Source organism: Tauraco erythrolophus, chromosome 11 (genome assembly GCF_009769465.1).
Source record: "Tauraco erythrolophus isolate bTauEry1 chromosome 11, bTauEry1.pri, whole genome shotgun sequence".
NCBI classification, from domain to species: domain Eukaryota; kingdom Metazoa; phylum Chordata; class Aves; order Musophagiformes; family Musophagidae; genus Tauraco; species Tauraco erythrolophus.
In genome coordinates, this window is record NC_141475.1 from 25,418,721 (window position 1) to 25,484,925 (window position 66,205).

General features: G+C 41.8%; 2 protein-coding genes across 2 annotated transcripts in view; one reads left to right on the top strand and one right to left on the bottom strand.

Moving 5' to 3' along the window:
• Positions 1 to 2,331: 2,331 nt before the first annotated feature.
• GOLIM4 (golgi integral membrane protein 4) lies at positions 2,332 to 35,123 on the top strand. Its single transcript, XM_009990319.2, has 16 exons — positions 2,332 to 2,518; positions 17,622 to 17,696; positions 18,948 to 18,997; positions 19,737 to 19,790; positions 20,298 to 20,448; positions 21,812 to 21,894; positions 22,467 to 22,550; positions 25,433 to 25,600; positions 26,416 to 26,748; positions 28,224 to 28,462; positions 29,657 to 29,736; positions 30,219 to 30,331; positions 31,518 to 31,685; positions 32,412 to 32,480; positions 34,543 to 34,623; positions 34,971 to 35,123. The coding sequence occupies exons 1-16, from the start codon at positions 2,332 to 2,334 to the stop codon at positions 35,121 to 35,123; spliced, it is 2,088 nt and encodes a 695-aa protein (XP_009988621.2).
• Positions 35,124 to 58,793: 23,670 nt separating this feature from the next.
• Positions 58,794 to 66,205, bottom strand: part of LOC104382383 (uncharacterized) — an 11,243-nt gene continuing 3,831 nt past the window's right edge. The window contains exons 2-7 of the mRNA XM_086618662.1: positions 64,878 to 65,028; positions 63,710 to 63,803; positions 62,564 to 62,685; positions 61,770 to 61,912; positions 60,885 to 61,082; positions 58,794 to 58,905 (exon numbers count right to left, since the gene is read on the bottom strand). Coding sequence (XP_086474788.1) covers positions 58,794 to 58,905; positions 60,885 to 61,082; positions 61,770 to 61,912; positions 62,564 to 62,685; positions 63,710 to 63,803; positions 64,878 to 65,028 — 820 coding nt within the window. The remainder of the gene's footprint in view (positions 58,906 to 60,884; positions 61,083 to 61,769; positions 61,913 to 62,563; positions 62,686 to 63,709; positions 63,804 to 64,877; positions 65,029 to 66,205) is intronic.

Consider the following 66,205-nt stretch of genomic DNA (forward strand, 5'->3'; position numbering starts at 1 on the left):
TCCTAGCAACTAATTTAATGCTTTTTAATATATTACAGTCTCTTTTAGGTCCAAACCTTTCTATTTTGGGACTTCCAATTCAAATTTGCCTAATAGCTTCACATAATAGTCCCTTGCTCCCAATAAATTCCTCATTTTAACTCTAATTGGTTTGCTCATGAAGAATCACAATTTACATAAGCTGAAGAGGAGATGTATCACCAGCTGTTACTGAATACAAGTAATATTTGATTAAGCAAAAGGAGATACTCATTTACTTTTTCCCCAGCATTTGTTAATGATATTGCCAACTCCTACAGCAGATAAAGTATATTTACGACACAATCAATTAAATGTATTTGGAATAGGTATTAAAAAATGACATCAGTTCAGTGTCCTCTTAAATATATCACATTATCATATACTGAGTTATCATATATTTACCATAATGATAACTCAAAGTGGCTACCATTTTCAGACAAAGTTGCTGGTGAGCCAATTTTTCTCCCGTGCAAAGTGATCAAAACTAAAGGTGTAGACTGCTATTATGAAAGGCAACATAAGCAGCAAGTGGAAACACAAGAAATTAAATAATTTGACTAGCAGCAATACTGAAGCATAAATCATCTTCAGCGATTTCAAAGTCTCAGTCTAGAAACACAGAATTGTCTCATTCTACTTAACCGAGCTCAGTTTGAGGAGGCTGGTGATGCAAGAATGTTCGTTTCTGAAGGAGTCTGGGAAGGGAAGCTGGAGTTTGGGTGATACCAAGAAACCTACGGGGACTACTTTGTAAAAGAAATGGATACTGGAAATTTGCGTGAAGCTAAGTCAATTCGAAACACTCATGGTTTTGAATAAAAGTTTTAAAATGTAACTTCAAGAGCTGCAGGAAGTTTCTTAAAGGAAAAGAATATGACTTTTTTTTTAAAGTATCACTATTTTGAAACAATTACAATTTCTTCCTGGGTATCTAACTCATAATTTTGAACGCTTTGGTCCTCAAATGGTGAGCAAGGCACTCTGTTTAATTAACAGACAACAAATATAAATTTGAAACACATTTAGATAGAAGTCACACTAGCTCGTGGTACTGACTGCTATTAATTACTGTTATATGGAGAATATTCAAAAAACAAATTTTAAGCCTCTTTGATGCACTTTGTCTTTTAAGGCCAAAATAACGCCTGTGAAAAACACACAGCAATGAGTTGCATATATTTAGAAAAAAAAAAATAGCTTGCATTATGTCTCTGATTTTTTTTTGCTTATTATTATTTCTAGTTCAGCTTGAGTCTGGGTTGAGGGTTTTTTTTCCTCTAATGAGCTAGACCAGTAGAGAGAACTCTAATTATGCCAATTTTGAAGTCGTGCTGGTTACGGACACACGCCGCAAGACCTGCCTCACCTTTTTAAGCACGCCAGCGGCATTCGGGAGCCCCGCCCGAGCGCAGACCTGCTCCGCGCCTGGACTGACACCCACCGGCGGCCCGAGCGCAACTCTTGGAGAAGGCGAAGAGCATCGAGGGTCGCGATGCGCGGCACCTCCCGGGCGCAGCCGGCACCCCGAAACAAAGCCGGGACAGCGACCTATGAAAAAAAATAAATTAATTTGATGGAGAGGGTCAATAACTTAGGCTCTGGGCTCCAAATACAGGTTTTTCGGGACTTTCCGAGCCAGGCTCCAGCAGAGGGGCGGGCGGAGGGAGCGGGGCGGACGGACGCGGCGGGCGCCCAATGCGCTCCGGAGCTGCCGCCCCGAGGGGAGGGGAGAGACCCGCGGCCGGGCCCAATGAGGCCGCGCCCGGAGCGGGACTTCCTTCGGGATCCCGCGGCGGGCGGTGGCGGCGGCGACACGTAAGTGCGGGGCCGGGGCCGTCGCCTTTGTGCCTCTCGGGGGGCTGCGGCGGGCGGGGCCGGGCTGAGGAGAGCGGGGAGCCGGCAGCCGCCCCCGCCCCGCCGCCGCGCTCCCGCAGGCCGCGGAGCCAGACCGGGAGGACCGGAGCGGAGCGGAGCGGGGGCCGCCCCCGCCCGCCGCCGGGGGACCGCGCAGCCCCGCGGCCGCAGCATGCGGCTGGGGCGCCCGCCCCGCGCCGCGCACAGTCCCGCCGGCTCCGCCCCGGCGCGCAGGGCCCGCACGCAGCGGGGAGCCGCCCCGGGCGCCGCCGCCGCTGCGGTGCCCAGGGGCTGAGGCGCTCGGCCGGCGCCTCCCTCCGTCCCTCCTTCCCTCCGTCCTTCTCCCCTCCTCGTCCCGGCGCGGGCCCGGGGCCTCCGATGTCGCTTTCTCGTCGTCCGCCGCCTCCAGCCGCCCGCTGCTGAGCCGCGGGGGGCCCTCGGGACCCCGCCGGGGACATGGGCAACGGGATGTGCTCCCGAAAACAGAAGCGGATTTTCCAGAGCCTCCTGCTGCTGACTGTGGTGTTCGGCTTCCTCTACGGGGCGATGCTCTACTACGAGCTGCAGGGGCAGCTGCGGAAGGCTGAGGCCACGGCGCTCAAGTACCAGCAGCATCAAGAGTCCCTCTCGGCTCAGTTACAAGGTACCTACCTCCGCAGGAGCCTCTGCTGCCCTTTCCCGAGGCTTGCAGAATACCCCCCTCCTCCTCCTCCTCTGGGAAAGCCTGGGCTCCAGCTGTCCAGCCCCTTACAAAGTTTTGCTCCTCACGCGCTGCTTTCCCTTCTCTCCCTCCAGCCTGTGGGGTGTCGGTACCTAACCAGGGCTTGGATCCTCGTCCCACTGAAGTCAGTGGGATGTTTTGTCATGGATTGCTAGAGAGCTCTATTTCCCCCTCATTCCCACACGTTTTTATAGAGTGACTCTTATTCCCAAAGGGCTGCACATCACTTCGGCATTCCTGGTGTAAATGGAAAAGGCAGGCATAGTGCCTGCCGCTCATCTAACAGTACAGACCACGTCCAGTTCTGGGACGTTTGCGTGCTTCGGTGTTGTCTTAGCAGTATTCATTTTGTGCTGCTGAGAGAACATTCAGCTGCAAAAACGCCAGGCTGCAGCTCCTGGGCAGCATGAACCCTTAATAGGTCCAGGAGGAAGAAGAGAAGTACCCTAATAAAGCATCTTTTTTTAAAGGGTAGTTTGAAAGTAAAGTTTAAGTTATTTGTATAAGGCTATTCTATCGCTTTTGGAATAACTTTGAATTTCTTGGCCTAAAGCTGCCACATAAATACAGATTCTTGTGTATCTCAGTTTAAGGATGCACCAGATGTGAGCGTCCTGTGCTTGAAGATGAAGCCATGCCGATGTCTGACATCTGCATGTCCAGAAGTGAGATGCAAAGCAGCAGATATATACTTGAAGCATCAGTGCTCTAGGAAGTGCAAGACCTTGGCACCTCTCTAACTAAGTGCAAGATTATCAAGTCGATATATACAAAGTCCAGAGCCAACTTTCACAACTCTTCAGAGTTTTATCTCTCAAAACTGTAAAACAGGAATAAGAGTGGTCTGCTCTAGCAGCTGTAGGAGTACTTAACGTCAGGGTGATCGTCAACCATATTTTGCACTGTGGAAGCATACATAAAGGCATGGAGTTTTTATGCAGAGAGGCAGAAATTGGCTTATGCTGTGAGATTCTTGTGGTGATTTGTTACTTGAATGTGTTTAGCTGCGATCTGAGACCGTCGTTATTTAGTATTTCAGTTTCAGGCCATTTCCAGGTAAAGCCATGGAAAAAATTGACAGAAACCTTCATTTTAGTCGTGGAAAAGGTGTAAATGTTTGGCTGGGTATGTGGCAGATGGCTAAAGGGCTACTTTTGCTAGTCTGTATATTTGCCAACAGTGTTTGAAGAGGACACAGGAACATCTTGTTCTCAAGCTAAAATTCAACAAGTTAGCTTTTTGTGTTGCTCTGGCTATACCAAAGAGGAACATGCAACAAACTTTTTCCTAACACAGAGGAGAGATTCTCTTGATCAGATATATTGGGTCTGGACTGTGAGCTTTAACATTTCAGAAGTGGAAAGTGTTTCACAGAAGCAGCAGGCAACTAGTGGTTGATAAATGCGGTGATAATGCTGCGTTTTATAGAAATATTCTCTTACTTGTTACAGTGTATCAATGAGAAATGTAAAATACGGACCAGAATCTGAAATCATTAATACAATTGATTATCAATGCAATAAATTCACATGGTTCTGGGACCTATGCCAGTATATCAAGCCTGTTAAGCAGGAGATCTTATCTGTGCCTAGTATAGTAGCAATAAACATTGTTTTTTTTTAAAAAAAAAAATTACTAGCAATCAAGTAACAGAATACAAGGAAAAATATAGTGTAACAATAAATTTGGTTCTTTAAAATTTTCCTGTATTATGGCAACGGCTAATTTACCTAAAAGAGGGTGAAGCTGAGCACCTAGAGATGCGTGAAACGCAGCAGCAAGCATTAGATGCCAAATCTCCCACTAAAGTAAATGGAAGCCACGTGCCTAAGGACTTTGGAGGATTTGGACCTAGCGAGCTAGAAATAAACTTCAATAAACCCTATGCCCAACTCCCCTGGAGATACACAAGCACCATGCTAGCTGGTGATGTACGACACCAAAACCATTTCTAAACCTTTCCTATTTCACTCTTTGATAGGGAAAAACAGGAAGAAATTTTCTTTAAACAGACACTTTGAAACAACATAAAATGCTGACAGAAAATCCTATCTTTGCAGGTGCAGTATCCGGCTGCACTTTGAACTTTTGATTTGAACTTTTGACTTTTTGATCCAGTGGCCTGGATTTTAAATCAGCAATGTTTCTGTGGCCAAACGAAAAAAACTCTAAGACTGTTCAGGCTTCATCTCTTTGCTATCTTTAACAACACGAGAGATTATTCTTTGAGTTTATTCTTTTATGAAAACAACAAAATGTATTACTGCTACAGCAGTTCAGCTTATCTTTTCCATGCAGTGTAATCAGTTTCTCTCTAGATACTGGTCTAGAGATAATTTTGGGGCCTGAAGTATGACTGGAAGCACTCTGAAATCTTTTAAACAGGAACCAATTAAAGGGCAAAGCCACTGACATAGTATTGCCAGGAGGAAAAGAGAATGCTGTATCAACAGTGGTTGATTTCTTAGTGTTTGCAGCTCTTCTGGGTGATTAGCCAAGACTTTAAAACTCATCACAAGCTGAGGAGAGAACCAAACCTTGACTTCTACTTCCTGAACAAACAATTAATCAGTAGGCTTTCGCTGGTTTTGGTGTTGGTTGGTTGGTTGGTTTGTTTGTTTTTTAAAAAGTCAACTTCTTAAAGTTTTGAGGATCCTGAGGCTGTTGTGTGCCAGGCTGGCTGTGCTCCTGGAAGGCCGACTGGATTGAAAGGCTTGGATGACAGCGAAATATGGCCTGTTTTCTGAATTTTGGTTGGGTTTTGTTGTGACTGTTGGGGGCTATGAAGACAATTGCTTTCCTGATTGTCCACAGAGGAACACAGTTAGGCCTTCTGGGTGAGACTTGAGTTAGTTTTTGAAATGCCTAAGGATCTTAAGCAACTCCTAAGTTTATGTATAAGGTTGCAGTTTTGGACCTGAAGGCGTTTGGTCTGCCCAAAATCTTAAAAGGGATCCTCAGATGCAGCTCAGAGTGTAGCCTCCCTTCACTTCCTTCTGTCTCCTCTACTATTTTCTGTCTTTGCACAGTGTTTTAGGTTTTTTGCCAGTGTAGGCAACAAGAACCTTTTTGGTACTTGCCAGTTCTTCATGCCTGAATGAGCAGCGCTTTCTGGTTTTGCTTGAAAAAACAGTCACCATAGATTTTTATCTTTTTCATTGCCTTGTTTTCCTCAAACACAGCACGTGAACCAGGCTAAATCTTCTGTACACATGGAAAAATAGAGCTGTCATCTACCAAGGCAGAATGTACAGATGCCTGAAAAATAGTGCAGGAAGAGGTCTGAAAATCATTCAGCCCATGCACCTGATCTGAAGAGGGCTGCACGTGACTGTTATTGTGGGGAGTTGTGCTTTTTCTGGTGTTTGCAGCTTCATGTACTCAGCTTAGAAGTATTTGTGCCTCTTGAAATGAGACCAGGGTGTGACTGGGAGGATGGCATGCTTGGGGAACGTGAGAAGAATAACTGGTTTGGAGAGGCTGGGGTCTTAAGCTCACCCGCTTTAGACAGCTCACATTTTAGAAAATGTTCTATTTGAAAGCCAAACTTCTCACAAAAAAAGGTTGTCAAATTTGGTATTTTTATCTCTTTAACAAAGTTCTGATGGGCATGGAGAAAGTAGGGCTGCTTTTGTAACCCACAGAGGGAATACTGGAGGTAAAATGTAGAGATGACACAAAATTTCTTGACTGCTGAGAGAACCTAAAGTCATTGTTATCTGTAAGCTCTTTCATAGAGAAGCTGATCTTCCCAGTAAGCTGATTATTTTAAAATCTCGTTCTCTGAGCATTATATGTTTGAAACATGAAGATAATCTTATTTAGTATTTCTTAAAATGACGAAAACAAAACTTGACGCTCTTTGCCTCCTGCAAAGATGTGTCAAGCTAAGTCTTAAGCTGTTGGCCATGTAGGAACAGACTGCAGTTGCTAGAGCAGATAGGTGCTGACAGCTGTAGATGAACCTGATTGTGTCTTTGACTGCTTCAAGATTGAACGTATCCACAAATGTCTTTTTCGCCCTTACAGCTTCTGTCTTCTCATCCTCTGGGTATTAAGTAACCTCTTGTGTACTATTTTAATCTGTTTAATCTCTTTTAATCCCTAATCCTAATAACAGCCTATGTTTAGTGCCTTTTACTACTTTCGTTTTCCTGCTCTGTCTCTTAGAGTCTTAAAGTATCTGACGGCTTCAGGCAGTCTCTGTGCAGCCTGGGACCATACTGTCATCGTGGGAGCCACCCCAGCAGGGACTCTGAACTGGAGAGTTCAGGTTTGCCCTGCTGTAGGCAAGGTGTGGATCTCCTCCAAGCTATCTGATCCACGGCTAGAAAGCACCAGCTGAAAATCAAATGTAGAATTCCTCTGTCCCTGTTCTGCTGTTTGGCTCCTCCTTGGAGGTGACCTTCTAGAAGTTGATCAGATCTGTAGCAGCTCCGTGTATAGAGACTCACATAATGCATCACAATACTAGATCACAGTTCTGTGTAACTTCAGTGGTTAATATTATGTCTATCAGCATGCTGACTACCTAGAGGCCAAAACTGTCCTTAGTGAAGTACGTATGGATGTGGATGTACTTCACTATCTTGCCCTACGTTTTGTTTTTTTTTCCCTAGTACTCGTTTTAAACTTGTATCTTAAGTCGGCAGAGCTAGGAAGAACTAACAGAACTTTTGATGGTTTGATGGTTTTGATGGTTGACTTTCACATAGATCATACAAGTAGAGCTACACCTGTGCTGTTCCTATATGACTTCATTATTCTCCGTAACAGCAGCCGGAATTCCTGCGATTACTGTTAGTTTCGGATTGCACGTAATGCTGCAGTGCTTCTTTTGGTTGTGCTTCCTTGCTGTCTGAGATCTGAGAGATCTGTGGTAGCACAGTTGTAGTAGAGGTTAATTCCCTGCGTACTGCTGGCACGCAGGTCCAGTTCTGCATGATATGGCAAATATAACATCCCGAATTCTGCTACCATTAGGGTGCCCTGTCTTCTCCTTCTGAACTGGGATGCTTCCATTTGTAACCTCGTCTAAGAATCTGTCCTTTGTACTTCCATTCTCATTTTCCACTGGGTATTTAATATTCTAAATACTTAAAAACGCATTAAGCATTTGAAATTATTTGTGCAAACTTTTAGTGTGGAGGATCTATATGCTATAAATGTATATTCATGTATGCATATATATGTATGTATAAAATGTATATTTAGATAGATATATGTGTGGTTTGCAGCTCAACCTGAAGATTTCAGGTTATCTGGAATTATCAAGATTTCTTTGATAATCTGAGTACAGAAAGGATGCTAGAGCTTTGTTTGGTTCAGCTAACTCAGGGACCTGGTTTGTTGCTTCTAGATCCACAGTGAATAAGAGTTCCAGCAGCTGAATTCTATGGAAAGATAAATTGAGCAAATGCCCGTATTTTTATCTTTTGCATTCCTTTAATCAGTGCTTGAATGCCCTTAAATCACTTTCCTTTTGGACACAGTGCTTCCAGGATAAATTTCTACCAGTGCAGCGTTACATCTGCACCAGTTGGAATCTGGGCCGAAGATCACAGAGCATCATGTAGTCTGCAGGAACGCTGAGCGGCGTGACGTAATAGGGTGGTTTTGGTCACCGGGTTTTCTTGTTCCCCCTGGTTTAATGTTGGGCCTGATAGCTAACAGACTCCTGCAAGATAGAGCCAATATCCTGGAGCTGTTACTGCTTATGATTTAAGTCTTTTAAAGCTTGTGAGTGAGTGATGTATCTAGGTTTAGAAACACTTGAGAGCTGAGGGAGAAGGAGGGGTGCAAGATGGGCGGGTGCCTTGGCGAGTTTGCATTCTGGCTTCTTTGACAGTCATCTTCTGTCACATATTCCTAGCAAGCAAAGGTTTGACAGCAGCTTCTGCATCACCTAAAACATCATCAGCTTTGTTGGAGGGAGACCAGCAGAGAAGCAGAGGATGAAACAGCCACGATCACGATCTGACGATTGCAGCTGCAAACTGAAATCCTGTCGTCGACAGTGTAGTTTAAGTGATATCTGGCTGTGCTCAGCACAACGTGGGAGGAGTTTTAGGATGGTTGAAATTTTGCAATTGTACTGACAAAACTTAATATCTGAGAGTTAGGTACTCCTGGAGTGGTTCAGTAAGATCGCTGCTTTACTGTTAAAACCAAAGCCTAAACAACAGAGTGCAATTACCTCCGAAGGAAAAGTGATTGAATCCTGAAGTCTTAAATATGGTGTCTCAAACACATTGTCTTACTGGGCTGGTTGTTTTTTTGGGCAAGATACAGTCTTGTCAGCCTGTGTGTCTGGGTGGGGTAACCTTATGAGTAAGGTTTCCACCCACCCTGAGATTGGAGTACGCATTATAGCATCTCTTATGTAGTGGTGAGGATATTGCCAGCAGTTTGTGGCTAAGACAGTTCACTTCACTCAGTTTGGAACAGGATCCTTGCACAGAAGAAGGAATTAAATCTGTCCCGTGGAAAGTCAAGTGCTGTTTTGAGGTTTAATGGCAATGAAAGCTAAGTAAGTCAGATTACGGAAAAATTGAATTATACAGAACAACTAATTAAGGCAGAATCTTTTGTCGGGTGATTTTTCTTGGGATGTGTAGGATTCAGGGGCATGAATTTCTAGTCATGTTGAAGCCTGAGGTAAGTACTTAAGGAATTCAGCCTGCTTGGATGCTGTTTCTTGCTTAAAGAATGGTCTTCAGAGCTGGATACTATTCTGATTTCTTTTTCTGGTGATCTAGCATAAACCAAACTCGCCGAAATTTTCAGCTATGCATCGTTAATTAAGAAATAAAACAAACTGCAATTACTCCACCTTTTCCTCTACATTTCCTCCACCCCCGAAGGTATCTGAAATTAGCCCAGCATCTTTTTTCCCTTAGGTGACTCAGATCCCTGAGTTTGGCAGTCACTTCCAGGGCTTAATTACAGAGCTGGTGAGAGAAGCAGGGCCTGCTTGGGCTCCTGGAGGGCACAGGGAGCGGTCTGTTCCCATCCGTGCCACCACACTGACAATGCCATTTTCAGTGCTTCAGTTAATCTGTCGTACTCGGGGGTATATTTTGAGGTTTGACAGTGATCTTCTGTTACCAAAAAAAATTAACCAACCACTAACTGAAACTATTGATTGCTATCTGCTGTTTTTCGAAACGTACAACTGGAGCTGACTCTGGGTCCCCTGTGTTAGAGCTCTGGAGAACTAATTCAAGGAAGCGGTTTAGCAGTTTTGTGAGGTGATAACCGTAGCTATTACATCACTTCTTGCCACATTCCATTATGATAAAAAGGCAAATGTATGTTTCAAGTAGGAGAGACCGTTAAAACAACATGTGTGTGTATGTAGATTATGTTGTTTTTCCTCAATGTCGATTTTGCGCTAGTTTCTGAATATATAAATACATTTATAGAGATCCTAACGCAATGTAGACAGAATCACTAGACTTCTGTGTAAAATTGAAAAAAAAATCTAAAACAGTTTTTGAGAGGAAGAACAGGACCTGAGAGTTGAGCAGACCCAGACATTCAGAGACGATGTGGGAAGGAAACTATTGTCGCTGCAGCTCTTCAGAATGTTTGTGTTTTCTTCAGAATAGTCTGGTGCATCATGACAAAAATTGCAGAATAATGGAGAGAAGAAAATTGTAAAAAGAAATTTTTCTTACAAGTAAATCTGCTCACCTTAAGAATTTAAGTCTAAAATCACTGAACAGGTTTTGTTTGAACTATTTGCATTTATCCTCATTTAAAAAAAAATCTTTAGCATAGATAAGTGTACAGAAAACTGCATATGCAAGGTGAGATGCTAATCTGACCCAGCATGTCTTAACCGTGGGTGGCACCAGAGATTGGAAGAAATCTTTTGTGGAGTGCACAGGAAATCTTTTCTGGGATGGAAAACGTGATCTCTTTCCTAATAAAAGTCGGGTCTGAAGCCTAACTGTTGGGGATTAAATATTTAATCACATTTAATACCCTTTCTCAAAGTTTTATTTTTAGCAGGAACTATGACAGTTTACTCCTTCAACATGATAAATACCTCTCACTATCCCAACCTAGCATTATGTTTTAGTTGCAATTTGGTTTTAAATATGTTGTTTCCTAGAGGTGTTATCGCCTCCTAAGAAAGGCAGGGCATGAGGCAGAGTGGAGTAAAAGGATTCTGTTAAGTGTAGATGTTTACTCCAGCTTAGAAATTAACTTTTTGTGTCATCCTTATAGTTGAATAGAGACCACAGCTGTTTCTTAGAAATATAAGCATGTGTTTCTGGGGCGAACTGCATTAGTGTACCAAATTTTCCAACATTCCCCTATTTCCAGAACTGCAGTCAAAGCAAAGCTTTTAAGATCTGCAACACTTCTCCACGTTGTGCTTCAGATTTCCTCTTGTCTTTTTGAGGATGCAAAACTGAGGGTTTGATAAGCATGTGAATTTTTTTATATGCTTACCTGAACTCTCTGCACATTCCAGAGCTGTTCGAAGTTCTCTCATATTTAGTTCTGATACCTTGTCTAATTTGTTACCCAGCTCTGCAATGTCACTGTGTGAAAACCCCTTGCTAGAAGGCAAATTTCATAGAGAGCATCAGTGGTGACTCTTGTCCTGAGCCAAGACACCAGGGACTGAGCTGGAGTTTGTAGAGCTAAAAGCAGGAATCTCAAAGCTTTAGCTAAGGAGTCAGCTGTGAGCTTTCATGGATTCCCAGCACTCAGCGTCAAGTCAACTACCAGGATACAGGTAATCCCCAAACTAATTTTCTTTTTTTTTTTCAGATATGTTCTAGCTTACCCAGAAAAAATTCCAGTGTTCCAAGATTGAACATGTTCTATAAAAACGCACGTAGTCAGTTCTCTGTTACATTTGCATAGATCTTACCTAGTTTATGGCAGGCACTTGATCAGTCTTCATCCCCAGCTCTGTCTGGAGCTGGTTTAGTAGCAGTGGTGCATCTCCTTCGCGTAGAACCACTCTGCATTGGGAGCTTGGCACGTCGCAGCTAACTGCCTGTGCTCAAGCTAGACAGACCCAAATCTCCATAGTTTACTCAAATCCCATTCTCCAGTTCTAGTTTCTTACTGGAGTACTGACTAAGGTAGAGGAACAGTTTTGTTTTAATTGATAGGTCATTTTTGGTGCAGCATCTTGAAAGCAGTAGGTGTTACTGCTTTCTCCTCGTTCAGTTGAAATCAGTGGTAGGTCTATGACGAACACTACAAAACCCCTGGATATGAAGATCCGGATATTAAAACCAAACCTCTTTCTTAAAATTATTAACGGTCCGAGCAGCATAAATGACTAGAGAATTAAGTCAAAGCAGTGGTTTTTAAGCACAACTGGCAATGCATGGTTTAGTTTGCCAGGAGGAATTCTGCTCTTTCGCAGTGACTGGCTGTGATTTGACAGAGCTGTTACTTGATTATTCTTCACATGGGTAAATTGAAAAGCGTAGGATTTTATTTCAAAGGAAATGCAATTGTGATATTGCACACAGTGCTAGTTGTGGTTTTCAGTGAACAAAAGGAGAGCAGTCCATCCCTGCCTGTATACACAATTGTTCCATAATTAAGCCAGAAAAATGTTTTTCGCACACAATTGGTTTCACATTATCTTGGCTTCTATTTCTGTCCTTTTTGTATAAATTCAAAACAGAAAACTTCAAGGGCATAAAATATGAAATAGCTTCAATATTTTGGTCAATATATTGTAAATATATGATTTCTGTAATGTTGTTTTCTTGCACTATATTTCCTAATCCTTATTGTGGGAATACATCCATGGTTTTAGACGTTCAAAATGTCACTGGAATATCTGTTACTGCTGAACTCTCAGTTGAGAATCTTTGCAATAGGTAGAGTGTATACTGTGACCAGTATGTGTTGTACTGTGATGGGGAATCCTGATAGTTGTCCAGGAGCTACCCACGGTGTGATAATCTGTTCCTGATAGGATTATCAGTAAGGAAATAGTGGATCTCTTTGTTTGAAGCCAGATTCACTGACTTAATCATACATAGAGCTGGAAGCTTGGGGAGCAGGTCTTGCTATATTAATAACTTGTTCTCCCAGCATGAAATGTTAGCATCAGATGAGTCAAGAAATCTCTTCTAAGATAAAAATTTTTATTGCTGTCATTGGACTAGAAAATCTGTTCTACATCCCATATAGAAGGGATTCTTCCTTGGCTTTTGGAAATGCTTTACTCTCAGCTGAAAAGCTATTTGCATGGGTTCACATTTTAAATGGTTCTGTCTGCAGTGACAAGAATTGGAAATTAACTGTATTTTTGTAACCAGTCTGATGTTCTACAGACCTTCGTAGAGTTACTAGAAAAGTGCCAGTGTGGCTTACCACACACTGCTGGTTCAGTTCAACTCTGCCACAGTCTGAGAGAAAATAACTGAATGCTGCCAAGTCCACTGAAATCTGCTGGTTTTAAAGGAAGGTATTGCTGTAAGCTCGGGGAAAGATTGCAGAATTCCATAAGAAATAATAGCAATGAAATCAATAAGATTTCTTGCATCATGTATATTTAAATCCCAGTGTAATCTTAATTTTATGGTAGGTGAAATAGTGGGCTATTTCAGAATCTTGAATCATGCTCTGGCAGACCAAATACCAAAGTAACACAGTTGCAAAATAGCTGATAACTTAAAATAGGAAACAAACTTTCTTTTAAATATACAGTAGCGGCTTATTTTGCTTGATCATAGTTTTACTACTTAGAGGTGCAAAGCAAAGATAAGAGGAATAACGGTGGCTGCTAAATCAGTTTGCTTTCATCAGCTTGCTTGGCTCCCGTGTTGCAATTAACGTTCAGCAACGATCGAAGTGGTGTAATCTTCTGAGAACCTATAGAGCATCGCACCTCCCCGCTTCTCCGCTTTCCTTTCTGTACGAGAAAAATCTTAAATCAAGGACTTGATTTAATTGGGATCGACTCAAGAACTGTTAAATATTTCCTTGTGGAAGGTGAATAGCTGGGATGTTGCCAGTTCTGTTTCTGGGCTTTGCTCTTTGAGGCTGGATCACCTCTCTGTGAATTCGTGGTGTTCTCTGTTCGCTCGTGTAGGTTACGTTATTTAGGTAATTTAAAGAATTAAACTGATATCCGCAGTTATTCCAGCTTTGGAATAGTACATATTAGCCATCAGATGACAATATTTCTCCCCTTTTTTGTACCGTTCTATGAAACATAACATAGACACAAAGTTCAATTATTTGTGGATCAGTAAAACGTTAAGAACTTACCCTATGAAAAAATTACTTGTGAAGTGCCATGTCAGTGCATCACACCAGTAGGAATTTGCCAGATTCCTTATAAAAGTTCCCCACCCCCGGCTGGGAAACCTGTAATAGAAAACATGTTTTTCAAGGTATTTATTTCTTTGAGATTCTTGAGTAGACATCTTATATCCAGGCTGGTGGTGAAGGAGGAGAAATCCCCTGTTGTAGTAACAAGAGCCTTGTAGTTTGGGCTCTTGCCTAGGAAGTTACTGGCTGGTGGGAATAATTCATGTTTGAGAGAGAAACTTATATATATACTTAAAAAATCTGACCTGCAACCTACTCCACAAAAGAGCAAGGGAGGAAATACACAAACTACGCTTTCTTAATTATTATTTTCTTAATCAAAATCTTCATTATGTTGCACATTATGGACTTTTATGGGAGAAAAACATTGCTGAACTAACCAGTAAGTAACTAGAAGGGGAGAGGTGTAGGAGGAAGTTTTTCTTAGACCTTTTTGGCCACCTGAAGGGCTATTTTAAGACGTTGCCAGCTTTGTTCTGGTATTTCAAAGGTTAGCACACAGAAGGTAGCAGAGAGGATACGCCGCCTGGGAGGGGTGTAGAGACATTGCTTGACAGTGCAGAGTGAAGACAGGAAAGCCAAAGCTCAGCAGAGATGCAATTAGCTGTGAAAGGTCCTTAAAACCCGAACTATTGCATTCTCTTTCTCATTCCTTCCTGCCCTTGCCATTATGGGTTTGTTGTGGTGGGTTTCCCCCCCACACCACTTGTTAAAACACTCGGAGGAGCTGAGGAAGGCACACTTGGAGACAAAGAAGTGAAATGGAAAATGTTACCTCCAAATCCGTTTGTGGTTTAGTCTGTTTGCCAAAAAGCCTATTTCCACCCCTGATTGCATGGGAGGGGCAGCCCATTATGGATTTTCATTTCTTTCCCAAGTTGCTATGCTACAACCACTGCTACCTCTGCCATGTCATTCGGCATTCACAAATTTCGGTGCCTGGATAAAACCATTACTGTAGTGCTGCCATTGATTTCCTTCTCTGGAAGCTTACTTGCTGGTGATTTTGTGAATATTCAGTACGTGCTGCTTTTGTTGCAGAGGATGTTGATGCATTAGTTCATCTTGACTGATGCCCTTGACTTTAGAAGATAAATAGCAAAGTAGGGATAGGTGACAAGGATTGATTAGCCATCCAGCTTCTAAGCCAAAACATAAACACTTGCAGATAAGCCAGTAGCTAAAGAGCCTGCAGAACGCACCTTGCTGGAATTAAGGACATGTTTTAAGGTGCAAGAGGAGTTTTCCATGGCTGCCGAGATACAAATTGTTATTCAATGCTTCCTGTTGAAGGCTTATGTTTAATAACAATTTACTTCTCAGAAAACGAGTTTCCTAGTTTTGAAGGAAAAATCACACATTCCATTAATACAAATTAATAATTCTTTAAAAGAGTGCAGGTTATAAATTTGGACAGTGAAAGATACTTGTGTTAAACTGAGCTTGAGCAAATGAAATTGTACATTTGCAGGAGTTCTAATTAATGTATTTCCTCTGCTGCAAACTTGGTAGGCTATTTCAGATAATGACCCTTCAGTCTGCTGAGTGGTGAGGAGAGGACAAAAAGGGACTGATGTGCCCCATCACTTGTGAGAGACGTCCAAAACTGGATGTTTAGGACACAAGCTGAATGAAATGAAAGCTGCTTTACTGGCAGCTGAGTGGGGGGACTCTGTGCCAGAGGATATTGGATGTCCCAAATACATGTGGATACAACAAACAATTAGATGAATTCATAAAAGTAAAATCCATTTTGGAACGGTGTATGCAAAGGACCTGCGGTCATCTCGGACAGTCTTCGGGAGTCATAAATTGCTGGGAGACAGTGCCAAGGAAATACTGTAAACTCATTGTGTGTGTTCTGTATTAGGTATCTGCTCTTGCCAGGTCCTGAGAGATGGTGTGGTCGGTCTGTTGGACCATTGATATGAGCAAGAGTGGTTGTCATACCATTAACAAAATCTAAAAATAAGCTTGTCTCTGCTTTCTGTGGTCAAACCTGGAGCAGTCCATCCCCTGCCATGCTTCCCAGTGTCCCAGGTCACTGCTGATCTTGTCAAAACTGCACAAGCCAGCACTGCCACCAGAAGGAACCGTCACACACCCTGCCCCTGACTGCTCCTGCTGTCCCATCACCCGTAGCAGTGAGAGCGAAGGGAAGGACAGTGTGAGAACGAGCAGCAGGACCACCTCTTCTGGTAGCAGTGTCAGCTCAGAGGGCTCATAGAGTTTGGCAAAATGTCAGAGCATCTTTCCAAAAAACTCCATGCAGTTTTCTGTAGTCGGTGACCTTGCTGGAGGAGGTAGTGAGACACCATATGACACACCGCGTGACTGCGGTCTCTTCTCCCACATTATGAATGACAGGACGAGAGGGAATGGCCTCAAGTTACGCCAGGGGAAATTTAGGTTAGATATCAGGAAGAATTTCTTTACAGAGAGAGTTGTGAAGTATTGGAACAGGCTGCCCAGGGAGGCGGTGGAGTCCCCATCCCTGGAGGTGTTTAAAAACCGTGTGGATTTGGTGTTGAGCAACATGGTTTAGGGACCCTGACAGTGCAGGGCGAATGGTTGGACTCGATGATGTTGAGGGTCTCTTCCAACCAGACGATTCTATACCTGGTCTGCTGAGAACGTTGTGGTTGTACTGAGTGGTGCCCCTAAAACCTCAGCTTGTTGCTTTTTGGTTGGAGTGCTGTACACAGACCACTTCTTCATTCATCTGTAGACTGTTGTGTGGATGTTTAGACTCAATTAAAGAAAACGTATAAATGGATTTAAAAATCAGTGAAGATAAAATTTTACTCTCAAACTGAAATGATTTCCTGGCGAGCAGTCTCTGATACCCTCACCCTACAGAGAAGCATCCAGTTTAGCTTTGTACTTTAGCTGTCCTTGCTGTTCAGATGATTTCTTTTGTTCTTCCTGCATTACCTCCTTGAAAAAAAACTCAGAAAAACTCCTAAATCCTCCTCAGATTATGTGGCTATTCCATGCAGGTGCTTTAGCATACGTATACCTGGCTGTTGGCATGTGCTGACTAAGAAATTGAGGACATGGTACCTCATCAGCTCTTTGTGCAGTCTGCGGGTCAACAGCACTGTGGTGTGAAGGATCTGGGCTTTACAAAAAAGAAGGTGACAGAAAACTGAGCTGGCTGAGTTTTTGGAGGAATTTCAGCATGGATCTTGGGTTCTCCATGTCTAGTGTACTACTGCACCTTTCTAAGCCACCCTGCTCTCGTGCATCTCTTTTCCCTCCTTGTGACTGTTTGCTGCAAGGATTGACTCTGGCAATAAGGTTGTCCTGTCTTATTTCCTGGTCTCTTTACCAACAAGGCAGAAGATAATGAAAGCACGGGAAAACGTGTATCTGCACACCTCAGAAGGAGAAGGATTTGGTAGCTTTTGTGTAGATCCACCACAGGCAGCTGTCTGTCTCCATAAACAAATCACTCAGTTATCACATTCAGTATTTATGCAATGGAAATAACCCTGAATTCAGGATCAATAAAGCAAGCAAAACAGAAAAAAAGTTATTGTCCCTAATAATACAAACAGTCCTTTGTCCTGTCACCTCGTTCCACTTGTATTTTCTTGGTACTTTCTGTGCCAATGCTCTCTGGGTGCGCTGGGGGTGGGTGGTGTTTTTTGTATGTGTTACTTTTAAAATGAATTGTGCACAAAATTTCTCTTTTCAGTTGTATATGAGCACAGGTCAAGATTAGAAAAGTCATTACAAAAGGAAAGGCTTGAACATAAGAAAGCGAAAGAAGGTAAAAATGTGCTTTTCACTTTGACATTTAAGATAACTTGATTATTTTAGAAAGTAACTTCAGACGTATTTTGTTCCACTTTAAACAACTTACTAATGTGTAACACGTTAGCAGGACCGCCTTGGCAGACCTGTGGTGGTCTTTTTAGTACACTTTTAAAATTTTTATTTTATTTTATTTACATCTAATCTTTTTAAAAAAGATTAATCATCTTTTTAGTGCTGGTTACAGATCACTGCAACATGGCATAGCATACACAGATAATACGTGTATATTGATGTACGTAAACCTACCACGTATGTGGAGCATGGGCATGTGTAAATCCTGTTCTGGCATGCTGAACATTTAAAACTTGGATCAAAACCACGGGATCTCTCTCAGCATTCTCTTCACATTCTTCAATGTGAAGTTAAGACTCTGAATCAGTATTTTTACACATGCTTCAAGGTAAACACATGCTTACATACCTTTTTTCTGATTAAAAGTAAGTTCTAGGTCTGTGCAAGGGGGAAATGTTGGTGTACATTGTGTTCCTTAGACATCTGCCCTCTGCGAAACTTCAGCGGAATGCAATCCTCTGAGTCTTCTCCGAGCCTTTTGCTCCAAATTCACTACAATTTGCAGAGTAAAGCCTATATTCTTCCTAAACCTGAGGACTCAGCCGCTGAATTAAAACAACTGCTTTAGCAAAGGTTAAAAGAACGTGCACGAAATTATTCTCACCGTGAAGTTCTCAGTAGCTTTCTGGTGCCATCTAGTGTAGAGCTGTCCCATTGCTGAGCAAAGGTGAGTCGGCATTTTCAAATCCTGAAAAGAGGATCAAGGAGCAAAAGGGAAAAATTTTGTTTTATTTAAACTTAATCTAGACTTTCACACTTCTTAAAGTACATCTTTTTTATCCTAATATAAGAATATAGGATTTACAAATGTCCTTTTCCTTTTGATTGATGCTACTGGGCCTCTACTGAGAGAATTCATGTAGCAGATTTAATTACCCATCTGTAGTCTCGAGCCTGTACCCCCTGTATCTCACACTAAGATATGAAACTTTTTAATGAAAATATTTTGCAAAAATTTGAGCATTTTGTTAAATTCTCCATAGTTTTTTTTTTTAAGATCTTTTGGAAAAATGTAACTGCATAAGTATTCAGCTTTTAAGAGAATTTATGTATGCAACAGTTATGTTATTTAAGTACAGATTCCAGTCTGCCTGGGTTTTTTTTCATCAGTATTTTCCCTTTTATGTTGTAGATTTTCTTGTTTATAAACTAGAAGCACAGGAAACGCTAAATAAAGGAAGGGTAAGTCATCATTCCTAGTACAAGTTTTTAATAGCTGTTGCTATTTGAGTTGCAAGAGAAAGGAAATGCTTTGCAATCATAACTGTTCAAAGAGGTCTCACAAAATACTAATTGAAAGGGCGCTCACTTCCTCAGTTTCTACTCTGCATGCGTAAGTGCACTGCAGTTCCTAATTATTTGAGCTGTAATAGGAGATCCTAATATCTTTCCAGAAAATTAAGTTAGAAAATATCCTCCTGTTTATATTGCAGTAGTTCAAATGTACTGTTACCATTCTTAAGGGGAAGAGGGAATAATAAGGCATTAGAAGTCCTTTTCTAGCTTTGTCCACAGAGAAAAGGACAGTGCCAACGTTCTAACATGTGGTCTTTGAACTGGAAAGCATAAAAACACCAAGAAACTTGGCTTTATGTACCAAATGCCAGAAGGAAAGCTGTATCTGGCAAAGGACCCAGAGCCCTGTAGACAACTCCTTATAAAGCGAGTAAATTAGGATTTTGCGGGTACTTTGTGTTGAAACTGGGGAGCAGTTTGTGAGCTCAGTAACCCAAGTTAAAATCCGTTGTTGCTGCGGTAAGCGCAAGGTGTATATGCTTGCTGTGTTCCACAGCAAGCGGAGAGATTAATCAGTTTCTTGAGGAATTCTGTCTCTTGGCTTGTGCCTCCTAAGGAGCTGGCTGTGCAGAGGTGGGAGGAGTGGCAGCACTGCTGCGGTAACACCACTGTTTTCCTTTTGCAGCAAGACTCGAACAGCCGGTACAGTGCGCTCAGCGTGCAACACCAGATGCTGAAGGTAGGTAACAGACACCCAGTTTCCCAGGACACTGGTGTTGCGCGGTGTCAGGGAGATACGGCCGCGCTGGTCGTGCACTGCAGAACGTCAGTACAGCCATGGTGCCTTCCTCTTGCAACGCTGCCGTTAAAAGATGATTTCCTGCAGTTTGTCCTCGTCAGGCTTTCCAGTGGGTAGTTTAATCTTATCAAATCCAATTACTTGTATGGAACGCTGGCTTATCAGACTTTACATAGTTCGGCATATAAGGAATTTTAGACGCGTCCAGCAGCTCCCGATGGGGCAGCGCAACTGCAGGGTGAGGTGACGCAGCCCTAGAACAGGAGACTGGTCAACACAGAGATCGTTTTGTGTTGGAGAGGAGCTACAATACGCGTGTGTTGAACAATAAGCTTCTTGTTATGAATGCTTCTTATTCATCTGGACGTATTTAACAAATTGCCAAAGATAATATTAGCTGGATATGCAGATGCAGAACTGTTCCAGTGTCCAACTTGGTATTTGCAGAGTCAACATGAAGAACTAAAGAAACAGCATGCTGACCTTGAGGAAGATCACCGAAAACAAGGAGAGGAGTTTAGCAGAACGTTCAGTGATCACAAGGAGCGATACTTACAGCTGCAGCAGGAGAAAGAGCAGGAGATCTCTAAGCTGAAGGGTATATGTCACCTGTGTCTGGTGGCCTGTATCAAAATGTGTGCTTGTCATTGTGTTTTATGTGATGAGGCAGAAGGGCATTGTCTCCGTCCTCACCAGCAGGTCGTTCGTGCATCTTATGCCTCCTGATAAGTTACGGTTTATTGATGATTTTTCTGTGGCCTCTTTCTGAAATCTGTTCATGGGTTTGCTTCGTGTTTCTATCTAGATTAGAGAAACAGTAAGAGACACAGCACTTAAAAGCCCGTTAAGTGTCAGTAGCTGGTTTATCCAGTCTTTCATTTTTAGTTCAAAGACTTGTATAAACCTGGGAAAATTGATTTGCCTCTTTATTCTTTTTTTTTTAGAAATGAAAAACAATCTAAGAATGTTTGCCACTTCTATTGGAGATTTAATTGGGCCTTTTGTGAAGTGACTTTATATACATTTTAGACCTCATTTTCTCTACATGTATCAGCTTCTCTGAAACATGTTGCACCTTTATAGTTGGATGATTGTACGTTCTGTACTACTTACTCTTACTTATTCTTAGTTTACTTCAGAAACTCCAGTTTCCTCTTAGAGAGATTCTTTGCACTTTGCAGACCTGTTCAGTCCTAATTACACAACTGCCTAGAACACAAGGATGAGGCTTTCCCCATCAAGGGCCTTCAGCCGCTTTCTGCCATGTGTCACCAACATGAGTTAGTTTTGGAGCTGCCTGCAGTTTTGCCTGCACAGCATTTTGCAGGCAGAGGCTGTGTTTTTTATTAGTTCTGCCTTGGCACTGCACCCGTGAAGCCATACAGCCAGCTCTTGGGCTGAGCTGGATTGCAGCCTAGCAGCTTGGAGTGTGGGAAGAGCTTGCCTGTGTCTGCTTGCAATATTCCACATCAACATAACGTAAGAAGTGGGAAGAGAAGCCCCTCTCCCTGGTCCCAGAACGTAAAGCTTTTTAAGTATGCTGGCCATCTGGGCACCTCTTCCAAAAGAATAGCTTAGTCCTACCACATAAAATTCTCACCAGATGCGACGTGGGGGAAGAGAGGAGGGTGGCTTCCTCTCTGCCTTTCAAAGATCCAGATTACCATAATGAATTTCGCTGTCTGCGGTGCCCAGCATGAACAGCGATGCACAATTCCAGTTGCAGACTGGGTGCACTAATATAAAATTTAACCAAAATTTACAATTTTAATCTTGAAAATGTAAAGCTTTTTGTAGGGTTGGGGAGAGATGTAACATAAACCATACAATTGCTCTAATCCATTTTTATTATAGCAATTGTGTAGGGTTTTATTTAGTTTTTGTTGCAGTCTTAATTTTGATGCTTAACGTGTTATGAATCTGACTGGCTTTAAATTCCCTATGTCATTTCTTTTAAACAGAATCCCTGTATAACTTACGGGAGGAGAACAGACAGCTGAGAAAAGCTCACCAAGACATTCACACCCAGCTACAAGATGTCAAGGTAGGCTTTGCTTTAAGGAGAACTTTCAAGACCGTTAGGAAAAAGAAAAAATTTCTCAAGTTTTAACAAGCCAGAAATGGGCTATGCTGAAGACTTGTAGTTTCTGTTACATGGCGAAAACGGGAGGAATATGCCTGAACTGGATTTCTTGTCTTCTGCCACCAGCACTTTAGGTACATGCTCATTAAAAAATAAAAAAAAAAAAAAGGAAGAGAAGTGTTTAGTATAGAAATTGGAATTGGAAATTTGATTTGGCAAGTTAAGAATTGTGTTTTGGCAAACTAAGGTTGCTGAAATTAATGTTTTCCAGCTCTGTTTTTTTTCAAACGTTCATCAGCATCTACTCCAACTTTTAACTTTATTTTAGTTACGCAAATCCTGGCCTCCAAATTTTCTTTCCTGGCGTGCTTGCTTTCTCTGTCTGTTTAATATGCATTCCATGTTAAATAAATAAATGCTGTCATTCCAGCCCAGGGTTGAATTATCTTCCTAGTTCAAAATCCTCCAGGCTGCCTAATTTACCGTTAGAATGAACTTTATGTGAAACATGTAATATTCTTCTTTTTGTGTAGCAACAGCATAAGAACTTACTCTCCCAACACAACCAGCTTGTAGTGACACTGGAAGACCACAAGAGCGCACTAGCTGCTGCCCAGGTCAGAGAGGGAAGTTCCTACCACTTTTTCTCCAGTTCAGCTGGCTGTAACGTTGTGCATGTGGCCTTCGGCATGGGCAGTCTGCAGCGAGCACCTGCTGCACACCGCAGGGACATGCATGAGTCAAAGGGTCGCTCGTAAGAAGAGGCTGCAACAAATCGTAGGGCTGTTGGGAAATGAAAAGCTGTGGTTTAGGCCCAAGAATGCATGTGTTGCTGATAACAAGAGCACCTCTGCTTCCGAGAGAGCTGTCGAAAACCTTCCTTTCTCTGTCTTCTCTGGTAGAACTTCTGTTAGTTTAACATCCCACACCCCGACGTTCTCATGTGCCGCTTGTAAAGACCGGGATGCTGGTACACTGTGAAGTCTCTTTTTGTGTACGACTGGAAGGTTTCTAAGGCTATATACACCAGTGCAACAGAGGTGGAGTAGATATGGAGGAATGTAAACTCCAGGTGGAACTCAAAGTAGTTAACAGAAGCAGCAGCATTACCTTTCTTAAATGTCATTTCCAAGTGAACTATCCATGAAGCGCAAACTTTGCTGGATTATTGCCTGTTCAGTCAGCTGTGCCAGTACAAGCTGTGTAGGCCACAGGGAACCTGAAAGCAGGAGTAATGTTGGAGCAGAGGAAGATTATTGGTGAGAGATCAGAGGGAAAGGCAATGAGGTGCTGTGAAGTTATTTTTATTCCTGACTAATTTTCTTCATTTAATTATTTCCACAGTCCACAAAATGATTAGCAGCATTGAATGAAAGCATTGGATCTCCCCCCCCCCCCCCCCCCCCCCAGTTCTGCTTGTTGTGCATGTCAATATATGTAGATATTAAAAAAAATAGGGAAAGACCAGGAAGGTCCCTCATAGACTAAGTATATGAAGAATCTTAATTTCCAGTACTAAAGTATACTGGCAGCTAATTTTAAGCTCTTCTCCCGCTGGCCACGTTAGATACTTGGTATGTGTTTGCTAACATCTGAAATTCCACAAGGGCAGACGCAGGGTCTGATTTAAGTTTCACCAAATCCAAAGGGAAGCTCCATAAAGTTCTCCTGGCTTTGATTCAGTTCTTTAATTAGAAAACCTGTGTCACACAAAGCCTTTCTATCTGCAGTCAAAATGTGGCATTTATCATACAGAGAATCTCTCCTTAAGGAGAAGGGTTTTGCACGTTCTTTCCGGACAGAAGGCATGTAGCACAGTTGCATAGCTTCCCTTGAAAACCCACTACAGAAAGTTCACAAGGGATTATTGCTTAGAAACACAGCTATATAAGTGACCTCCCTGTTTCTAAGTGTATTCTAGACATTAAATGTCAGTAGTCAATGGTGCACTAATGAGTTTGTGACCCGAATCTTTAAGGCATTGTAATCGTCGTACTTTTCCCTAGCTCAAACAGCCAGACAGATTCATTATATATTTTTATAAACCCTGTCTTTCTGCCAGTATTAATACCTTTTAAGCTGTGGCCTTGAATCACAATGTTCAGCTTAGTGACTCATGCAGCAGAATGGACTACCTGAATTCTGATCTGGACGTGCACTGCTTAAACATCCTGGTATATGAGTCTCTCTGCATGGTCAGCGAGTGGGGGGAAAAAAATAAATCAGACACCTGCATATTAGTCTGATGTTAAGTGAATACTATTTTTTTCCTCTAAAATTTCTTGCTGGACTCTCCAGCAGTTAATCAGGAAGCAGAAGTATCCCTCTGGAATGACAAGAGTAATTACTGTGCATTCTGCTTTGCTTTTAGGCTCGTCTGTTTTAACGGATGCTATAGTCTTTTGAAGATGCTTCGAGGTGCGTCTGGCTTCGGAGCTGTTATGCATTGCATCATGTCAATCTGTAGCACTGTGGATATTGTTTTGTATGAGTATTGTGCATTGTACATCAATGCATCCCGCCTGTCTGCTGTACTATTGATTGCTATGATACCACGTAACACACCAAATGACATACACAGTCACCGAGGGGAAACCGTAGCCAGTTTTTAACCTGAATTTCGAAAAGGATTATGAAAGGCCTCTCTGACTTCAAAATGGGTAGTAGACATGCCCACCACCTGCACTGGAGCAACAGAGAAACCCTCTTGTGGGGCACCACCTTTTGGATATGCAGCTGGGCAGTGTTTATAAATCCTGTCCATCTCAAAAATTGTACTTTATGAGATAATCTTTCTTGTACGTCTGCTGGATAGACAGGGACTGGTGTACCAACCAGTCTGGATTCTCATATTAGGCTTTAAAGCCTTTTGAAAGTATCCTGGTCTCGTACAAAGTTAAACAGCAAATCAAGTTACAGTATTTTACTGTTGCATTTCAGGAAGATTTTAGAAATTTACATTTTCTCTTTTCTTTTTTTTCCTTGCTCTTCACCAATGATGTACTATGACTTTCTTTGCCTCAGTTCTGTATGTTGGCCGTTGTCTTGTGTAACACCTGTCTGAATGTTGAGGATTTGGCATTTTCGTGATGTGTATATATTCTTTAAAACTCCTGTTTCTGAAAGAACTGCTCTTCTTTCTACCAGTAAAGGAGAAGTCGTGGTGCTTTAGTCTGCCAAGAAAACTGCATCATCCCCTTTTGACAATTCTCCTGCTTGGCATGAATTAAACAAATCTTCATCTTTGACCCACAGAGGCTTTCTAATATATTTTGTATGCATGTGCACTTTGGCTGAAAAGATTGTGCTGACTCAATGCTATCTAGTGCGTGGAAACAACCAATTTTAAAAGCTCCTGTCCCTTCTCCTGCCTGGTATTTGCTCTGTTGTGAATATCGAGTCTTTCTGCCACATGTCTTGCCAGCAAGTTCGCTCTGGGGTGACTCCATTTCAGTAAGAAATTGATTTGGACACCCTATAATTAATGTGTTGACTTCAGTCCCAGGTGGAGGAATACAAACAGTTGAAGGACACACTCAACAAAATGCCAAGCTTCCGACAGCCTGAGAAGTTAGAACGACCAAAGGAGCACCCAGAGGTGCGAGCACCGTCTCCCCGCAGTGACCTCTCGATGCACCACGAAGCTGTGGCTGGAGAGCACGAGGAGGTACAAAGTGCTGGCTGCCTACAGACGCTGTAGGAAGTGGCTCTTACTCAGCACAATACTCACTACATGCTTAACGTCTATTAGAAACGTATGTTTAATTGCACACGTTTGTCAGATCTTGAGTAGTGAGGAACAGTGTAACCTTACTGAGCAGTAGAAAAATATATTCTCGATGACCTTTTCTCACGTGACTGTAAATGCACTTAAAACTGGTTTATATAAGCTGTTTTGAGAAGTTGCTAAAAATCTCGGGTTTTTTCAATAATAAGTGGTCTCTAAAATTATACATACCTCGTGCGTTACAGAAGAGCTTTAACAAGTTCTGAAGAAATTGTCTTCATGTGTTTTACAAAGTTTCAGTGGCAGGCTTAAAGTCAGTGTCTTTAAAATTGGCACACCATCCGGTGTTCAAAAAGAAAAGAAGCAAAGTTGTGGGTAAAGTCTAGAAGTTGCAATATCAGTTGTGGTTTTTGTTCTTGGCCAGCAGAACCTCCAGGAAATAAAGATACAAATATGTATTCCTTTGGAGATACGGAATTGTGATAGGTTTGTTCCACGTCAGATAAAACAAGGCTTAAGCTGCTTTATGATGCAATTGTACCACACCTGGCGTAGCTGTGCAGAGCCAAGAATCGGGTATCAATACCCTGTTCAGCAGGAGGGGTTGCTTGTTCCAAAGCAGGCATTTGGCTCTCCTGCCTACAGCTTCACTACTGCAGGCTGGAATAAAGGCATCCACGTCTGGTCCTTGGCTGTCTTGGAAATATGAAATCCATAATATCTTGTGCACACACAATCTTGTGTATGTTTTGCAGAATGAGAAGCCAAAAGAGAGAGAAGAAATAAATACCCAGGAAAAAGAAGACAGAGCTGAGCCTTTTCATCTGCAAAGAAGGGCTAATGAAGGCCAGCGTGCCAAAGAACTAAATATTCAGGAGCAACAAGAAGCTGGAGAGGATGATGAGCAACGTGTTGATCAAGTTGAAGAGGAACGCAAAAAAGAACTGGAAGAGGAAGAAATGGAACAGGCAGGTCAGCCTGAGCACTTAGAGGAGGAACAGGATCAAGTACCAGAAGAGCATGAGTGGAAAAAACAGGAACAGAAAGAAGAAGAAACCAACATGCTGGGTGATCATCTTCATTCAGAGGTATGGAGCTCTTTTCTTTTCTACTAATTGATGAGATTTGCTGCTTAAGTGGAGGCATCTCTTACCGTTGCTGGCCCTGAAATGCACTCCTCTATTTCTAGGTAAAATCAGCGTTGTGTTTATAGAAAGTTTGGGATTCAGAGCATTCACTGGTTTTTAGATAAAATTGTCATATTTATAGAAAATTTGGGATTCAAAGCACTTGTATGCACAGGATTCAGGCTCAACTCCATCGCACACATACTGCAGTGCTTGCCAAATGCAGCTTAATGAGCATTAATTCTGCTGATAAAAAGCAGCAGATGGGGAAAAAAGTGCAGTCAGGTTGAATCACATCTCCTGCTTTAAATCCGAGGCCGATGGTGGCTGATGGGAAGAAGATAGCTGATGAGAATGAGACTTATCTTCAGCGCTTTGATGGAGAGCGGTCCTGCCTTACTAATTTGATGCATCTCAGCAAATTACAGTGCATTTCCTTGTCGGATATGCCTTCCTTCTGTAAACACATTTCCATGTAAATGTTCGCAGTCATTTGACAGGAAATTTTAACTGCAAGATGAACATGACTAAAATAGCCAGGGGAGATCAGTGCGCAGCAGTGGCAAGTCTTGCTCTGTGCAGCTCTAAACAACACCAGCAAATCCTGGATTTACATTCTGGATGGGATCTCCAGTGGGAAATATATTATACTGATCTCACCTTAGCCTCCTAGCAGATTAATTTTATAACTCCAGTGTGACGCGAAGCCGTTGTTGAAGAGGTGCAGTGGATTAGAACAGCAGCTCTAGGTGAAGCTGTGAAACTAAAGTTAAAGCTACTGCTGACTGTAAAAAATGTGCAGCATCTCACTTAAGGGTCAGAGCATCCCCTACTGAAATTACCAGTTAAAACAGGAAACATGCTTCCATTGATTTAATTGTTAGCCATCAAAACTTCCTTTTACTGGTAATATGTTGGTGGGAGGTTATTATGGGAGGTTATTACTGATGTGCAAGAAAAGCATGGCTTCCCCCAGCCCATTATCTCCCCTTCCTGTCCCGTGTCCTCCACAATGTCCTCCTGCTCTGTGTTCAAAAAAATAGTTAAACTTTAAGCAGAGACAAGAAAACTTAAAAGAACTTTGCTGTAATTTTGTCTATTGCATGTAGCATCTGCATAATTTTCCCTCTTGTCACAGGTTTCTGCACGCTTGTTTAGATTAGATATAAGGAAGAAATTTTTGACTCTGAGGGCGGTGAGGCACTGGAACAGGCTGCCCAGAGAAGTTGTGGATGCCCCATCCCTGGAAGTGTTCAAGGCCAGATTGGATGAGGCTTTGAGCAACCTGGTGTAGTGGAAAGTGTCCTTGCCCATGGCAGGGGGGTTGGAACTAGATGATCTTTGAGGTCCCTTCCAACCCAAACCATTCTGTGATTCTATGATTCTGTGATCACTGAAGTTATGATTAATCTGTGAGTAACGCATTGCTTTGACAGATAACATCAACCAAAGCTGTAACAAAAAGACATAAGCCAGCTTATGAACAACAATTAGAGCAGCAACATCTTGCAGCCCGGAGAGCAGAGGAAGCCAACCAGCTACGAGAGCATCAGGAATCACTACACCAGCAAAGGCTGCGAGGACAGCTGTTACGGCAGCAACAGCTTCAAGAAAAAGAGCTTCAGCTGCAGAAACAGGCAGAGCAAGGAGAAAAGCTCTATAAAAAACGACTGAGGTTGGAGTCTTTTACGGGAGTTTGTCGTGGTCTGTGCTCTAGGCTTTATGGCTCCCACTGTATCGCCTTTGAAAAGAGGCTGGTTTAGTGCTACACACCTAGATTGCTCAGAAACCACATTCAGGAAGCCTCCTCTCCTTCTTCCCAAGGATAAATCTGCTGTTATAAGGAGGTTTTTCCTCCTTTTTTTTTCCTTTTACTGTGGAAGCCTCTGAAGTCTGGAGTAATGAGTGCACATTGCCAGGCACATCCTTGGGAGAGGTTAGGGGTTTCTGGCATACAATGCTCTGTGTCTTAAAGCTTGCTTTAAATTAGTAATTATGTTCCACTAAGCAGCAATTATGGTCTTGTAGTACTAAGGAGCTCCAATATCAAATATGCATTAAGATACCTAAGCTAAAGTTCCTCTTGAATGTGAGATACTGCTTTTAAGCAATTCCATGAGGACTTTCTAGACAAGAGTGACTAGTAGTATTTGCAATGTAGAGACAAAAGCATGGTTTCAGGAGAAACCAACACCCTGTTAGTGTCACAAAGTTATTGTGGATGCAGTTATATTCATGATATTGTAGCTTCTAAACACCTTTCACCTGCCCTGTCATATTTGCTTATGCTTCTGCTTAGTTCAAAATCATTAGTGGCAATTTTTGGAGTCTTAAGCCCATTGAATTTTTTTTTTCTGAAACACTGAAATATTAATTATTAACTTGACCTATGTTCTAAAAGGATTTGGGTATGAGAGAGCCTTTCACAAATTGGTGGTCAAAATATTCAGTCCTGCAAGAACCACCACTCAAGTAAACCACTCTCAAGATGAAAGCTGAAACTGCTTATTCAACAAAATAATTGATCCATGCAGTCTGTCTTTAAAACCCTTTATCTGAGAGTTTCTTTTCTTCCAGTTCATAGTATTTGTGCTTTGATTATGGAATATGCTAGCTTAGGAGTTTTGAAAATCAAGGCTGATCCCATTAACATAGAGAGAAATACAAGCATGGAAGTCAGTGTAGTAGGACGAAGTCTTTGTGCTATGAAGTATATCTTCTTTCAGGAAGGGTGATGGGGGAAAAAACATGAGGTAGTGGAAAGCTAAACTGGAACCTGTTCTCGCAGGAACTGGGAGAGGCAGAGATGCAGTAAGACAGTTGGTTTGTTTTGAAACTGAAATGATGTATTTGCATTTCATTTTCTTAGCCAACAGGCTCGTTATGATAATGTGGACCACGATATTGTACAAGGGGAAGAAGAGCAAGGTATTCCAGAAGAGGAAGGAGGTAAGACAGAATTTATGTCCCTGCCATGTTCACAGGTCCCCTGCATCCTGCCTTTCGTACAAGATTTTAATATTCATTTCATATCCAGTTTGGATTCAAGTGAAATACAAACTCACAGTTTAAAACCAGAAGCTCAGGTAATGCTGGCTGGACTGACTGAGTGAAATACAGGTATTAACTAAAGATCATATCAACGTTCCTGAAAGGAAAAGTGTCCTTTTGATTGAGCTACTAGGATAGGGCTTTGTGGATCTTGGTTACCTTCCTGGCTCTGCCTACGATTTTGTTTGATCTCTTCAAGTTATAGAATCTTTCAGTGTTGGTTTCCTACTAGCAGTAAAGCAATTCTATTAACATGATATGTTTAGGTAAGGCTGCCTACTGCTAAAAGTGTGTATAGAAGCTAGTAGGTGAGAGACTTTTTCTTAAAAGGTCTAACTAGAAACTGCTGTAATACAATAATAATATCAAAAATTTGTCAGCTTATGAACGTGACAACCAGCACCAGGATGAAGGTGAAGATGATGATCCAAATAATGCAAATGAACGGCAAGAACCTGAACATCAAGTGGAAAATCAGCAGGCTGATGAGTCAGTGAGTATGCATTAGGATGCTATGGATTGCAGTCGTTACTGAAGTGAAAACCCAGAAGTCTCATCTAACATAATTGCGCATTACAGAAATAAGATGAACCAGAGGTCTGCTAGGAAGACGAGTTTGACAGTTTAAAACTACATCTATGTTCTATTTAAAGTTGTCCTTACTGATTTGGGAAGAAATCAAAAAAAGCTTCGTTGTTGGAAGCAAGTTGCTTTTCTACATTCCTTTGGTCTGTGCTTTAGGTGGAATAAAGGATTTGGACTTAGCTGGGACACTTGAACAGGTAAACTTGGGTTCAGAAAAATAACAGGAGTTACTCGTTGGCGGTCAGTTAAAGAGTGGTGACAGTATCATTAGTTAGGAGGGTAAGAGCCAACTCAGTAGCAACTGAAACCAGCTGGAGTCAGTGCAGAAGAAGTGTGAGATCTTGAAAGAGAACATACTTCAGCACTGAACACAGCTGTGATACCGATTGCACAGAGATCTGGATGCAGGAGATTCGGTCCCATGCCTTTGCCCCAAGTTCCATCTTACTTGTGTTGTGGAACATCAAATATATCATCTTCACTCCCCTCACCCTCAGCAAATTAAGTCTCATAGTAAATATTTCTAAAGGATATTTAACTTGTCAGCTGTAGAGATACCAGAAATGCTTTTACTGAATGATAAGCAGAAAGAAAATGCTCGTTTTCTGAATGGCAAAGTATGATGAAAAGTGAGCGTTGTTTTATTGTAAACTTAGACAAGGTCAATATTGCAGGACAGTCTGACACCAAGAGATCATACCAGCTCCTTTGAGCCATGAGCATTGAAGCTCTTCTCTTTTTTCACCTGGTCTGATCAGGCATTGTCAGTTGTCAGATAGTCAGTAAACAAAAGTAGTTCCACAGCCTGTGTGAAATAAGTCGTCAGCTTCCGTCTGGGTTTTTAGCAGACAGTTACCCAAACAGCAGTTCTGTCTGTGTTCAGTGCTGAAGTCCTTTTTCTTTCGGGAACTGACACTTGTGTGTTGGCTCGGGTTTGATCTAGTGACCCCTGATGCCTGCAGAGAGATTCCAGCAGGTCCCAGGGGGTGTGGAGCTGGCTCTAACACAGCTCACGCTAGGGTAGCTTTCAAGAGAAATGGAACTTGACTGTGAGATAAAAATACGTATTTAACATTCACTTCTGAAAATTCCAGAAGGCAGCCATGGAAGACGTGAATCCTGCTGATGACCCCAACAATCAGGGAGAAGATGAATTTGAGGAAGCCGAGCAAGAGAGAGAAGAAAATCTACCAGATGAAAATGAAAAGCACAAGCAAACCAGTGAGAAAGGAGGACATCCGGGAATGGAAGAGCATCTAGTGGTCAGTAAGGGGAAAGGAAGCGCTTGTAGGTCATCTTTAAGGCTGGTGTAGCACTGAACTTTGATTTTTAAAGATCTCGTTTAAGCCCTATCTGACACGTGCAGGTGAAAGTGTGGAATTACTCCTGGTGATACACTGGTATACGTCTCTCATCGCCAGCTCCACTCAGCGAGGTTCTGTAGGCTTCTAGTTCAGAGCCCCTGTATTTACTTTCACACAAGCCCCTGCAAGAACCATCTTTGTGGTCATACAACCTTCGAGTCTTTGCACAAATCCCTTCTCTGCCACTTCTGTGCCATCAACGCTCAATCCACTGTAAGCAGTGGTGTCACTTTCCTTCTACAGCCGTTCCAGTGAATGCTGCCCATTTCAGCCGTGTTTAAACGGTAAACTCCTCTAGGCAGAGATAATCTGTACTTTTATGACATTGGTCTTTAATGGTGTGAATATTTCATTGTCTTCTTGCTTAGTATGGAAAGTCTTGCTTTATTCCATGAAGTGATTTTTATTATTATCATTCCGCTGTCTTTTTTAATTTAGAACAGCCCTAAATCATGTAGCCGGACTATCATCAAGGCTAATGAACACACTAGAACTTCTTATGCTATTATTGTTACTTTAGCTTTAAGTAAAGTTTTAGTTCCAGAACAAGAAGCTTTAACCTTCAGTCTCCTAAAGTTAATGGGCATGCACATAGAGCTAAATTCTTACATGATCTTTCTACAGATGGCAGGAAATCCTGACCAGCAGGAAGATAATGTGGATGAACAATACCAGGAAGAGGGAGAAGAGGAGGTAAGAAAGCAGATGTAAGGCATGTGTGGACTCAGGTGGCGTAGCACATCTCCACTGATATTCAACAGTGGTATCTTTTATAACTGCAAAATGAACCCAAATCACTCTGACTTTATGAAACCTGGGAAGTCTTTGCCATTACCCTGCTGTCCACTTCTGGACACATTTAGTGTTACGCAGGCTTGTATGCTGCAATCCATTAGTCTTCCATGCATCAAGGTATTAATTGTGCAATAATTGAAAAAATTAAGCCATTCAGAACAGAAGGAAAAATTCCCGAAAACCTCAAGCCCTCTGAAGGTCACTGAGAACCTCATTAACTTTGCATCTCTAATCACACACTGCTGTTCTGGGCAAACTGCTTCCTCGGCCAGTTACTTGCTCTTTAGCTCTGACTTTGATTTATCCATGCTCCTCCTAAGCAATCCAAGTTGTGTAAGCCCCTACTATTCATGGAGTCAAACAGTCAGGAAGCTGTTAGCACGTTGCTTTGAACTGGAGGAGAAAAGGAGGCGAAGGGACTTTTTTCTGCCTGTGCTGAATGGCGTGCTCATTATCATGCACTAGCATAAGCTGCCCTGCAGTTCTTCAATACATACCTAATCAATTGCTGTTTTCTTCTTCACACATAATGATTTACCAAAAGCAATGGAAACAGCTTCTCATTACTCCCTTATGGGGAACACTTTGTCTAGATTAGCTGGTATGCACTTAAAATTCACCAGTTCAAAACACAGTTACTTAAATCAAACCAGGTCATTAGGAACTGGGAATAGCTGGCCTTTGGCAATTACTCTTTGCCTTACAGGAAGTAATTTAATACGTTTCATGAAGGACTGCAACCAGCGTGCTTACTGGAAATATTAAAGAGTGAGCAGTGATTGAATGAGCAATCAGGAAGGAGTTACAGTGCTGTAATTGGGAATAGTTCCTTTAGCAGGTTGACTGAAATATTATATGCTGCTGCTGTTCACATCTTTCCCATATATCCCTCAACGTGGTCCAGGTTTGGTGGCCGCCCTTTTGCTGGCAGCAATACCTAACCCCAAAGAACTTAACAAGCAGCTTTGCCTCCTGTTGGAAGCAACTGCTAAATCCACTCTCCGGCTGCTGAGGGTGAGAAAGCTGTTGCTGCTGCTGTTCAGGAGAACGTGCTAGCAGCTGCTAGAGGGAGACAGCCCTGTGGAAAGCAGCAGTCTCGTCCTTGCTCTTTGTGGCAGGAGTAGGTGGCAGCACTGAGTGATGAATGCTTCCCAGCCAGGTGAAACAGCTTTTTTTTTTTCCATGGGAAGAGCTGTACAGCCTTACAGAAGCATCTTACCCAGCTTGCAGGATGCTCTTAGAAGCAGCTGCGCATAACGGCATTCTCCAAAAGAAAATGAAGTTTACTTTGAAAAGCATGCCTCTCTCAAGTTTGCACCTAAAGTGACATGGACCTGAGGGAAAGTGCCGACATAAAAGAAAGAAGTGATGGATCGAGATCTGAACATCTGGAAAACAGATTTAGTGTGTCCGGCTCTCTCTCTGGGGATAGAGGTGGAAGAGATTATTCTTCGCTCCCAATTTCCCCTTGCTCTTCTGTGGTTTTCCAGGAGCAGTTGGCAGAAGGATCAGTCAACTGCTGGGAAAACATGGGCAAAGTTACCATTAAATACCTACATCACATATTGGAACCAAAGTAGTTCCAGGAGCCCACAGTGGGGTGGAAGTGTCGGTAATGACTCTTCGCTGTGTCATGACACTCGCTGTGAAGGACAAGTTGGAAATAACATGTATGTGAAATTAAAACATGGAATGGAAATCTAAACGTGTTAGCTGATGATGGGAGCGTCTGTGAAAATTGTGGTTAAAAGTTAAAGATGCTCTCAGAGGCAGTGAGTTTCCTGATTGTTGGGTGGTTGGTTGTGGGTTTTTTTTTTTCTTCCTTTAACCTCTCCATGCCCTCTCCTCCCTTTTGAACCTTCATTCTGTAAAAGTATGGCTGTGAAAATGTGGACATTTATGCCACAGGCTACTCTTTTAAAGGAAATTAAAATACAGAGAACATCCTTTTGCTTTCTAGATCCAGGAAGGTTTGACTGAAGAGAAGAAACGAGAACTGGAACGCAATGCTGAAGAGCCATATGGTGAAAATGATGAAAATGTAAGTACTGTGTAAACCCACAGACTCAGTGACATGATGATACACTTAACGTAGCTGCGATCATATCTCTGTGACGTTACATAATAGTTGTAGCTCACTTTAGATCTTAGACCTTAAAATTTCACGCTGTCCCAACTTCCTTTTGCTCATCCTTCCACCCCCACATCCACTCTTGCTGCCTGGAGGCCTTTGGAAATCTTTCCCTGTTTCTGCCCATCAGCTCTAACAACTCCAGCTGACAGTCATTTTTCCTTAAACCTCATATGATTGCCCCAAAATAAACTATAAAGAAAACTGGCAGTTGCACTGAATCTGATTTTTTTTTTTTCCTCCCCACCCTCAATCAGGCAGATGAAAAGAACAATGGAGGGGCAGATCAAGAGCAAGAAATGCAAGAAGAGAACAACCAGAAAGAAGTTCATGAAGAAAATTATGAGGAGGAAGAGGAGGAGGAAGGCAGAGCTGTTGCAGCAAAAACTCGTAGACGAGGGGAGATGTAGTCCTCTTCACTTGCTTTTGCAGCACACAAATTCCTGTTGGTTTTGTGTTGTGTTTTTTTTAAAAAAAAAAACCCTGAACAACTTTTTTAGGATATTTGATTTCCAAAAAAAGTTTGTTTTACACTTTTTACTTTTCTATTAGATGCTCTCATACGTTTATATGAATATGGTATTTTGATACTCTAGATTAGGATTTCTTTTCTATTACAGCTGTAAATACAGGTTTAATTTTTCGTAATTCCGGGCATGTTTTATAAAGGCCACTTTGGATTACACCTTCACCTTGTCCAATTCTGACAGAGATGTTCGGTCTAATTTCAGATACATTCAACATCCAAGGGAATATTCTTAGTGCCTAAACCCAGTCGACATCAGTCACTCCAACTCCCACTGTCTTCCTCGACACAACTTTTATGACTAACGGCTGCCACACTGCCTGCCCAAAGGCACCGCCTGCCAAAGAGCCAAAGATTCATGAGAATCTTTGAATCTTGAAGATAAGCACATGCCCACCTCTTTGCAGGATAAGCACATGCCCACCTCTTTGCAGGATAAGCACATGCCCACCTCTTTGCAGGACCAGGCCTTTTATAGGTGCAGAACAGTTATAAAATATGCAAGTTTTACAAGCCTTCAAATACAGCCAGGTTAACAGCTGTTAATTTTGGCAGCTGTTTATACACAGTTAAATTATGCATTTATTTTAATGAGCATACCTAGGTACTTAATTACATGCACTACATAGCAGATAATGCTAATGGAGGTAAGCTGAGATGAGATGCGAGCTAGGAACCTATTTAGACTTGAAGATCCATTATGCCAAATCAAAACACTACAGCTGTCACATGAATGAAGATTTACAGAAGGAACGATTTTGTTGTCCTAGCTAATACGTAAAATATTTTATGGGAGAAATAGAATTAGGTCACCTCAGTGACATGCTTTCAGGAGGCTGTAGAGAGGGTTAAGGTGTCTTAACTGAGTTGACACAATCAGTGCAAGATGTTGAACTAAGGCCTTTACCTTCTTTTACTTATTTATTTTTAAGTCTATGCTGGAAGGATTTCTGTGTCCCCCAGCATGAAAAATCAGACTGGAGACAAATCCCACAGCAGTTTTTTTGAACAGCAAACGTCTCTGGCACTGCATGCCGAAACGTGAGGGGGGGGGGAATGACACAAAAACTGTGCCTTGGTAGGCTATGAACATAAACACAGTGCATGAGTATATACAATATTTGTAGTGGTACAGACCCGAGTTATTTAATATATGTTAAAAGGAGAATGGGAATCTGGATTTCCTAGGCTATGCCCCATTGCTGGAAATGAGGCGCACGGTAGCTCCCCATGAATGTGTGTGTTAATATATAAAAGGAGAGGGTTTGGGATTTTTTCCCTTTTTTAATAATGATGCATAGCGATGTTTTTAGTTTAACCTTTTATATGAATGTAATTTAATTCATTTTTCTACTAACTCAACTATCTTATGTTTTATAGTTGGTTTCCTTTCTTTGCAATTCTCCTGAATGTCCCAGACACAGTGCTTATGTTTCATAGGAATATTTTTGTCAGCAAGTATTTTGAGTTTTCTAGTTACCATAAATCAGATTTATCGTATGTATAAAAAAGTTTACATGATATTGTAAAATGTATAATATGTACATAATCTTCAGAATACAATTATTTTGGTAAATTGGCCTGTATTTTTAATGTCACAGTTGCAGTATTTAATTATTTGAGGCATAATAAAACTTGACTGCTGTCAATAAACCAGAATATAATTACTGGTCTTCCACGAGCGGGATGGTTCGTTGTAGTTTTCTTAACAATGTGCTCATACTCTGTTTTAATAGAGCACAGCAGAGACTGGCAGAGAAGGGGAGGGAGCTGGGAGCCACGATGGCATTTCCAGGGAAGTGGAGCAGGGTTGGAACCAACATTGGGAATATTGGCCACTGCAGCATTCTGTAGGTGTGTGAATCAGCATTGCAGCTGAGGTCGTTCTCCAGCTGGAGCAATAAGGCACCTTAGCCTCTCAGATCAAATGTGGGGCTGGGAAAGAGGAGAAGAGAGAGCCAAAGCCCTTTCCACACAGGCTTCTTCCACAAACAGGACCAGCTGGCCTCTCTTCTGCCCACCCCATGGTGCAGGAGGTTGTCCATATCGCGCCCACTCAAGCTTGGAGGAGACCCCTTCCTCCCTGGGAGAGGGGAGAAGACTGACTCTGAAGGTACCAGAACACAAAGGGCTCTGTCTTTTCCCAGTATCTCTCGCACCTGTAATAAGCTGTGCACCTCAGCAGTTAGGTCAATGGTACAGCATCGCCTGTGGAGATCATGGACTCTCTTCTGCCACATGTATGGTGCAGAAAAAGCCGCTTTCAAAGTCACCTGCAGGTACAAACTGTCTACCAGAAGAGCATTTTCTCACCAAGATAAGCTGTTTCTTCTCTCCAATTGTTTAAGAAATTTGCTGGCTACAGATGGAATTGAATAGGTGCTGGCACGTGCTGCGGGCTTGTGTGCCCTGCGCTTCCCAGTGCGCTTGGGCACGGGGCATGTTTATTAAGCAGCTTTGATGGTATTCCTTTGTTTACTGTCAGGCTGTGGGGCTTCACTTGGACAGCTCATGGCTCCAGAAAGAGTCCAGAGAGACAATAAAACTCTGCCCAGGCTGAGAGCTGCAGAATAAGGGCTCCCATTATGCGTTGTACGAGCCAATATTCACAGCGGATGCAATATTTACTTCAGCAAGCAAAACAAGTCCACATCTAATGTGAATAGGCCAAGAAAGTCTTAATGAAAGCCTGTTCTGTCCTTAATCAAGGGCCCATTCACTTCAGACAAGAGTTACTTGACTGAAGATCAACTTTCTGAGGGAGACTTCAGGCTTGGCTGACAATAGCAGTGTGTAATCTCCGTAATGCGCCCCAGCCACCAGGCTACCAACAACCGGTGGTGCTTTCCCACGACTCCCTGGCCAATGTTGCTCCCTGCCAGCTGTCTGGGAGCTCAGTTTGGCATGACTCAAAACACCATTCCTTAGCTCTTCCGATGTTTTTTGCAAAGGCTAAGGGCAACCCACGCCAGACTTTGCGTAAGCGCCTGTTCTGTAGCTGCTCACCCTAAAACGATTCTGACCTCTTCACCTGACTCGCATCGCAGTGCCAGACCCTGGGGTCCCATCTGGGAGGTGGGCTGGTGGTGGGAAGGCAAACCCACATGGCAGGTCCTCGTTGCCACAGGATGTCTTCCGTGACTCAGAGAATGCTGAATGCTCTGCTATGTCAAGAAATTAATGTGTTTATGTGACCTAAAAATAAACTGGAGCTGGCCACAGCTCTGGTCTTGTAGGAGTGCAGAATGAATGGCAGAGGGAAATGCTTTTTCTCAGTTTTACTGCTCGCAGAGCACAACTCCCAGCATGACACTGTGGCAAAGAGTAACGAGAGTCTCACACCAACAGAGTGAAAGTATGATTTCAAAAGGGAAAAGTTGCATCACTTCTGGATTTGGCAGCAGCAAGACAGCTATTGGCTGTGACCAGGTCTAGCATCCAGTCATCAAAATATTGTTCAAGGAACAGGGTGATAGTGATGGGAAAACTCAGCTTAGAGAAAGAAAGTTCATGCTACACTCAGCTCAGGAAAGAAATGGCAGGGTGACTTGTGAGCCAGGAGAACCCACAGAGGTAGCCAACTGGTGAGACAGGAGTCCTCTGCCTCCCAGGGAAAAACAAAAGAAAACCCCAAAATAAAATTCAGGGCAGAAATACAGTGCAAATATTGAGTAATGGGGCAGCAATAGTCATTGCAGCAATTATTCAGAAGGCTGTGATGAATTCTTGATTGTTAGATGTCTTTTAAAAGACTTTCTAGTTCAGCTCCAGCTTGGGCATCACAAGAGACGTGATGATAAATTGAAAGGTTGGTCAAGAGGATCAGAATAGCATGTTCTAGCCATAAAATACACGAAACAGTAAGACTCAGTGGAAAAAATAAAACTTAGTGCAATGCATTCTGTAGGTCAGGAAATCCTCCAATGGATCAGACAGGATGTTATGGCTCCACAACTCACCTCCATAAAATGACCGCTCTGTGTCACAGTGCGTTAACAGCCCCTTGTACATCAGGGAGTTTGAAACCACTTGCAGGCTAAAAGCCACCAACAGCCAGCACCAGCATGAAAACAGCACCCTTTGTGTCCAGGTTTTGTCCCTATCTACGAAATGCCACCCTGCCGACTTCAAGGCTTGATCTAACCCGAGCTGCAAAGCGAGTCAGATAGCTCTGCTTTAAAGCAAACATTAGAAAACTCACGGTGAATAGGAACGAAACACACAGATACACTTGTCACCCGAGTACAAACTAGTTTCTGACAAGTCTTATCCAGTTTTGCTGCAGGTTTTCAAGACAAAGGAGCTGCAGGGGAGTCATTGCTAAAAAACGACCTTCACTCAGCTTTTCAAGTCTGAGCACGTAAAACGCGTTTACTGTGTGCACAGAACTTCTTACTCTGTTAGATGCTGCAAATAAATTTATATTATTACAGCCAAAATATTTGCAGGGGGAAGAGAATGAGAAACCCAAAGCTGCATATCCAGAGCAAGATAAAAAGTTGCCTTTAGTATACCTGACACATCATCAGCCTTCAAACAGGTTTCCCTTCCCTTCCACAGTTCTTGCTGGTTCAGATGCAAAATTATTCATTATTTCCTCATCATCATTGCTTCTAAAGGGAATAAAAACCAAAATAACTTTGCTATATCTACTAAGAATATATTTTTAAATTTTTATTAGAAGTTCAGCATATTACTCAGCTCTGTTATATTCAAGGATTCAGGTGACAAGGTTAGCAATGCTTTCACTTGTTCCTAAATGCTGAAATACTCAACAGAAAACTCACTGACATGTTGATATCAATAACCTATGATTCCTGAAGCACAATCACTGCACTGTAATAAATATTTTGTTCTCGAAGCTTCTTTTATCTGCAGATCCCAAATAATTTTTTAAAAGTGCTGAACCCCATCTCAGAGAGAGGCACAGAGGCAAGGCAGTGCAGTGATTTAGAAAAGATTTTCAAGAGGAAATCTGAGAACAGAGACCAAATTGGGGCTGAGTTTAGTCCCAGAGTCCTGCTGCACCCTCTGATCACCATCAGCAATATTAATCTGTATCTTCTGCATGTTTTCAACCACCCAGAAAAACGATTTTATCAGTTCAAAAAATATTTTGCAACAGACTTTTGACCTGGTGCTGATCTTTCACCATTTTATTCTTACAGCCCTTGCTTGTTGAGTTTCTGGCCTTCCTTTGCACCACCTCTGATGTCAACCAGGGTCTATGCGTTTCCTTAGCTCCATATCTACACATCAACTGCATGAATTAATGCTCCATCGAAATTTCAGAGGTGGCAAAGCTATTGAGACAATTTTTCACTGCGAGTGCTGTATATGTCAGCCACGTATGTGATCACAGCATCACGAAATGCCTTAAAAACACTCCTGGTGCCCTCAAACATCCACCACAGAGCTAACTGGCTAGAAAAGCTGTCATTTTCACAGTTGCCTTTAGTGATTAATGAACATGATTCCCAGCATTTTCATAGCCCTACAGACTTCCACAGGATGCCCACAAACCACTCTGCTGCTCCAAGTTGGGTAGGAGCCCCCTTCCCAATGAACCATGCCAACACATGAATGCTCCCTTGCTTATGTGTCGATGCTAACTTATCCACCTCTAAGTGCCACTTACATACTTGAAACAGCTGGGAAATTTATCCCCAGTGCTTCTTTTATTTCATAGGAGAAACCATTTCTGCCTGCAGAATAATTCAGCCAGTTCCATCCCTGCTGCCCACCATTCTACCACGGTCAGTGCTTGATTGAACTGAAGCAATTTGATTTTTGTAAACATGCGAGTCACAGGCACTGGTAGAAGCTTTTGAGGTAAAGCGAAAAGGCTTGGATTGACTACAGCAGGAAAAGGCTCAGCCCTTAACACCTACGTGAGATTTCTCCTCCGTCACCTAAACTCTCAGTGCATTTGTTTCCCTGTTTGAAAACGAGCCTCCAGAAGAGCCATCAGTCCCCCAAGCAACAAGCACACTCATTCTGCAGTTCCACGGGCAGCACACTCGATGCGTCCCTCTTCAGTCACCGAGCTGTTGTGATTCCCTGGCCGCATTTTGTAAGACTGTGCCGTAACGGTGCTTTTTAAGAATGATGCTCCAAAAACAGGGAACATCTCCCTGCCTCTAATACTAGAGAAAAACCAAAATGTTGACTCTCTGATCGGAGGTACCCAACAAGCTGTTTTGCAATGTCTTTACATTTCTTTGTCCTTTTCCAGGAGGGAGAAGGCAACTGGAAGGATGTGCTTGCTGAAAAAAACCTACTGCACAAAGTAAAACTTCACAGCTAAGGATCAGGTCTGAGTTCTCAGCGTTCCACAAGTCAAGATGCCTAGATGTCAAGCACATCAAAAGCATAACATAGTTACTGCTTCCTAAATGTTTGTAGGTATTCCTCAAGTCTTCAGCATTATGCAGAAGGTTCACGCAATTCATCACGCCTTCCTCATGCGGAAGATGAGGTCAAAGACTGGAAGAAGATCCTCAGCATTGCCACGTGGCTAAGGCTGGCCCATCAGTACCTCCTGCTGGGGCAGTGATGGTGAGAGATGTGGCTCCACAACCTCTCTTTTCTCAAATGAACAAAAACAGCTACCATATAACCCACTGCCATGGAAGCAGGATTAGGGATTTCATCCATCAGAAGTCAAACAAATGAGAGGGTCTGTGTCTGCATTAGTGTCTCTCTAAAGGCTGCTGGTTTTTACCATGAATTTGCATAGCGTCCACTGGAAATGTCCCTGTCCTTATCAGGGATTTTGGTTTACATCACAAATAAGTTAGCAGTTTCCTCTCCTGAAAGAGCTCATATTCATATCAAAGCTGACCATTTTGTATTTGTCCACAAGGCACAACGAAGACCTTAATTATGAACTGAAGTAGATAAAGATGAGCTTTAATGAAAGGTTAAACTTCACAGGGAATTTTATACACCACCTTATGTCAAGGGAACAAAAAAAGTCCTAGATGGCATTTTGGAAAAGGCAGCATCTTTAGTTAACGAACAAGCGATATTGTTAGCTGTTCATCAGCACAAAACAGCCAAAGTTGTGCAAAAATGAGACTATGAAATTAATTCACACACTATTTGAGATATATTATTCCATTGATGTCAAAGAGAATGGCAAGACCTGCAGTTTCTTCCCCACCTAGAAAAGACAAGCTCAATCTCTCCTGGCAGGAGCTGCAAAGTACCTTTCCAAAGCAGTAATTGTGCTGAATAACCCAGGTCAGCCCTGTGCACGATACTCCTGATCACAGAAGCCCTGAGCTGTTTGCCTACAGGAGATATTGCAAGTTGAATGCAAACAGCCATCCCATACTACAGGGAGCCAATTTTCCGGTCATTTATTGTGACAGGTGAGAAATAAGATGGCTCCTATACGTTAAGCTGAGATGGTTTATAATACTGAACCCTCACACCCAAACAAATCCTACCTGGATTTAGCTTCACTAGTAGTTTTATACTGTAAGGCCAAAGAACACAATTTGTATCTGGGAAGACATAGAGGGGATCAGAGTATTCATCTACAAGTTGGTGCAGAGCACAAATGGAAGGTAGACTATTGCCAGCACCTTGGCACCCCTCAGCACGATCTACTGAGAGCAGTAGCAATGCCAAGGAACACTGTTGTATTTAAGTCACAGCTAACCAGGGCCTGTGCCAGGAAACTGATATTAAAGAAAGATTAAAGGAGTTTTCTATTTCACCACAGGAATAACCAACAGGTACTAGAAATGAAAATATGCAAATGCTTATTGCAGCAGCTCCACCTTTGAAAGCTTAAGAGTGACCTCATGGCAAGTGCTGGACATCACAGTTGTTTTATCAGCCACCAAGGACAAGCTTAATTTGGCACCAACAGTCATAGTGGAGCACTGCTGGGAACTGGGGAATATGGAAGGGATCAGAGGTGGGAAGAAGTGGGATAATTGGAGACATGGCCAGGGTTACTGTGCCAGAAAAGGTGTAGGGATGAAGGACAAAGCCACATGACACCAGATTTCATTGGCTCTGGGGTCCATGGAGCAATTTGTGTTACCTCGAAACTACAGTTATGTATAAAGGATATACAGAAATATATATTTCGTTAAGAAATAGTTCATGCTGAATTGCATCTACCTGAGCCTTGGGCAAAAGACTCTTTAGACAAGCTCAGCGCTGAATTTCCAGCCATTGCCTTTCTCCTGCAACCTGAGTTAGGCCTTTACAAGTATCCACATCCTGCTGGCCTCTTTCACTGGAGAACAGTAACATTATGTGGCACAGAAGAGACAACTGCACTTCTTTACACTCCTTGGGCTTCCAAATGCTCTAGAAGACATGGAAGTGGTTCCACTTCTCCTTTTACTGATATGTCAGATGGCCATGTTATCAGATCAATTTGCTTGTAAAATTAGAGGATGTGGTGCAATAACAAGAAATGTTGAGATGTTTCTAATCTCAAGATCAATATTTTGATGGATTTTAAAATAAATTTGTTTAAAATAATGCTTTAAGTGAACAGAGTCTTCACAGAGTGTTGTAATTCACAGTAATACTTGTCCAAAGCCATAAACCATGTTATTCCTGAAAAGACATTGAGATTTATTCTGGAGAAAATGTCTTTAAAATTAGAATGTTGGACAATCTGACACCCCTCTGCTGTTAATAAGTAATAGAAAAGTTATTTAGACAGGAATTTCACATTGGTGTTTTTGTATAGAGGTTCATAAACTCTACGAGGAGACATATGCAGATCTGCTTGCCCAAACCCAAAAAACCTAAGAGATCGTGAGGGTTATTTGGTGGTTCTGTTACAAAGCAAGGTGACTCAGTGCACGTGTGAGGAAAGAATATGTCATAGCTTGTAGTCTTGCTTCGATTTTCCGTATTGATTTTGACTGTAACGTAATTAGTAGTTCACCAGGTTATTCTGCATGGTGGTTCCACACTGTCAGACATTCCCCTTAGGGCTCGTTCTCCCAGCAAATATCATTAAATTCACAATTTGCCTTAATGCCTGCCGCCTTCCCCATCCAGACAAACCTTCATGCCATATTGCTATGGTTAACGTGAAGAACTGTTCATCTACCACTACTTAAACGTGACACAGAGCACTGCTTTCCCCTCCTTTCTTACCCTGTTTATATTTATACTATTTAGGTTTCCTGCCTTTAACAATCGTTCTTAGGATGACTGGGTTTCCATTTCTTCGTGTAAATCTGCACAAATGGTGCTGCTACTTCAGGTCTTCCTTTATGCACTGAACTGCTTTATCGAGCCTTTTGCAGATAATATCACCACTAAATTAACGTAAACTACAAATTTGAGCTGCACATATCTAATCCACATTATTAGTGGACCATCCACACTGCAGGAATTATATTCAGTGTTGGAAGGAGTGAAAGAAAGTAGGGGGCATTTTCATCTTGTTGGATAGCAAAGGTTCCACATCTCAAACTATTATATGTTATAGCACGGAAAAAGAAGAGTTTATTTGAAATTCCTCTGTACCTTAGGAAACTGGTAAGGATTCATGGATATTTTAGAGAGCCCTGGATTTCTAGAAAATTTCCTGGGGTCTCTTTGGTGTGCTACAGATGTTGATTTTTTATGGTTTAAGATCTAGCATGGGTTGGCTGTATTTTAAGCATCAGGAAAAAGAACACCAACCACCATTGTTCTTTCCTTTGTTCTGTTCTTTGCCTTGCTCGGTTAGTTTGTGTAGCAATTTCATAAATTGCTAATTCTTTTTTGCAATTAGCATTTTCTGTAGCCAAATACACATTTACATAGAACATGGTCTGCACAATTTGCTCGCACTGCACAGTCTCCTGGTCTGGTCACAGGAAGGTGAACTTCACTACCACAAGGCTCTTGCAGAAAGCAGCATTTATCTCGAGTGAAAGCACAGACTTACGTTGATTTTTCACTAGTTTTTGTTTACTTGTCTTCATGAAACAGTATTTTTTTTTTTCTTCTGGTACCGTTTTCTGAGGACAGTTGTGTGCAGAAGCCAAAGCAGCTGCCAGGTTAGATTTCCAGGGGTCCCTGCTGAGGCTCCCACTCTGTGCCTGTTTGCTCATCACTCAGCCACCAATGAACACCCCATGGGTACAGCCATCCAGGTCCACCCTGCCTTACGGTTCAAGCCTGGCATGAGTGGTTGGGTTTGTAATGCCACAGAGTTCAGCTCTGCCTCGAAAGCCCACAAACTTAATCACAGTAATGCACCCAGGGAAAACACAGAGAAACAAAGAAACAAGGCTTCAGCCCTCCTAGGAAAGGCCTGGTTTGTTCAGTTCCTTCTGATCTCATAGGGAGATAAAGGCCTTCCACATTTTCTATTTTAAATAACTCAGCTGCCAGCGTGCAAACTGCATCCATCCTCTGCAAGACAGGACATACATCTAACTGTCAGAGACAGAAAATGGTAAACTTGTAAATTTTCCCCACCCCTCAGAAGACTTAGGTCCATATGAGTATCATATCTTGCACAGTATCGATGCAAATTGATTGATATAGCATCTTTTTTTATACAAACCATTTACGATGCTCTCATAAAGTTACAGATCACTTCACTACTTGCTCTTACCAACAGGTAGCAAACATGCTAACAGCCAAAGTAATACAATACCTAATAAGAAGATTAAGTAGAGAGGATTTCTGTTTAATATTGTATTAGCAATAGCAGATACCTTCCCTGCCCATTCTAACTCCTTCACAGGATACAATGTCCACGCTTGTAAGGGAATCTTATTGACATCTGATGGCTCAATAAGTCTGTTCTTGTTTTTTATTGACACAAGAGCTGTTTCCATATGCTTACATAATCTTATCAAGAATTTACCCTCATAAATTAATAACTGCCTTTTGGGCTTTTTAAAGCCTAGACCCTGATTTAGGTCCTTTGCAACAGTTCTCTTCTAGTTGTAAATCAAGACTCAGCGCAGAGCAGGATTAAGCCTCACCAAACCAAACACGGCAGCATATGACAAACAGTCAAAAGAGACAGACTGCAAGACTCCTGTGCACAGAAGCCTCTGACACCTACGAATGGTAGCAAAAAGCCTTCTGAAAGGAGAAAGGGTGATCCTAGAGTTAGGACACTTGATTTGGAGTAAGTGGTTTTGAGTCTTTGTTGCTAAATTCTGCATGTGACATTTGCAATTAGTTTCCTTGCTGCGTTTCAGTTTTCTGTCTGTGTAAATGAGGAGGACAGCACTTTGTCATCATACAAGGACTTGATCAATAAGAATATATTAAAGATTCATATATAAGTGCATTAAAGCATCCATGCTATGCTAATGTCTCCCATTTAAATACTATAAAAAGCTCAGTGGGCTTTTGACTGAACCATTAAGTGAATGATAGGCAAATCAGAAATGTCCAAGGAAAAAACCCCAGAATTACATTCTGCTATGAAACACTGGGCAACTCCTATAAAAATCAATGGGACTGCATAGTAGTAAATTGCCAGGGAGATGAGCTTTATTTCATGGCTCATAAGTGAAAATGAATCTCTAACAACCTGCCAGTCCTGACAGCTTTGCCTCTGGAAAGAAGCAGCTTCTCGGGTGCTGCCGCCGCCACAGCCTCCATCCCCTGGATCTGCTCCTTCGGGCAGCAGCGCCTCTCCCAGACACAGCTGCCCCCATGCATGAGCAGCCCTGTCCTCCATCAGGGAACCACAGGCTGGAGAGTTAGCCGGAGGCAGGGATATGCCCGTATGGCATCTGGTCCCCAAAATACCATGAGATGTCAGAAAGCCTCTTGAGCTCCACAGGGCTGAGCCCACCAAAAGCTGCAGTGAATGTAGGATCTTGTCAGTCAAGCTGTGCAAACATTTCTTTAAACTGTGGGGTTTAATTTTATGTTCTGCTCTCTACCTACCAATCTTATACTTCAAACAAGCAAGTTATTCACTAATAATGTTATCACCACACTTTAAAGAAGGAGGCATAGGGAGAGGAAGCCATCTGCCTGAAAATAAAGAGAAAATCCATGACAAGGCTACAAGTTGAAATGGGAACCGGATTCCCACATGCCTTGGAGTTTGTGTCCCTGTCCAGGGCCTAACACAAGCAGAAAGATGCAGTGTTAGCTAGCTGGTTTTATGTTAGGAAAAATTGTTAACACATGGCAGTCATCAAGTAAGATTGGCAGCAACTGCGGTGCTACAAAACACATTAGGAGAGGAAGAGATGCACATTTCAGAGATGGGGACTCTGGCGACTGCGCTGTGCTCACTGAACTGGTAGGATGGCTGAATGTAGGGGAAAATGCATGTGAAAATGCAAAATGTCCTGCAAACATGAGTAGTTTTGCTGCTCCCTTAGCTTGCTGGCAGAACATTTACCTAGCCTTGTATGCCAGAAACCTAGCGTGTGCCAATAAATCATCTCTTTTTGGATTACCATACAAATAACTTGTTTTGATGCTGGCTGTTCACTTAGGGAGCACAGTGCCATCCTCCTGATTCAACAATAAAAGCCAACAGGGAATCCACACAAATGAGCGCTTTGTGGCCATATCTAGAGATAAAGGTCTGTGGGAACAATAGATCAAATCAAATAAATTACATATATCCCTGAGGTTCCAGAAAAAAAAACTGACTCAGATTTAACCATTGCTCACTGCCCCTCTTCACATAAGGAAATTAAAACAGGCCTTTTTATCTGACAGTGAAAAGCGCAAGCTCCTGAAACCTTGAGATGATAAACCAGCCTAAAAGTAGAATGTATATTCCATTAAGCCAAGTTCTCCACCTTATACTCTCCCCAGATACTGCCCTTGCCTTCAGCCCCTCCCTTCAGATTGCCAACCTCCTTATACAACCCAGGTCAGGCAGGCGCTTGCATCTCTCTGCCTAATTTTTCAATTATTTTCCTTTTCCATAGTGCTTTCTTTTTCCCCCGATGATGATTTCTTTTTACCCTCCAAAAGGCATTTGAATATGTTTTCCCAACTCATAGAGCACAATAAATTATCAGGAATTGAATTAGCTATCAAAGGGCTAATAGACTTGTTCCTTCAAGGGCTAAATTAGTTTTATCGTACTTCATCTGGAAGGGGGAAGGTTTAGAAAAGTACTCTTCCAACTGGTCTTGTTCCTCATTATGTATACTGAAGCCTATCCTCAACAGCCACTCAAGGGACCAAGAAAAGTCAGCTGCTCAGCACAGATGGCCTTGAACTAAAGGTCAGAGAAAAGAGGACGAAAAACATGGAAATACTTTAAAACTCTTCTTGCAGACAGCAGTTGCTGGCTGGAGTTACCTTTCTGTATAAGGCTTCACTGTCTTTGAATTGCCTTCTCAGTATTACTGCATTCAATTTAATTTTACAAGATTTTTTTTTTGTTTAACTTTGCTTTGTGTTTTAAGTAGAAATTCTGGTATCTCTCAAAAAAGGAAAAAATATTTACTTCATTGTGAAAAGATTAGGAAATATGGACAGCTGAGTTAGCTAAGACACTGTATAATATTAAAGCAACCTAGACTCTTCAACACTGTATAATATTAAAGCAACCTAGACTCTTCATTATACAACAGAAATTTTACAAAAGCCCTCAAAAACAGACTACAAGAACTGTTTTTCCCTGTATACAACATCCTGATCCCCACCGGCAGCTGAGTGGATGAAAAAAGCTATCCTAGACATTATCACATCTAGGAAAAACGCTGGGTAAACAGCTATTGTCTGAAGTTCCTTTCAGCTTGTCAACTAATATCCAAGCAAAACAGAGTATACAATTTCTTTGACGTTACCACTTAAGCACTGCTCTCAAACCACAGCTTAGTGCTGCACTCCACACAGTTTATTTCCAATGCACTCATTAATACAGAGATTACACAAAAACAGAGACCCCTGGTGCAACTGCTACTGAATCTACAACACTTGTAAAGCCCATCAGTTCATGCTACCAAGCTGGGCAAAAAAGACTTTTGGGTACAGGACCTTCCCTTACCTGGGTGAGGCTGGACCAGATCACTTCCAGAGGAGTCTATTCCATTCTGAACTATCCTGAGACATGGCACCCATCACAGCCTTTCTGTCACAAGCACAGCCACTGAGTTGCCTTATACTGACCACTACAACGTATTCCAGCAACAAGATACACCTGTGAGGCCGGCAATCAAACCCAGCTGCCTTTGGCAAGGAAAAAAGATGCTTGATTACAGGATGAGTGCAAACGTGCAGCAACAGGGGCCGTTCACTAGCACACATCCCAGCTGAGGAATGGAAATCTTGATATGATCTCATCTGAAGTGGAAATTAGTGGGGGAAGACTTACATTTCAGAATTTTGTAGGAAGAAATGGTTAAACAAAGTGCAACAGAAAGTTTGTAACATACGTGGGGGGCTTTGAGGAGCTGAAATGTGCTCAGCTCTACAGTAGTTGTTGGGAGCTGAATATCTCTGCACAGAAATAGCACCTTGTGAGTCTAAAGAGAGACCTTCAAAATGAACATCTAGTTAATTTTAAGAAGCACCATAACAAAGAGATTTTATTCCTTTGGGCATCCTATGAAACAGAACTCTTTCAGGCCTGCAGGAAGCCTTGAAGAATAATTTCCACAACCCAAAAAATCAGCATCAAGAGGGAAAAAAAGTACTTCAAGCCTAAAGCCAGCTACCTCAGGTAGGCTTTTTCAGGCATGCCGGACACAACAGACCACACTTGTAGCAAAAACTCAACAACCAGAAGACCCAGAATGGCTTACAGATGAGAGGAAGAGCAGTAAATTGCACTGTTAAAAAGTTCAGCGTTTCTCTGTGAAATCTGTGTTTCTTTTGGCTGTAGTTCATTCCACTGAAAAAAAAAAAACCTTTTTTATTTTTCTAATTAACTTTAACTTTTGGCAGTTGCACTGCAGTTTATTGGCCAGGGTTTGGCTGCTGCTCTGCTCTCTACAGTTCTTATTGTTGGATAGTTCAGGTCATATTATTTTGCCCAAGACAATATTAATTGCTGCAAGTTTTCAGTGCTCATACAGACATCTATCTAATAGATAAGCCACTAATTCTGTGAATATCTTCTCTTCCAATTAATGGGCTTTGTTGAAACAGGATTGTACACTGAAATGAATAAAAGAAGATTCTATAGTGAGTAACTAAAGTTAGTACTAAGGGAGTTACAAAGGTCCATGCTTCAGGAAGGAACCACGTACCGGCTGCTGACAGGCAGACTTGCCCTTCACCTATCTCTAGAAAAGGACAAGAGCTAAGCTTATCTGAGAAACCCTATTCATTTTCTTTGAAAGATTGCACCTTGGCTCTACTGCAAATAGTATACCATCCGTATAGCCCTATCTCAAATTAAAGAATGCATCTCCAAGTAAATTAGAAAAACAATTTGTTTTAAAGAAAGAGATGAATTACAGCTTAATTAAAGCAACACAAGAAGGCTGGAGGAATTCAGACCAGTCCTAAGGGAACTCCAGTTCTTGCACCGCTTTGATAGAAGACATTCGGGTATCATACATCAGCAGCACAAGAATTTTCATTAGGTATGCCCAGGAGGCACAACTCTCCTCAGGTAGATGGCTTCACAAATATACCTCTTTACCACTGTGTACTTCCCAAGCACAGAAGTCACTTGCTCCAAAGTTTTCGTTTAGAGACAAAAACGAAGGGAGATTGCGTGGGAACACAGCACCAGCCTGCTTCTGACAGATTTAAAGTCACAGCAGACAGAACAAAAGACGTGCTGCTTGCATAGCATGAAATGCACCCCTTATTTTCAGCGCAGCAGCCAAAGAGGGTGTCTCAGCACGCTGTCTCGTGGTGGGAAGCAGACAGTATTCTTGGAAGGTAGATAAATGCAAGGAGAGTGTTAACCTTCAGCAATATATAGTCTTTCAAGACACTTGTTTACCAGTTACTTTCCTCCAGTGAAGTCACAGTCAGTAATTAACAAACCAACTTTATGGTCTACGAAAAGCTGTGTAATAATTAGCTTACCTTGTTTAGCACCATGTTGTCTCCTTATGTGTTTCCACTTGTAGGTTGCTAGTTGTCTTCAGATTATTAGGAAGAACTGGGACTTCTGCACATCTGTCGAGGCTGGAGGAGCAAATGACAGTAAGTCCTGTGGGGCAAGCACTTAAACAAAACAAATTCCATTTCAGTGATCCCCACTGCCTTCCTGGCCACTCCATGCACATCCTAGCTCTTCATCTAATCTTTCTTTGGAGGCTCCGAAGTTCAGTTCACTAAGTTTTATTTTGTTAGGCAGAGCCCACAGACGTCTTGGTTCATGGGCTGTAGCTAGTTATGCTTCTTATCTGGGCTTGTTTTATATGCCCGTCGCCCATTCTGCTTCGTCAGAGACTGTTGACCTCTGTCCTCAGCTTCCCAGAGAGCCTAAAAAACACCCTCCCCACATCAGGAGGGCTGCCTTATATCTGGAGACAGCTGCAAGGGCCCCAGGCCTGGAGGGCAGCATATTTTTTAATTTACAGGCAGGGGAAGGAGGAGACGGAGTAATAGGAAGACCAGTAGCAACTGGAATATGAGCACATCAGAAGTCCAGCTCACTTCATGATGGGCCTTGCAGCATCTATACTGGATTCCTGCCTTTCAGCAGAACCAGGCACATGGAGGAGATATGCTTATAGAGGGAGAAATGGCTCTCATTTATACACAGATGTTTATAATTAGAAACAGAAAATGAGATTTTTGTTTCCTCATGGTATTGTCATGCAATACCTTTCGCTGTAGTTATTTTTAAAAATACCCAGTTTCTCTCAGAGACCACTATTCGCATACATTTACTAACAAAACCACCCCACCTCCCCCAAGCCCCGGTCCTTCTCCTGCAATGGGAACTGCCCTATCTAGTAGTTTGTAGTTCTAAACCTGAAGATATCTCCGCACGGAGCACTGTATCAGTCACAACGAAGGCACTGCAACACATCTTCTAGACCACCGAGGCATTACCTTGTAAAGCTCCTGCTGAAATGTGCCCCTTTAGCTTTGTTGTAACACTGCAGTTCCAGCCCTTGCCCGGGCTCGCTCCGTGCTTCCCAGTCTGCGCCGTCCCCGGCCATCTGCCCCTCCAGTGTACCTGCACAGCCCGGCTGGCTTCTCTCCAGCATGAACCCTCTCAACAGCCCTTTCCTGGTGAGGCTCCCCAGGCACACAAACTGGCCTGTCTCCCTCCTCGGGACTGCAGTTCCCAAACGCCTGGTCCTGGAGGACCAGCACTACTTCATGGCAGGGCAGGCTTGGACCTGTGATAATTTCTACTGAGTTTCCAGCAGGATTGGTTAAAAAGGAGTTCCTTTTTTTTTGTCTTGAATTCCTCATCATGGCAAGGATATAGAGACCTGTACATGCTGTTATATCCCCTAGACAGTGCTGTGCAGCACTTTGCCGTGCCGCACGATTATGCTCAACCTCAGACACCTTCCATAACATAAGCTGCTGTCCTGTGGCCCAAGCTCATGGTGCTATGCTCAAGCTATCCTGCATCCAGCACCCGAACTACTGTGGGCATCCAGGCATCACTCTGAGTTGGGATGTGAAGATCCAGAACTTAAAGGCAGATCTAGGGCAGACTTAATTATGGCCTTTTCAGCAACTGACAGACATCTGTGGTGTAAATAAACCCCCAACTCGAGTAAATGATATTGTATCTGCAGAGAAATTTGTCCTGGAATTATTCTAGCACCTTCAAACTGAGAAATATTAGGCACTAAATATAATAATTAGGTACTCTGCTACTGTGAGGCTTTTTGGTTCAGAGTGCTTGAGTGGGATTGTGTCACAGTAAAAAACTTCAGACATTTTTATCTGATCTTTGTGTCATGTGACATGATAAGCACTCAGAGCACTTTCCTCTGTAGTTAGAATTAACATTATGTGACATTTTCTTTACAGGCATACATCTACCCTTTTGAGCTTAAGCTGTGATTTTATGGTTGCATCTGCTGTAGTGCTTAAAGGAATACAATACAATACAATTCAATACAATTCAATACAATACAATACAATAAAACAAAATAAAATAAAGAAAACAGCAGATGAAAACAGGCTGCCAATACTTCAAGTTAGAACCAGTGGTCAAACATTAACCTAAATGAAGAAATGCAGCAGGTCTAAGCTCCTTATTCTTTGTCTTTTAGACCCTGCTGATTTCAAATGTCCTCAAAGCTGAGCACATTCCTCTCCAATGTGCCCTGATTTAGACATCTGTCCTCATGAAGAATTCTACCTTTTCAACATTAAATATGGATAGCTCATACAGAATGGACCCGGTTTGATTGATTTATTTAAATTCACAGATTATTTTTTTGCTCCACCAACAATTTTGTTTTGCTTACGTGATATCAAACATACCAAACGCACCAGTGGACCTGAAGGTGGAACTGGGAGAAACTGCAGCAGGGCAGGACCAGAGATACCAGCAAGGAGGGAACAGGTAGGCCTGGAAGGCAACGGAAGGCTTGCAGCAGCCCGAGCAACTAGACACAGCCTGGGCTAAAGTTTCAGGCTCGTGGAAGCATTAGCTCAACACGAGCTAGTCTTGGTCTTTGCAGCCACAAGAGTGTGAATGAGCTAACAGAGAAAAAGAAGCAAGATAAAACCTAGGAGGGTAAAGCTCAAAGATGTGTAATGCAGAGAAAAGGTGAGAGCTAAGTACTGACTGGAAAAGGGCTTGGAGCCCCAAGGACAGATGCAGTCTCCTGTTTGATTTTGCTTGAGTTCAGAAAAATGGAGCTTTGCACATTTTGCACAGAAAATTAAAATTGCATCAGAGAAACATCTGACTTCATCATCCATGGCTCTTAATAGGAGCATCCTTAAACTGGCTCAGTGCTCAGGTCGTAAAGAGTAAGTATAGCAATATATTAGAACGAAAATAGACTGTAGAGTAGGAATGGCAAATATATTATGTTAACACATAGTAAAAATAAAATGATCAGTATGAAAAAGAAAAAAATGGCTTAGGTTTCACTCCCCAAGGCTGACTGCACTGTTTCCTGTAGCTTGACTATTCATGAACTTTCTGGTCATTCCCAATTTGTTACTCTCCATGCTTGTCTCACCCGTTAGGGTCATTACGTTTATTTTTATAGCTGCTTTTATCCAAAGCATATGTTGTCAATGGCCTTCTTTCCTTATCTTTAGAGCTTTCAATTACATAATGTAGCATGGTACCTGGCAATTCCAAAGCCAATGTGTCTTGGATGATAGATTACAAATGAAAAATGAATGCTCTGGGGCATCTTAATAACTTATTTCCCCCCCTGCTTCCTGCCAATGTGCCTCTGCATGTCTCATACATGTATCCAAATAGATCAAAACATCAGTCAGTATATTCACTAAATTCATTTTTTCTTTCAGTGCTGATGGCAAGGAAACCATCAAAAATGCTGAAGGTTCTTTAATGAACAGCAAAACTTAAACGGCAGTGATCGAAAGCTGCCTTACACAGACCAGAAGGTATTTGATTTTAATCGGTCAGGAAGGAAATGGTAAAACAAACAACTACACTCTGATCTTCAGAAAGAGGTTCTCCAGGGAAAGGGGAGAGCGCTCTGCTTCTCGAAGGTTAAAAGCCTCATAGTGCCCTTTTTGGTAATTTGATCCCTGATTTGTAAGTGGTTCCTTTCCTTCCTTCCACACAGAAGAATGAAGCTGTGCTTCTGCAGCTTCGAAGTCACTGGAAGTTTTGCAGTTGAACTAAACGCGGGAAGGACTTTGGTAGTCACTCGTGTTCGGTGAGGGAATAAGCAAGCACTGGAAGTACTGCCGTCCTGACATCACTAATACATGGACACCATGAACAGAAGCCAGGGCGGACCAAGAAAAGAAAGCTAATCCCTTTTGTGGCCTCAGGAACATGCAAGTTGGTCCATGGAGGAAGAGCTAAAGTGCCTTCAGGTGCAGCCAAAGCAGAGCCTGCCGTGCAGCTCTTCCACGGTTTGTGATGATGAAACAAGCACCATGACCTGTCACGTCGCCCAGATCCTTTCCCGCAGCGTGTTTCAAAGTGTGTGCCAGGCAAAGTTCTTACAGATACAGTGACCTGAGAGCTGACAAGGACCTCAGGATGTCCCTTGTGATGTCCTTATAACTGTTCCATGCTCCAGCACTACCAGGCTAAACTCTAGGGAATCACTGACAAGTTATTTGCTCCACAGATGTGTGCACATCTTGGCTTGAGTCATTTGCATTAGCATTTGTAATGATGAATGATAGTAAGCTTAACTGATGAGCTTGGATTTGCCCCCGATGCACCCTCTCATCCTCTGAAGTTCAGTGTGAGGAACTAGAAGATGACATTTTTGCAAGGAAAGCCACTGTATTCACATCTAATACTGGTGCTGCAATGCACAGTCTGGGAGAAGGATATTGGCTCAAAGTCTTTAATTCCTGATTTACATGATTTGGATCAATATGAACACAGGGTGGTTTTGCTTCATCTTCTACGAAGTTACTGTGTATATGAACAAATGGACTTCTTTGAAATGATCATCAGCAGTCGATTTCTTTTCTGTTGCAACTTTGCTTCCATGACCCACGTACTGTAATACTTCCAGATTTTTTAAACCCTGCTCTGGAATTCCTGGTATCATAATAAATGGGTTCAATGCAAAGTCTTGTTTTCTCTCTGTTCATTTAAGGAACATCTTTTGATGTGATATTGCTCACTTTTTATTCTGCATTGAGAGGTTTAGACATAATGAGACATGAAGAGACAATTAAAATGAGACTTGGGAACTCAGTTCTGAGCTCTGTCAGCCTCAGCCCTGGACCTGTCCCATGATGTTAAGCAACATTTTGGGAACACTTCACTCAATTTCCATGAAATGTCAGGTTCAAAGGAATCTTTGTGAATAATTGGAAATCAATTTTGTAATACTTTGGTACTGAGCTCACAGGTGGTAGCTACTATTTTAGATTTCAGAGTGCAATCACAATAGATGAAATTTCAAAAGCTCTAGAAAAATGGAGACACTACTTTTATTCCATTCCTTCCAGATATTCTCGAAGTCATAGATTAGGTTTAAACTAGACCACTCCATAATGTAACTGTGGAAAAGAAAGGGAGTAAAACTCAAGAGCAACTTGCTGCAGGCTCATTTTTTCTTCAGTGAAGCTGAGTGTAAGTTTGGCAGGAAAAGAAAGTTAGATGGTAATAATCTAATTTAGAACCCAAAATGTGTATTAATTTATTCCCAGTTTGGCATGAACTTGAGGCCAGTTTCAAAAGGTTCCTGCTGCTGGGGTTTCCAGTTGACCGGTAATGTTGAAATGTATCCAGGGTGCTTCCTTGGTCTTATGGCTGTTGTCCAGTCAACCAGCTGGAACCTAATTGCTCTTTTTTCCCAGTTTCCCATGTGACATTGCTGATAGCGAACATCTCATTTAAAGCTCATTGCAGCAAAGTGACTTAAACATTACCAGTACATTCTAGCTCCTGGATGCACTTTAAATAAAATCAGCAAGGCTCCCCAGATATGACTTCATATTTCTCTGGGATTCCAAAGCCAGACCGTTACAATAATGAAAGGAAAAATTATGAGAGCAGAACCAGCTTCCTGTTCAGAAAGAATAAATCACTGTCTGTGCCTCTTTCTTGCAACTGACCCAGGACTCAGGTCTAAAGAGCAAAGCCTCTGAGCGTGCTCCCAGGAAAGAATTGACCAGCCCCTAATTACACGTGCAAGAAGTGGGTGGTAGCTTCACTAGGAGCTTCTAACTGAAACGTCTACCTATGGGACTGGAGCAATTTCCCAGCTCAGTCTCACTTTCTAATGCCAAATTCTGGGAAGTGAGCCTAGTCCTAAAGTGCTTTTCATCGTGATTTGAACATTGCTGATTTGACTGCTCCCTAGTACCTGTTACCTTGGGAAAAGACTGTTTCCTGTTCCCGTCTCCAGATGCACAGCCTCACCGCAGTCAGCATTCAGCTGCTCGCTGCTGTCTGCCTCTGGCTGGGTCAGTAAGGGTGGTCCTTCAGGCTCTGTTTCCTCTCTGCTTCAGCTCCCTGCCTTGCTTTTGAGGAAATGGTGTTTTCTCATATATATCCTCCATTGAAAGAACAGATTTCATCCTTTGTTTTTACCATTCACAAAGACAACAGTGGTTTTTTTTTACGTTGATTACTGTATTATACTATATCTGGATTAATATCTAGATCTGAGGTAGAATTCTAGCCTCACTCCTCAGAAAGCTTTCAGATTTTCTGTTCTCATCCTCCCCACATGAAAGATTCCTGTTCTTCTGGACCAGTTTGCCATGCTGCACAGCACACAATGTTCTGCTTTTCCGGCTTCAAAGCTCTGGCTGCCTGGTTGTTTCTGTGTGAACCACATAATCTCTCAGCTAGATACTGTTATACATTCAACATCTTGTGATCTAGTTCATGCAATATTTTGATCGACTGTTTTGACTGCAGGAGAGGTAAGGACAATCTTAAGGGAGAGCCTGGAAACTTTTCAAGCTGGTCGTTTCTCTTGCCCTGGTCCAATACAGACATTACACAGAGCTGCTGCGACCTTTCCGTGGGTGAGTCATTGCACTGCAGAGCTCTACAGGGCTGAGCAGTCATTACTCCTCCCCATGTAACTGAACCAAACCGAGCCTGCAGCCAATACACAGCAGAGAATTTATTGACTGTCTCTGGAATTAGGCAATTCTGTTAATTGTCTTCATTTTCCAGGACTCTGTCATTCTTTTCCTGAGCCATTAGTGGCACAGCTATTTGTGTGCCAGCATGAGCTGCCTGGGAAAAAAAGCTAAAATTGAACACCAAGTGAATCAGAGACAAGGACAGATACCTCTCATTGACAATTGCATTCAGGTATCCCAGGGAGCCCTTACAAATCCCCTTTCAGCTTCCACAGCTCTTTTCCTTCTGTGTGGCTTTAGTTTGAGGAACCTCTATTAAGCAACAAGACATTCCTAAACACCACCAGCAACAAGTCAAAAGACTTCTTTCCACTTTCATGATTTACCTCCCTAGTGCTCTTAGCCATACCAAACTCACAAGTAGGGACTTTTTTCATTATTTTTTTAATTTTGAAGGGTCACAATGATTCGGGTGGCTCTGTCTTTCCCATCTACAAAGTGCATTAGAGAATCCCAGGACATTGGTTGTATGTAAAGAAGGAAACTGCATGGCATGTTCTTTAAGTCCAGAGGTTTTTTTTCTCTCCTTCACAGCCTGGATGTTATTTCCTGCACCATTTCCCACAATGGACTTGTGGTCTGAACTTGGACATGTTTTACGTAAATGTAGTGGGAGTCAATGATCGTGAGTTGCTGCCTACAGAATGTTCCTAGACAAGAAACATCACCCAGTATTTTTAATGCAACAAACTCATGACACTCAGTATACACATTATGTCTTTTTTACATGTCATTTATCCATACTTACTTGAAGTCTGTGGTATCACAAAAGCATTCAAAATAAATATATTTCTCCTTTGATATCTCTCTGATCAGAAGAAAAAACGGTAATTTCCATATACAGGATTTATTGTATCTTTTAAGTGAGGTGATTCTAGCAGAGCTGTGATCCTACAAAAATACGGTGCTAGAGTATAGTACACATTTTGAAAAAAAAATTGATGTCTGGAGGTGAACAGTCCTCTGGAAGTTTTGGAATACCATCCAGCATTTTCAGATTTGGCAAACTGGAGAATACACTTAAAAGAGAGACAAAAGAAAAATAGAAATTGAGATAAATAATCTTGTGCAATGTTGAGAACAAAATAGACACTGATAAAAAACAAATAGTGGATTCAAACATGTTCAAAATAGATTTATATTGTTAGAAATCTTGGTTTATCATTTGTTGCAGAATTTATCTGATAAAGAGCTAATTAAAATTTTAAGTTTTCACTCTGTTGCACAAGTTTGATGTCCTAGACTCAGTAAAGCACTACAAGTATCTACGTTTTTAATAGGATAGAATCAAATCAGTTGTCTAATGCAGAAGAGAGGACGCAACGTTAGCCTAGACTGAATTTCGTAGACTGCTGAAAAGCAAAGATTCAGATTGCAAAACTGCAACTCAACTTTTACCCTTCTGTGACAAAGCAGCTCTCTACAAAGCTTTTTGCACATCTGTTTCTCCCAAAGAAAAGAAGTCCCTGTTTTGTGGGCATGGTGTGAAACCAAAATGAAATTACCTCCTAATATACTGTCCCTTTCGAACAGCACATGGTGTCTCTAACCTCGGCCATGAAGACTGTTGTTTTCTTCCTTGGAAGAGTGTGACGGACTCGTAGCCTCCCCAAAGCATCACACAGGATGTTAACCCTCATGTTGTGCTATTTGCTCCTGTGCCTTTTGAGGTGAGCATGGAATCCAGTGCTCAATCTCAGCATGTAACTCAGGGCTTTATCTGTGCTTGAAAATGATTCATTCTGTCCTCCAGCACTGGCAGTGAAAGTGATAGCAGAGCTATCTATATGTAATTGCCTTAAGAACTGGTAGGATTTGAAGCAGAAACGTAATTAGGAATTGATAAAAAGTGCTTTTCAGCTTTTCTTCTCCTGAATCTTTCGATAGGTAAATAAAATGTGAAATCCATTATTTTAAATTTACTTTTTAGCTTCCACTTTGATATCTGCCTATCTACCTTTAGAAAGCACAAGCATCGCCATCACACTGTCAAAGGGATGCCCACTAGACGGAAGGAAAAAGCATACTGGAAACTCAGAAAGGTTTTCATTAAACACTTTCTTTTAAACATCTCTTTTTTTGCCCTCCCAGGAAGAGATGATTTCTTAGACATATGCTGTGATATGACTAAGAAATATCAACAACGTCTTCTGCAATGGCTGACATGATTCTATGTGTTCAGTGGGGAAAAACATACAACCATGTGGATTTCTGAAGGGTTCAGAAGGAACACGCTTTGTTCCCCTTTCTGACCTGTGTGCAATTTTTTTCTTGGCAAGAGGGTTTTGGGGTGAAAGCAGCTGGGGAAGAATGGAATAGGGGTGTGAATATGAGACTTAGAAGAAATTGTCTTCCCTGGAATTCTCTACTCTACTTCGGATCTGAATTTTCATTTCCAGTGTTCGAGGCAGCTCTGTTAAGCCTACGCTACGCTCTGCTGCCTGCAACATACATCTACACTGAGTGGGGTGTTCCAGGCAGTGCAGCTTCCACAGTGCTGCCACAGAGAGAGGAGAGAATCCAGAAAAATTAAATAAAGGTGACTTAGTTTTCTCATGCTTTAGCTCCCGTCTTTCAACACACCCTTCTGATTCCATCTCTGACATGTAATGCAATTTAAACTCCTTTCAGAATACACAAGGGATACCAGGAGACTGAAGAGAGTTTGAGTAATAAGTGGTTTCTATTAATAAAAGGGAATCTAATTTATCTGCCCTACTCACTGTCTCTAAACTTGATCCATGGTCTTAGTTCAGTTCAAGAACTGCTAGTCATATGACCACAAAGCCTGCTAGGCACTTTCTGAATATTTTGTGACTATTCTCAGATACTGGCTCACCAGCCCGTGCTCTTGGAGCATTTACGATAGTTGACACTATGGAAAAATAAAAAGATTGCTTGGGAGAGCTTGTTGTATTTGAGAACCTATTCCCTTTGAACTCCCTATCATTTATTGGTATTGTTCAACTTTTTTTGGCTATGAGATGGTAAGACTTACATTTGTCTGTATTTTTCTTGAAATTCACAGGGATTCCTCTTGAGTATAAGGGATTCGAGTGGAGTATGTCTGAAGTCTGATATTCCACTCAGTGTCATAATGTTATTTTCAGCAAGTGATAAGTGCTGAATCTGAGGTGTCTTTGGCAGCTGTTTGAAGGACGTAAAGTGGTTTTTACTGACATTTAGTTCTCTGCATCTGTAAAGTATAAAGCATATGAGGTCACCGATCGCATCTGTAATATTGGATACCAGTAAGCCAACACAGGGACGGCTCTTCACTTAGTCAAAGTCATGGCAACTTAGGGCTTCCAATGAGAGAGACAGCAATTTGATTCCTGGAGACCTGCTTTCACACTAGTTTTACATGTATGTTCTTTTTGCCTACCCATGGACTGCAAGATCAGATCCCTACACTTTATCCTCTCAGCTTTCTTTACATTGTACAATGGATACATCATGATTCCTGTTCTCCATATTACAACTTTCCATATACCTAGATATATGACAATAGAAGGGTTGTAAAAATATAATTGTCATGGTCGCAGCTGGTCGTCTCTCTGCTTGGGTTGTGTTCCACATCTCTTCATATACATCCCTTCAGTTTTCAACTTTTCCTTTCAGCAAAAAATTTCACTGAACTTGATGAGACTCATGAGTTGCCCACCACAAATAAAGGAGATGTCATCTGACCTCCTTCCTGAGTATTTTCAACTTGGGAATGACATGAACTCATAACAGCAATATACTGATGGATTCCCAATATAATACCCCCCAAAATATCATCTTTTTGGCAGTTCTCAAGAGTCTTTTCCAGCTATTAGGTAAATATTACTTTTGATTTCTATGATATTGCATAAAAATAGAAACAGGACATTTTGTCTACCTTGGCAACCTTATGGCACTTAGATCTGTCAAAGAATTGTCCACCAACCAAAGTTTTTCCACCCGAATTAATCTTCGGAGAATCCTTTTGAAGTTTTCCACCTGGTAAAGATCACCCAGGTCCTGAAACGAAAGGTTCAACTCCTGGAAAGGGAAAAATAAGAGAAATCACATGCATTTTCTTTCTTGCTTTCTAATAACTGTATCACTATATTTTTTCAATGTCAGAATTAGTTAAAAGGTGAGTCTGGTTTATTATGCTGCTCTTACACCAGTTTGTGGTGCCAATTGTCAAATTCACTGTAGAAACATAGTGATGCACTGCACAACTCCTTGAAAGTAAAGAAGAAAGAAAGCAAGCATCTCTTAAGCATGTAAATCTTACTGCCCAGCCCCTCCTTCCTCCCTGAGTGGGCACGCCTGTGTGTGTGCTCTGGGTGGACAAAGCAGGACTAAGTGATCACGGCTTGTTGGTTTGGCCTCTAAATTAATCTGGAAAAAAAAGTTCTGTGCAGTAGCCAGATATCAATATCTGCAGGCAAAGCACATCACTAGTTGTTACATGCCCAAGCACAAAGGGAGCCCTGTCACAACACTGGAGTTTACTCTTTGCACAGGATCAGAACTCAAATCACAATATATTCCAGTGGTTCTTCCAGCTTGTAAAAACTTTCTGGCTTACAATGTCATGGTGCCAACCTGAGCTTTAAAACTTCTAACTGCAAGGAGCAGCTGGCACATTATTATTTGTCTTATTTACTACTACAGTACAAAGAGTTAATGTGAAAGTTTTACAGCACAGTTTTCCCAGTTCTCTTGGAGTTTCTTTTGCCACTTCTCTGTGTCCGTTACTTGTTTTCTTTTTTTGAAAGTATGATGTTCTTCTCCTCTGAAAAACAGCTCTTCCTTTGAAGGCCCTGCTCAGAAAAAAAAAAAAAGATTTACAATAGTGGATGTGATGTGGAACTGACAGTTAGTTACTTGCTGAAAGATTGTATATACGGCTGGGAAGATAGATACATGAAATGAAAAATATATATATAGTGTTATAGGTGCGTAGGTTTCTAGGATTCTAAGAAGTAAATTAACATGAAGATTTTTCTACCATTTCTGGGCCCATAATTCAGCAAGCAATCTAAGGTCATGATTTGGTACATGGTTAGCAAGTGCTATTTCTTCTACTGCTCAGAATAAAAGCTTTTTCTAAATGGTTGAGCATGAGCATCCAAGTTCTAAAATACTGTTTCTATATATTTTTTCACATGCTATGAGTTTACCTAATGGTTACGTACTTTTCCTTTCACTGTCCTGAGAAAGGGATATGTTTGTAACTTCCAGTCCACTGACAACAGCTGCAACTGAGGTCAGCAGCCATACTCAAAACCTCATTTGTATTAAGGATGACAAAAGCTGAAAACTTAAATTAGACCCATGGACATCTTGAAATTCCTAACTAATGCAAGGACAGCGTGGAATTTTTCCACTGTTTAGTTCCAAACATGCAAACAATGGATTTTAAAATCCACCTTTGTTCTTAAGTGTGTCTACAGACTCATTGGGCCAATTCAACCTTAAAATACAATATATGTGGCACTGTTTGCAGGACTGGATTTCACTCTGGTCTTCTTCTTCTTGTTTGGCATATGGCTATTGCATTCTGAACACTATTTAAATGTTAATGAACTTTCGAGATAGGTAATAGACGCCATGATAATACTAAAAATTTTCAAATTACAGTTCTGTCTTTTTTTTCTTGTTTTCAAAATTACATAGAGTATTTTCCCAGTGATTAAAAAAAAGTAAATATTTACAATATGGGATGAAATCCTGCCCCTTTTCAAAATAATGGCAAGCTCCATGATTTAAGCTTGTAACATTCAAGGACATACTGTTTGAGTAAATAGAGTTAAGGCTTAAACGTGAATTCTTTTTGGTCTTTACCTTCTCTCACTCGGGGACAATGAAGTTGATTTCCTCGAACATCATGTTCTTCTATGTCACACCAGCTGAGATACTTGAAGTAATCAGAAGGAAGCTTTAAAAAAAGCGAAATAAAGATATAAAACAGTAAGTGAAGGTTTTTCAGTTTCTGGCATTGCATTTTCTCATATTTCTGGCCTTATTGCAGTAGAAATAATATTCATACATGTTTACAATATCTTCTGCCTTAATACCACCTGGTGAATAGCAAAATGATGTATGGAAGTGAGGATACAAGGGCATGCATTTGTGAATGCATGTGCATGTAACCACATTTTGAGACAAGTTTTGATGCAATATATCCTGAATGCAATCGAGGCACTAAATCTAAATACAGAAAACCTGCCACTGCAGTTGGGAATATGTGTTTTCTGTCGTTTTGGTTTTCCACTGAAACACGTTCTGTAACTTCCAGGGCATCAGTTTCCCAGGAGGGAGGAAGGAACAAAGTCTCTAACTCTGCCTGTAGTGTATGGAGTAGGTGTGATTTGTGTCATGCCCAACAAACATGGCACCATGATTGCCTGCAGTGGGGGAACCTCTCAGTGCAACGCAGTGTGGTTATTTGCTCGAAACTCCAGAATTTCTTTCACTGGAAACCATGATGGTGGAGTTGAGGGAGGAGGAGAGATGAAGCATGCACCTCAGACTAGTCCCCTCCAGTTACAGCTGAGCTATACACACACCCAGAAGCTGCTAAATGCTGTGAGGATTCACAGTTTAGGTGTAGTTTACCACAGCCCCTTCTGGTTTACTTCTACAAATTGGCTCAAATATTGGAGAGACATATTCTCACGGAATATCCGTATTGTTATCTTTCACAGCAGTCCTGGTTATGACATTCTCCTGCTAATGTACACAGCCTTTTCAGGATTTGTGATATACTTGCCCATTGCATCCAGTTCTGTGCCCAGTGCTCAAAGGCTTCCTGGGCCACTGAGTCAAATCCATTGCCACTGCTGACACCACATCATATAATCTTACTTATAACCTGATCTAGTTTTGGAAGATAAAAGAAGGCAAAACTTAAGCAGCTTCAAAGCTGAGGAACAGATTTCAGCCTTAGTTACTTTTTGTCAGTGTCTCTCTTCCGTAAACTTGTAATCAGACTGGTAAGCCAAACACTTACGGGGGAAGGTAGCTCAGAATCACAGTTCTGCCTGATGAATCCTCTGTTTTGTGACAAAACTGGTGGAATAGTGCGTGTACCACTTAGGACGGAGCAGCAGGATGAATAGGATTTACAGAATTTTTGGTTGCTTGTAGTCAGACCTGAGGAACTAGAGAGAAGATGTTAAACTACTGATTCTGTTCAGAGAAATGCAAACTATTTTATAATAACAGAAAATACAGATTAACAAGAGGTAGGACTTACCACTAGACAATAGTCACATGATCCTGAGATCAAACCATAGTTAGGGCAATCCCCTCCGGTCCCTTAATGGGACAACTCACCTAAGTACTATTTACTTAAACACATGAGGCTTTCACAGACATGTCCAAATACTAGAAAGAGGAACTTACTGGCAGTTTGTTAGAAAAACTCAGTCTTGTAGAAAATGAAGAACCAAACTCGTTCAACAGCATGATATGTCCCCTTCTATCCTGTATAGCCCTGCTTTTGTGGATCCAGGTTGTGTGAAGACACCTCCATTGCGTGTTTATTTTTACACCTTGACTATGTTTTGGTACAATATCAAGGCTCCAGAAAAGAGCCGAACTTTGTTCAATAGAGCCTTGAGTCTTGTGTGCTTTGCTAGTTCATTGCCTAAACACACTTTCAAAAGTACATTTTATATACCCAAAATGATGCAATATCTCCAATTGTGCTTCCGAGAGATTGAATAATTTGCAGACTGGCAGCTGCAATTTAGAAATTTACCACGGAATACATAAAGAAAAAAAACTTAACTTAGTAAGTGTGTGCATACAGCACTATAATTTGACTTTTACTGTACAAGCTTGGTGAGAGCTTGCCAGAAAGTATCAGCTGTCAGTAAGCATCATTAAAAGAATTACAGTCAGGAACAGAAATGGAAAATAAAAATGCAGCTTTAAAATGGTCTAGGGAGGATAGTAATGAAAGTTTCATATTGAGTGTAACAGACAAGCTGAACAGAACATCAGTTAAAACTTATGATTACAGATTATTGGCAAATAATCATGAAGAGACTTATTCTGTTGACTTTACTAAGATTGTTTTTCTTTTTTAAACATAATCAAAACTCAATATTACATTTTTCCTAGCTTTTGCCTGAAAGGGCATACAGACTGCACAGAACAGTACTGACATGTGGAACTACTCCTTTCATGCTTTATGCTTGTTTTTTAACGAGATCAAAACAGTCACAATAAACCATAGGTGACTTAAAGGAAGCTGAGCAAGCTCAGCATTTCTGAAAATAGCAGCTATTTACTTGGGCATTTTTAGAGGTCATCCTGAGGCAATCAGACCAT

Coding starts and splice junctions, on each gene's coding strand:
- GOLIM4 (XM_009990319.2), top strand. CDS start 2,332: ATGGGCAACGGGATGTGCTCCCGAAAACAGAAGCGGATTTTCCAGAGC. Junction 28,463..29,656: donor CTCTATAAAAAACGACTGAG/GTTGGAGTCTTT, acceptor TCATTTTCTTAG/CCAACAGGCTCGTTATGATA. Junction 34,624..34,970: donor ATGGTGAAAATGATGAAAAT/GTAAGTACTGTG, acceptor ACCCTCAATCAG/GCAGATGAAAAGAACAATGG.